This window comes from Xiphophorus maculatus, chromosome 5 (assembly GCF_002775205.1).
Source record: "Xiphophorus maculatus strain JP 163 A chromosome 5, X_maculatus-5.0-male, whole genome shotgun sequence".
NCBI classification, from domain to species: domain Eukaryota; kingdom Metazoa; phylum Chordata; class Actinopteri; order Cyprinodontiformes; family Poeciliidae; genus Xiphophorus; species Xiphophorus maculatus.
Genome location: NC_036447.1, coordinates 29,343,867 through 29,404,814, shown reverse-complemented (window position 1 = coordinate 29,404,814; position 60,948 = coordinate 29,343,867). Strand labels below are relative to the sequence as shown.

Here is a 60,948-nt window from a genome sequence, read left to right as displayed (position 1 = left end):
GGGTTTTTTTTCCTATTATCTGTCTGATATTATACTGTCACGACATTATGACAGTTTTAACAAATATGAAAAAAAAAACACACAAACATTGTAAGTTTTTCTTTCTTTTTTATTTTTATTTTTAAATAACGATTAAAAGTAATTGAAACACACCAAGCAGCCGCCACTAGATGAACTATCTGAACTGTAATATAACGGGACATCTTCTGCAGCGCCCTCCATCCCCGCTCTCTCTCCTCTGTCTTTCCTGCCTCTCTCGACCCCCCCCCCCCCCCCCCCCCCGCCCCCCAAGAAATTCCTGCCTGCGCGTTCACGCCTTCTCCTGAAGCTCGGCGGCGGCAGCAGCAGCAGAAGAGAGGAGTCAGCCTCCCACGGCAAGGAATCGATATTTTTAGCGCCTGGTTCGTATTGCAGTGTCGCCAGAAGCGTCTTCTTCTTCTGCCTCATCTTCTTTTTGAGGGCGACGCAGTTGGAGCGCGAGGGGGCTACGTGACTCCATAGACTGCGCGCGGAGCGTGGAGGACAAAACGGGAGAGACTTCACAACATCCGCGAATTCCCAACGCACCCCCTACTGATGGCCGGTCCCGAGCCGAGCCATCCCGAGCCAGCCTGCCTGGAGGCGCAGAAATGGATCGAGGTGAGTCAGGGGGAACCTCCAACAGCACACTTGGTTGAAACGGGCCACACCGCGGTATAAATAAAGACACGGCAGCCGTCGGGTCGTCACCTGTTGGGGGGCCTGCGCAGTGTCGGGTTACCGTTCGGGACAACAAAGTTTCAGCCGTCGCTAGGCTGTCAGTTGAGCCTAGCAACGGAGCTAGCTCTGCGTCCACTTCAACACTTTTAGCAAGCAAGCAGCCAGGCTGAGATCACTGAGGTCCAACCCGCCATTTATCAGCTTTTATCTGGTAACGTTGCTGCCGGCCAGGCGTTGAAACGCCCTCACCCTGCCCCCGACCCCCTTTCCCAGGGAAGAAGGGATTCCGGTTGCCATGGCTAAGAAACCGGGCTGCCTACCAGCATCTGATCGCACCGGATGAGATTATCATTTATGCTTTGTTGCATCCCATCATCATCATCATCATCATCATCATCATCATCATCATCATCATCATCATCATCATCATCATCTGCCTCCCTCCATAAGCCCCTGTAGAACAGAATTCTGACCTATTTTTACTCCATCACTGCTCCGTCCTGTACAGGCTGAGGCATTAAAGCCCCGAGGCTGCAGCAAGACGACTTTCATCTGGATGTTGAGGCGTTCATGTTCCTATTCTGCTCCCAGTTCAGTTCAGGCTCTGAGATGCTTCACTTCCAATTAAACACCTACTGGACAACAGCTTAATACACTTTAAATGGTTTATTATTTAGGTTTAAAATATCTAGCCACCAGGCAAATTTATTGACACTCGTGTGTGTGTGTGTGTGTGTGTGTGTGTGTGTGTGTGTGTGTGTGTGTGTGTGTGTGTGTGTGTGTGTTTTAGCATGTCTCACCTTGCAAGGCCCATTTTTTCAACAAATACTACATTGTGAGGATGACTGCCCCTTATGACAGCTAAAGAAAAAGTGCTGTTTTTGAAGTTGTGGGTTAGGTTTGGGACTAAGGTGTGAACTGAGTTTAGATTAGGCTTAGGGTTAAGTGTGTACTGGTAACAGTTAGGTTTAGGGTAAGGTTTGTGTCTGGTGAACCATTTCTGGGTTGATTTGTTGTATTATTCTGATCAAGGATCCTTTGCAAAAAAATGGTCTGTTTTTAGCAAAGAGCATTAGATTTTTATTTACAATGTCCCATTCAGTAAATCAGAATATTATTGAACGGCTCATTTATTTCACTGACTCCATCACCAAATGAAACACATAATATAGATTTAGTAGAGAAAGACTAACACTTTAATTTCTCTTAATATCGGTGATTTCCCATTTACAGTCAATGGCATTTTCAAAAGATACTTTTAAACAAATGAGACTCATCTGGGTATTTAAATAAAAAAATCACCACTAGTGGCCTTTATTGATAGTACCCTGACATAAAGTGTGTGGAGAGAGAAGGTGGGGAAGGCACGCAGAAAAGGTCTCAGGTCTCAGGGTCTGGAATTGAACCCAGGACTGTATATGCGGTGCTCAGTCTACCGCTACACCATGCAGGAGATCCATATTCTAATTTATTGAACGTGACTGCACAGCGTCCCGGTATTTCAGAAACCGTGACTCCTGGAACTCTAACAAAGTTTCTTTTGGAAGAGAAACAAGTGGAGAGATTGCTTTGCTGTTGAAAAGCTCCATCTCATCAAACCAAGGGACTACGGTTTAGACCCAGTCGTTTTTGGCAAACTCCCCGAATTTACGTTAGCGATGGTAGGACAGAACAACCTTTTTTCGGCCTCTCTTTCAAACAACCAGTTGGTAGTTGGATAGCATCTGCTGGTTGTTATGGAAAACCAGTCCCCCCTCAACCTCCCGTCCACCCAAATGCCCCTCTGTTGTTTTCTCTAGCAGCTTTGGAGATTTCTTTACCTCACTCACCGTCGTTCTCACAGTGTGAGGTGGCAAAATAACAACCATTTCGTCACTACATGTCACATCTGGTTCTCTGTGTACCAGGCTTTTATACACAGGAGGGAGATTTAAACTGACAGTTAGCAGTTACTGTTTCAAAATGATGAAAAAATGACAATTTGCACCGTTTAAAGAGCCTTTAACTCCAGTCCTCAAGGGCCCATGTCCTGAAACGTTTAGATGCCTCTCTGTTTCAGCACACTTGGCTCCATATTAGCTGTTTGGAAGTATTTTTGGAAAACATGGACCTTCTTGGTGTAAAAGCCATAGGAGCAAACTGACCAGCTATGTATATAATTAAGTGTAAAAGCCAATGCAAAGTAAACAATAATGAAGAAACCGAAACTGACAGGAACAGTAGGTTGAATACCCTGGTTGAACAGTCTAGAATTTAAAAAAATATTTTGACCAATATACATATTGTATTGGTGCATCTTTTAAATTGAGTCGTCTGGTGTTTCTTCGTTTTTTAGTGTACAGAAAAAATTATAACCATCATCAACAGTTAACACAGGCATTTAATTGCTAATTTTGACCTTTCCCATTCAGTCCTGTATGGGAAAGGTCATACAGTGCAAAACATAAAACATAAAAGTGCAACTTTAAACATCCAGCTGTTTTTCATGTTTTGTCTTCAAATCATTATTTTTCATGGAAATGTTTAAAACCTACATTAATAATCACCTGGGGACAGTTGGTGACCCACAGTATTTAACAGATTTTTTTGTCCTGTCGTTAGTGTGAACTGTCTCCTCTGGGTTAATACTGGCCTCCTAAGTCTTAATCCCCCCTGCGGTGTTTTTGCTTTGTCGTCTTCCTGTCCCCAATTCTCCTCTTATTTTGGCTCTGACTATTTCTAGGGGTGTATTTATACTCGCCCACAGGTGGAGATGATTTAGAGTTGACCAAGTTGCCCTGCAAAGCTCCAGTGTGCCGTTTCTATGAAGTATGCAAAGTGTATGCGCACACACAGGCACACATACCAGTCAGCATTGAGGCTTGGACACACCCTGGTTGGATGACACTTGTCACTATGGGAACATAACACAGACAGGCGCTCAGGTGTTTCCAGGGTCCAGTGAAGCAGATGAATGATCACAGAAGATATAAAACGGTCAAAAAGATGTCTAAACTGTTCGAAGGTGGTTTAAAACCAGCGACAGGCTGGTTGATTTTCTGCAGATTCAGCAGTTTACCTCTGCTGGTATTGACCTGCAGCATGTTGCAAATACTACGGTCAAGCACATTGGGAATAAACACAGGAATGTGTGTTTGTGTGTGTGTGTCTGACTTAGCCTGTGTGTGTGCCAAATGTCATAGCTGTCCTGGAAGGATTAACTCCAGTAGCTCCAGACAGCCAGCTGTTTCTGCATGGTAGAGGAGTGTGAGAGCTGAGTGAAGGAATGTGAAGCAACAGCGGTGAAGATGTCTGCTCTGTTTCATTGTTTTTTTGATAGCTAGACTCAGTCGTCAAGAAGGTCAAGTTTGACAAAGATGCAGTTATCACCCAGACATCTCGGGTCTTAGAGTAGTTCTGACCGGATATCTGTAATCTGTGAGGCTAAGCTGTAATAAAAGTATCTGCTGTTGAGGTTGGCTGTAAATCCGGAGGGGGAAAGCGCTTTTGCAGCGGCGCTTCGACGCGATGGATCGGTTTGTCTCTACAAATCAGACAGTTTCCATCAGTGCTTGCTTGTAAATCTCGTTTAAAAGCACATTTTTACTCGCTGGCCCGGGTGTTTGGTGGAACCATTGATTTTGTAATAAAACAGAAGCAGCCGCGTAGGAACAGAAATGGCTCACAATCTGCCCTCATTTAGGCTAATAAAATGAACGACATTGACTGTAGAACACTACAGTTGCTACATGCTGTGATCTTCTCGGAGGGGGCAGGCAGCCTGGTGGGCAGGGCAAGGGCCATCTTGTGGTAGCATTCATCTCCACATCCAATCTAGGGCTGAAGCCATTAATTGAATTAATCGATTACCGAAATTATCGTCAACTATTATAGCAAGTGATTAATTGTTAACTGAATATACATACCCCCAAAAATGGTCATTTTCAGAGAGAACATAATCAAAGCAGTAATTAACACCAAACTGTTTAAAAATATAAACATTTTGCATAAAAGAAACAAAACACTTATTGTCTGTAAATGTGTTCTATCCACAGCTAATCTGGTGGCAGTTTTAGCTTCACCTGGTTTAAATTCTGCAAATAAATCTCTTATTAGTCGCCTTTTGCTATCTAATTATTAATCAGTAAATCCAGAAATGAATCACCACATCAGTCCTTCACTGTGCTGATGATGTTAAGTCGAGGAAAAACAGCTGAGCTTTTCACAGGCTGAAGGACTTTTTACCTGCAGATGCATCCTTTACTGATGATGAAGCATTCACTAAATGAACGCTGTTATTTCATCTTAGCAATGTTTTTTTTATTTAAAAAATATATTGAATTATTTGTTTATTTGCATGTTTTAATGTATTTCTAATATTGTATAAAAAAGTGGTTAAACTAAAAATCTGCAGAATCTGCCAAATCTTTATTCAATTAATCATCAGAATAATGAATAAAATAATCAATTAGTAAAATATTGAAATATTGTTAGTTGCAGTCCTTATCTAATCGCAGTCCCCTGCTCTGCAGGTCTGTTAACACATACTCTTCATCAGTGCTGTTAGCAGGGACTAAATGACAGACATTGTTTCTTCTTTAATATGTCTCTGTGTCCATTTTGACGTGAAGTAATTCCTGATGAACAGACTTTGCCACTTAACTCCATGTGCAGCGACCTTAACATGAGTCCACGAGAAACGTAAAAACTTCCTAGGGTCACCATGTTGCCAGTGCTTCCTGTCTCCTCCACATCCTAAAGATGAAGAAGACCTCTGAAATCCATTTAAATAGGTCACTGCTTATTTGTATTTATGTGACATTTACAGTGCTCTAAAAGCCACAGGGACATTCAGTGGATATGCAGCCACCACTAATTTAATGTCCATCTCTGTAGTAAAAGGAGATGGGAATACTGTACGCCTCCATTTAGTACACACATGCACGCACACAGTTTGGACAGATGGACACACGCGTCGTAAAATAAAGCAGCTGTGATTGAGGTTTGCTGAGCTGAATTCAGAGGGTGTGATAACCTCCCATATTGCCTGTCATTGCATCTGATTTGATTCATACACACATATTATTCTGTGTACGCCGGTAGCCAAGCAATGACATTTCATTGCCAAAGTCACCGTTGTGTGTGACAATAAAGTAAGTTTAAGTCTAAAATAAGTGCAATAATTACTATTTGGATGATTTTGTTTTTCTTGTGTCTTTTTTTAAATTAAAGACTGGATTATAAAAGTCTTCAGTCTGGTGCTTTGGTTTCTACTAGACCCTTTTTTTCAAGGACAGTTTTGCTCATAGAAACTTCATTGTCCATTTTATTTGTTGGTTTGGTTGTTTCATTTGTTTGGAATATTGAAAATATCTTCTAGTTCCAGTGTTGCATGTTAATTAGAAATGACTGTTTATTGATCTTTTAGAATGTGCTCTTGCGTTATTATGCCATTGCCACCATATTACTTGAAACTGGTCTCAAAACGACAATATTATTGTTTATCACAATAACTTCTGGGACAATTTATTGTCCAGTAAAGTTTGTTCCAGTGACAGGCCTACACACATGCTGCCTCCATGGTAGCTGCTGCTGCCATTCACCCTGTCTGCACAGAGCAGAGCACCACGCAGACAGAGGCGGCTCAAGTTACCATTACTGGCTTTAAAATACCCCTGAAGCTTTTGGCTGGGTTTTCATAGGAAACGTAACTTAAAATACACCCTGCTTTTACATTTAGACATGTTTTAAAATCCCCCCTTTTCCTTTTGTTTAAGACTCTGCAGCAGCTTTTCCTCTTGGATTTCTCTTTGGGTTTCAGCGCACAGAACCAGCACCTCCACTTTGCACGAACTGTCTGTAGCCCACGCTACCTACACAAAACACTAGAAAGTGTTCCCATTAAAAAAAATTTAAAAAAACACCATCTTCTGGAGGTAAATTATGCATGATCAGGCTGTAAATGTTTCATAGACCCAGACTTCCTGAAACATTGGAGGACGTGTCAGGAGTGAGGGAACTTTTCTAGAATTAACTGATTTGTGTTTTTTATTCCGTCAGTAAATTTCTGGATTTAGTTTTTATGATGAGTTTCCCAGATTTTGGTGTACATTGTCTCAAACAGCTGTAGACATTCAGACTTTGTGTGATGAAGACAAAAACGGAGGCGATGCCAGAAGCAAACATCTGGTCATCACTTATGTAAGCAGAACAATGCTGAGTTTTTCTCACTATAGGTGGTAAAATGTGTGTTTTCCTTTAACACTTATGATACATCAGCAGATGTTCTGCAAGGGTATAAGATCAATCAAAACGTGGGCCAAATTTCATTAAGCAAACGTTTCAGAGCATCTGAACTCTCTTTTCAGAATCTAAGAACACATTTTAATCTGAGAACAAGATTCCTTATTTTCACTCTCAGGTGTTCAATTTCTCTCCCACAAAACTTAAATGCCTCTTGCTCTAAAATATTCAGCCCCTTTTTGGATCCTGCTGCTCGTGCTCAAACTTCCTCTGACTGTGACTGAAACCCGGGCTCAGTTCACTCTGCTCAGTTCTCTTTAGAGATCAAAATACTTTACATCATAAAATGTCACAGAGTCACCAATTGTGAAAGAAAGCTATAAACATCACATTTTGCCAAATGCCATCATCAGAATCATCAAATCACGCCATGATAGTCACCAATTGAGAAACAAGCAAACAAACGTTACATTCTGTCAAAAGACACCATCAAAAATAATCAATAGTATTCCATCAAATCCTTGAGTTAAAGGAACTCAGTGTTTGGGTTATTTTGCAGTTTTCGGGAAATTTGTTCCAGATTTCAATGCTGCTTCTCCGTGATTCTGGATGCAGAGCAGAACCAGAAGACCAGAGAGGTCTGGAAGGTTGATATAACAGCAGATCTTTAATGTATTGTGGTGCTAAGCTGTTCGGTGATTTATAAACTAACTATTCTCTCAGTGGAAGGACTTTAGAACTGGAGTGATGTGCTCTATCTTCTTGGTTTTGGTTAGAACACCAGCAGCAGCGTTCTGGATCAGCTGCAGCTGGAGGATTGGCTTTTTTTTTAAGCAAACATGCGAACATACTGTTGCAGTAATCAATGTGACTAAAGATAAAAACATGGATGTCATAACGTGTGTAGAAGTGGACCCAATGGCAACAGGTGTAGGATATTGTGGACTCTTTAATGAAGAAAATCAGCTTACAGAAAGAAAAAATCCAGGGTACAAAGCAAACTGGAGAAACGAGTCATCAGGTTATCCAGGGAGGGTAACAAGGGTAGTGACAATTACAGACTTGCGAACTGTGACTGAGCTAGAAGGAATAACAAATAAATAACTCAACTGGAACCACTAAAGAAAGGTATACCTAGACTCAGACATGTAAGAATAACAGAACCTAGAGTGATGAAATAACTAAGAAATAAACATAACTAGAAACACCACAGGGAGACTGAAATAAGGAGAGCAATAACAAGATCATTCTAACCACAATAAATAACCTCAAAAAATAAAACTAAAATGACCATTAAGGGTTAACCTAAAGAAAACTAAAACATAATGATAAAGATGAAAAGCTAAACCCAACCCAACAACCCAGAGTCCTGACAATGGGTGAGTTTTTCTAGATCTTGCTGAGTGATTAGTCCTCCAATTCTAGAAATGTTCTTCTGGTGACTCTGAAGGTTCAGATCTGAGTCCATCACTACACCCAGATTTCAGGCCTGATCGCTAGTTTTTAGTTGTAATAACTGAAGCTGTTGTAGTCTGTTGTCTGAGCTTTAAGTCTGGAAATGTTCTTCAGGTCGACTGGTACTCAGGTTAGCAGTGGTGTTAAAGTCACGCCGTTGTCTGAAGCTATTGCCAGGCAGAGCTGCCTCTCCATTCAAAGAAGAAACTGTGAAAACTCACTGTCTTGTTTAGGTTTGTATCTTTATTGAGGATTTTAAACTGGGAATTGCAGAACTCAGGAGCTATTTCCTGAAGAGCCATTAAGTCTGAGCACTGAACCAAAGCAAATATTTTTGAGTGAGAGAGAGAAGTACAATATCCACAGCAGTTTGGTGCAGTTTTAAACCTGTTTTTAAAAGTGCTATGTAAATAAATTTGACATTTGACATATCTGGGAGGGAAAGAATGGATTTCAGCTCATAAACTGAAGATGAATGATCATACTTTTTAAAGAAAAATTCCCCCATATAATCGTGCATTCTTATTAATTTCCACCAACCTCTAAAAATCCATATTAGTCGACCGCTGTCGTTAATGAACCATGATCCAGCAAAAGTCACAGTTTGGGTGCAAACCATAATCTGAGCTAATCTGGATTAGACTTCTATACACCATCTATACACCATCAGTGAAGCCTCTCTCCTTTTCCCCTTAATCTTCGGTTGCTGGTTACACAACAGCCATTGAGATCTCTCTCCTCCTCTCTGTTTCCTTGCGTGAGTATGTGGGCTGGTGATTTGGCAGGATAGCGCCGTTAGCTCACTGGCTCTCCTGCTGCACAGCAATGAATCCCAACTGCAGTCCAGGTTGGGGGATTGAGGCTATGTGTGGTCGCATTTCAGAGAGAATGAAATTAGGACACAAAGCAGTGTTTCGCTGACCTGGAATCGCTTTAATTTGTCTCCACTGATGCAAAATGTTGAGAGGAGGGAGGGCCAATGGGGAAGCAGCAGGTTCCTCTGTCAGTCAGTCACAGTGTATGAATCCAAGGCAAATGAGATTAAATTGCAGAATTTAAATCAGATCTACAGAGAACTAATAATGTTTTGTGTTTTCATTTGACCCACATTTGGACCCACATATGAAAAAAATCAGATGCCTTGCAAATATATTTGCACCTCTTGACCCTTTTACAAACTTAAAGGTATTCATTGGGATTGTAGGTGATACATCAACACAAAGTGGTGCATGAGGTGGAATGACAAGAAGACATGCTTTTCCATCTCTTACTAAGAAAAGTCAGTAAACAGAGTCCACCTGTGTAGACTCTGTTTACTGTGCAAAACGCAGCTGAATGGTTGCGTTCAGCTCAGTGGAGGACAAAACTTCTCCTCTGAGCTGCAGTTTCCAAGCTTCCTTATTACAGAGCAGCTCTCCCCCTCAGGCCCCTTCAGACTAGCCAACAGCAATTAGCAAGCACCTGGTGGAACTGCACATCTTCTGACCTCATTATGTTTTTACCGGTGGAAAACTGGTAAAAACTTTGTTAAATGTTATATAGACAAGCCATGTTGTGATGACTTCCTGAAGGCAAGGTTTCAGAAAGAGTAGTAGTTCTTAAAGAGACAGAGGCCCAATTTTGAGACGTTAAATTATGAATTCAAAGTTCTTTTAAGTCATATTTGATATATGCAGCTTTTTTATGACAAGTGAAGGTAACAGAGTTACTTGATTGTGTGATTAAAATGATTCTTTGTGACTAATGGGAAACACATAATACTGCCCCTTTAAGATTAGAAAACAACATGCCAAATGTTGACTGCCTCATGGTGCTCTGTTCACCTGACGGGTCAGACAGGATCAGAGAAGCAGGCTAAAGGCCCATGGTAACTCTGGAGGAGATGCAGAGAGCCACCGCTCAGGTGGGATAATCTGTTGCCAGGACAACGCTTTCTTTTGCACTTTAGAATGAAGCCTGTATAGAAGAGTGACAATAGGAGAAAATGTGCAGTTCTGAATTGGAGTTCAGTGACGTTATTGAACAATCTATCGGACATATTTGTTGATATTAATCATGTGTCTGTCGGTATATGTATTATTATTATTATTATTATTATTATTATTATTATTATTGATTTGTTGTCCAGCTTCACTCTTCCATAAAGACTTGATGTACGGAGTGGAGATCTAATGTTTGTCCTGTTAACAGATTATTCCACTAACTTTAAAAAGTCTTTTTTTCATAATAAACTTATACAAACACTTGTGGGCTTTGATATTTTCTTGTCTGCTGCGTGAACAAATGTCTCCTTTTCTCCCGCCTGTCCTCATGTCTTCCTGTCCTCCCTCTGCAGGCTGTAACAGGGAAGAGCTTTGGAGACAAAGACTTCCGCAGCGCGCTAGAGAACGGCATCCTGTTATGCGAGTAAGGCTCCTGACATCACTCTCTGTTTTCTGACGCCTGACGTAGCAACAACTCCCACGGACCGAGACTCAGTAAATCTCTGCTCCTGCCCCTCCTCCACAGGCTGCTGAGTGCAATCAAACCCGGGCTGGTGAAGAAGATCAACAGACTGCCCACCCCCATCGCCGGGCTGGTAAGAGGACGTCTCTGCAGCGTGATGTTGAGTACAGCAGACTCCTGATTGGTGCTAACTGCCTCTGGTCCCCTGCTGCTCCCTCTAGGACAACTTGTCCGTCTTCCTCCGGGGCTGTGAGGAGTTGGGCTTGAAGGGCTCCCAGCTGTTTGACCCGGGGGACTTACAGGATACTTCCATACGCGCCAATCTCAAGTACATAACCAATTCTCTGTGATTTGTTTTAAACGCTTGAATCATAAATTGCGTGATGTATGACATACTTCAATGCTTTCAGGGACTCTGACTGCAACCGCAAACTAAAAAATGTAAGTCCTTGTTTCCAGTTTCATCCCTCCTGCCCATCCTCTCACATTCCTTCCCCTCTCACTTCTAGATATGAAGGAAATGTTGCATGTCTGCCTGTCAGGTGCTGAACACGGTTTTCTGGCTTGGAAAAGCTGCCAGTGGGTGTCCTTCCTACAGCGGTCCTAATCTGAACCTGAAAGAGTTTGAAGGGCTACTGGCTCAAATGAAGTTGGTGAGTCAACTAATCTGAAAACACCTGGAAGAGTCTGGAATACCACACAACATGGAACCACATGTCTGTTTCCAGACAATATTCACTACCTTAGTTTTTTACAATTTTCATTCATTTTTTCACTTCCAATACCAATACAGATGTTTTTCTGTATCCTGCTGATTGAAGGAGGATACAGGAGAACAGAGCTGAATTGACTTAAATGTTTCTGTCTTTTTATTTTACCTGATAACTCTGCACCGGAACAGCACACTTAAATACACCAACAGGTTAACAAGCTTGGTCCACCTTGTAAAAACAACACAACTTTAATTTGTTCAGTTAGGAGTACAAGAACCAAAGTAAAATAAATAATAAAGAAACTGAAACTGACCAGGTCCAGTGGCATCTGAGAGAACATAACAAAAGGGTACAAATATTGAATAAAATTAACAATGTAATATGTTAGTTACTATAGTCATAATAATTATATTGTTATCTTTGTTATTTTGACTTTGACACATTCACCCACGTAAAGATTTTGAATAAAAACCCTGTAATTTAGTTGAATAAAAAGCACAGCAGCCTTCTTTGACTCAACTGGTCGGCAGTGCACAGCAGTGGTTGGGAGAGGGGTTCTGCTGCATGATTAAACATTTTACCAGCATTAAGGACACATAAACTTTCATATTTAAGGACTTTTGAAGTGGCAGATATTTAAACTTTGGTACTCCTATCAACATGTATGCATCTGTAGTTCAGGCTATTTTAAAAAAAATAAAACAAATTTGGGTTCAGCGAAAGGAACATTTGCTGTTGAGCAGTGCTCTGTTTCAAGTCCAGTTTTATTGTTAAGGTTGGGACAGCTTTTGTTGACTGGTTGTCTGTTGATGTTTTTCTGTCTCTGCAGGAAAGCGACGATGGCGGCGACAGCTCTCAGAAGCGCAGCGTTCGAGACAGCGGCTACGACTGCTGGGACTCGGAGAGGAGCGAGTCTCTCTCTCCGCCTCAACACACTCGGGACAACTCTCTTGACAGGTCAGACGTCAGCCATCTTGTCAACACAAAAGCTGCATTCGCATTTAGATAAATGTAACTATGTTATATATTTTTTAAAAGTTAAATATTTTATATCCTTTGGGGATTTTTTTCTGCTTTTGCTTCTACAGTCTGGATTCCTTCGGTTCCCGCTCGCAGCACAGCCCCTCTCCTGATGTTGTGAATCGAGGCAACAGCGATGGTTGGTGTCATGTTTTCATTTGCAGAACCAAGAGAAAAACCTGACAAATAATCAAAGAGAAATAAATAAACATACAAGAAACAGAACACAAGAATAAGATAAACTCCTATGGCAACAACTTATAAGTAATAATAGTGAATTAAATATGTCAAAACCTTTTGAACTTAAATAAACCAAAAGGACAAAAATAAAGTACAAATACAACATATAATGAAACCCCAACCACCCCAAGATTATACCAGCTGGTTTTCTTCTGTGATGTTTTTTCCTAGAGAGTTGCTAACAGGTCTTTTGCTGCCGCTTGCTGACTAGTTTCAAGCTTTCTTTTTGTTTAAAGCACAATCAAGAGAACAGGAGAAACTGTCTTCAACAGCTCTGGAAACAAAGTCCAGGAATGCTGAGCTATTCCTGTAAACATTAAACTGTTTACCCATAAATACATGGACTGCTATCCTCCACCATTTTTAGGTTTACCCTTGGCATAAGGTGATTACGACTGAGGGCAGACAACTGCTGGACATCACAGTGTGTGTGTGTGTGTGTGTGTGTGTGTACTAATTTAGGTTGCCCACTTAGGACTTTTTCTGCTATATTTACTGACCATCTGCAGACCGATTCAAAGTCCAGTCCATATTTTTAGGCTTTGTGGTTCTGGTTAGAGGTGTGTTGTGCTTATAGAGGCAGTATTATGCAAAATTGACTTGTTTTAGCCTTTTGTGATATTCTAATGTTATTCCCTCACCAAAAATTATTCCCTCTGGAATGTTGTCTTGATTCTTTCATGCATGTTTGAGCAATCCTTGAATCTCCCATGGCAACCATTTAAGCTGTGCAAAATGCTGGGTGGACCTTGCTCCGCCCAAAGACACAGCCTTCCCGTGCGACTCCCCGACTCAGCTCCTTCAGACTAGCCAGCAGCAATTAGCAAACAGCTGGTGGAACTGAGCATCTGCTGAGCTCATGTTGTTAAAGGGTTTATAGAGCAGAGATGTTGTGATGACTTCCTGAAGGCAGAGTTCTAGAAAGAGCAAGAGTTGCTTAAAGAGACAGAGGCCTAATTTCATGATACTAAAGTAAAATTTTTTTAAGTCAGGAGGTCCGCTCTCCTCTGAGCCTCACTGCTGCCTCCCTGGTCCAGTCTGTTCTATTTCTTAACGTTGATATGTTGACTCTCCTCACATTCTCAGCTCTGCATTGAACCGTGTCACACACTGCTGTGACAAAGGCAACCCACTGAGGGCTTTTAGGTCAAAACTACAATGGTCTATTAGGGCCATTGTAGACAGAAAAAGCATAAAGGAGGAAGAGTAAATTTCCACCAGAAAACAGAAATTTTGAGATTAAAACATAAAAATTCCTTTAAAAAACCATGGAAATTTCTGAGCTACAAAAGTCAAATTTTCAACTTTTGAAACTCAGAAAATTTCTCTCTTTTTTTGTAGAACATTTTTAAGATTAATCTCAAGATGTCAGATTTTTTCCTAGCATATTTTCAACTTTTCAAATTCAGAAAATTTCTTCTTTTTTTCTAGAAAAAAAAAGAGGGAATTAATCTGAAAATGTCAGAGTTTTTTGGCCAAAATGTACTCCTCCTCATTTTTTTCTATCTACAGTGGCCCTAATACACAAAATATATAATGCGAGTAATCTGCATAATGTAATATTAACACGTTAATCTTTTTAGACTGATCGCATGTGTTGCTATTATACTTGTTATTTGTATTCAGTGATTAGCAGAATGTTTTCTGCATAATTGATGTCTTTAATTGATTAATTGATGCCCAGGACGCTGCAGCGACTCGGAGGCTGATGCTCCCAGCAGGAAACCCGACGTACGGAAAGATGACATGTTGGCCAGAAGAACAGCCAGCAGCGACTCCAGATGCCCGGTTCCCTTCAACCAGTTTCTTCCAAACCGAGCCAACGCCAGCTGCTACATCCCGACCCCGCGACGCAAACAACACCCAGAGGAAGGAGAGCAGCGGAGGTAATGACCAAGAAAGCAATCTGAGTTATTTAAGGAAAAACAAATGCTTTTCTGTAGAGGGAAAAAAAAAAAAGAAGAATCCCACAGGTGTGAGGTCTTCAACCCCTAATCTGTCCCCTGCCATCACACTCCATTCCTCAGTCACCTTCAGACCATTCCAGAACAAACCAAACGAACTGGATTTCATCAGAAACCCCCCAAAACGGTGACTTGGGCACCTGAAAGCCAGGCTGAAAAACTGAAACAGGGAGAGGACTTGGAGGTTTTGGAGCAGTGGAGGCTGGAGAAGTTGAAGAAGGCAGGAATTAAGGTTCTACCTGCTGCTGTTCGCTACAACAGGTCAGGGCGGACGGGCATGAGAGGCACGGCTGCTGTGCCTGATTTCCCTCACTAATTAGTTGTGTTGACAGAGTTTGGCTTAAGCTGATGTTGTGGCTTGTGGAGCTTCGTCACAATGAGGTTTGTGTCACGAGGTGGACGAGTCATGGATTTGATGTTTCTGGTGTTGTTAGAGAAGGTGGTTTGGTGTTGAGTTAAATGCTTCCTGTTTTGGTTGATTCCTGATTTTGTGAAGAGAAACTAACTAATAGGACTGTCCCAAGTAACCCGCATGTTCCTGCTGCTGATTGATTCATGTTACCGGAGGTGTGTTTTGCTCTCTGAACATGTCCACCGTCCCCTCTGCGACCCCTAGCACTGCAATAACGGAGGAAAAAGAAGCGAGGTCACCGTCTCCAAACATCATTCTTCGCTCTGAAAATGAATTTTTGAGCTCCCACAGTCCGGCTTGTGATTCCTCCTCCGACGGGGAGCAGGACGTGGAGACGAGGAGGGTTCCCGATGTCCACAGAGACGACTTGGCGTCCCGACGAGTCCACCGGAGCCCAGGTAACTCCAGGGTCCATCAGTTCGTCCCTCCTCCAGCCTGCACCACCAAAGACAGAGAGCGCTGGGAGGGCATCAGGCGAGCCTCACAGCAGACCCTTCAGCAGACGGAGATCAGGTCAGCTAGGGTCTCATGCGTTCCATTTTCTCCTAACCATAATAAATAATAAATCTCTCCCTTTTCCACTGGTTGACAACATCGATATACATTACTGGATTGGATAGCACCTATTAGCCACAATTGCAAATGACGTGCACCTACAGGCACCATTACTCTGCATTGAGTCATGTCAACAAAACCAGACTGGTCTAGGAATCGGTCACAAAAATGTTTGCAGTGATATTTTTCTTATCCAATTTCTGCAAAATATGTTTTGAAATGTAAAAAAATTATACACCCTTGACAAATAAATCTATCAACAGTTGACAGCAGTAGCATTCAGCTGTTGATCACGACTCATGTGATGTGAAAAAAACATTTCCATTGCAGTTCTGCGACATACATTTAGTTTGATACAGCTGAAAAACCACCACATACTAGCATAAAAATTTTTATTTTCATTTTATTAAAAAAACGTGTATTTTTTTTGTTTTGGTTTTGTTTTCAAAATTGCCATGTTTATTTTGTTAAGCTAATTTATTTTTGGTAATTTCAAGTTGCACAGTTTTGTGGTTAATGGAAACTCAGCCTCTGTCAGCTTTACTCTACACGCACACATGTTGTCATGGCAACGAACTGACAACAGCTCCACTAGCTGACAGGGGAGAGATTATGTTCAAGTGTATCAGGAATCGACTTCAAAAAGCACAAAAACATTTCCCACTCAAAAAGTACATAAAACCCCAAAACACTTAGCCCATTACAGTTTTATGTTTTCAGGCTAGATGTTTACATTGCAATTATTAATAAGCAATCGTCTGAATATAGCGCTGATTGATTATTCAATTTAACCCCTTAATTGGCGGTATCTCATGTATGGGACAAATCTAGTTTGTTTGAATACTCTGCCTTTTTCGCCGCCAGTTAAGGGATTATACACCTTTTCTCCTGATTATCTGTCAGAGAGTAGGTGTGTTGGTCACCTCATTTTTCTGTTAACTGAACCAAACAACACCAAACTGCACGGCACAGGTTCATATTAAGCTAGCATAACTAGCTTGACTAGCATAACTCACCTACTTCCCACTTCTCCATATTTTTCTAAACTTAAAACCTTTTCTTGACCTGTAAAATGGGATTCCCTTGTACCTGGTTATCTAGTTGTCACAGTGTTGACAATTGAAAGGAAAACATTGCGTCCCTTTTTCAGATTCTTTGCATTATTGTTTTATTTTCCTCGATCACTGATATTCATGACTCAATACATAGTAATGGCGCACCCGTGGCACATTAGTCACGTAATGTCCAATCTAGTAACATATATCGGTGGTTGACATATGTTTAACTCTGATGGATAACGTTTCCCCGCTTATCGCCTGTGGCTATGGATTTTACAGCGTGAAGGAAGCGGACTGTGACATCATAACCCGTAAAGACAACCCCTCCCTGAAGGAAGAGGAGGATGAGGGAGAAGAGGGAAAAGATAAGGCGATGCCAAATAAGCAGAGAGATGACCTGGCTCGTAGGCGGGGCCAAAGCAGGCCCCTCCCTCAGAGGGACGGACCAATGAGCTTTGTTTCCTCCTCCATGAGTCCGTCTGATGTACAGAAGTGGGAGAGGCTCAGGATGACTGAACCAAGGTGCCAAACACACTGCTTGTATGAGAGTAGTTCAGTGCTGTATGTCAGGGATGTACTGTCAGGTGAAAAAGTTAGGACACTCTACTAAAAAAATCAGTTTTTCAAAAGAAACGTTCACAAACACATCAAAATTTAGTTCTTCTTTTTTTTGTCTCAGTTAAAGAAAGTGATTAATCACAGGTAACCATTGTAAAAATTATAATTTTTTACTCAGCTGACACATGATACCACTTCATGTGTTTGATAAGAAATAATGTAGGACACCCTATCTCCCTAATACATAGTCTTACCCCTTGTTGGACACTTCTAGTAGCCTTCCACCATCTCTAAAGTCAGCCTGAGGAAAGTCTGACCCACTCCTCACTTACAGCTGAGAGATGTTTGAAGGGTTTCTCAAGGAGATCAAGATGTGGCCTTGGATTGGTCCAGGACTTTTCAGGAAGTCCTGGCTGGATGTCCTGGTATAAGTCGGTGCTCTGTTCTGATACCTGCTGGGATTCATGGTGGGTCGTATGATGATGAGCCGTCCAGGTCCAGCCAAACCATGACACTTTGACCTCCATGCTTCTTTTCCTGGAGTGCTCTGTTTGGTTCATACCCAATATTTTCTCTGCTTTAGTATCTAAATAATTCAGAATAATTTAGACTCTTCTGCCCTAAGAGCATTATTCCAGACGGTAACTGCTGTTGATCCTATGACAATGTTTGAAGGTTTATTAAGACTACTTTTAGCATATAATTTGAACTTTGCAGAGTTAAAGTGATCTTAAATATGCTGTAGGGTGTTCTTTTTTTCACATGACTGTATCATATCTATCTGTGTGAGTGTGTGTGGGCGTGTGTGTGTGTGTTAAATTATTTTTAAAAATAGCTAATGCTTCAGTAAATGAATGCAAAGTAAAAGCTCTAATAGTGTGAGTGTGTCTTGAATGTGAGTTAGAGTATCTGGTAGCTACATATAGATACAGACTCTCCACACTTAGCCAAGCCTTAAAATTGATCAATCTTTTGTTATTGAACTTTAATATCTTACTGAACATTTTAGAAAAATCCAACCAATAGTTTGTCTCAACGTCTTTCATTGGTTGGATGATTGATTTGCTGTTTTTTACTTTTATTGTAAGATAGATGTGCGTTCATCTTTCTGAATCAGGAAATGGCAGCAAGACAATAGCTACTCATCTAATAATAAAAAACAAAGTTTAAAACCAGTGGAACCTGTGGGGAAGGGAGGGGTGAGCTTTACGATGACTCAAATTCATCTTCCCACCATGCACAGAGAGGAGGCAGTGAGGGAGGAGCACATCTCAAAGAACAGCAGCAAAAACTGGCATGCTGAGAGGCAAAGTTTCCATAACAACCATCACATGGAAGGAGAAAACAATCTCTGTATCATCTACCATCACAAATGTAAACATGTAGAGTAATTGGACATTAGGTCAGGTGAGACGGAGGACGTTTTCACACCTTTAGTTTGTTTCTTCCAGTTGATGAAGAATTGCAATTTTTTCCGGTTTCCTTTCCCCCCCCCAGAGAAAAACCCTATCAAACCAACATCGCAATGCATTGTACATGTGTTTATCTGTGTCATTATCAATCAACAGAAATGATTAATGCCAAGATAACCACTGCAGAGTCTTGTTTACACCCCAAACATGTAAACATGTTAGTAATCATTAAAGAAACACATTCAGAAGTTTTAACTTTCTAAACTACATTTTATTTATCATTGGAGATTTTCACTTCTCTATATTCTTGTTCAACTGGCATAAAAAGGAGAAGGGAATTGGTGTGGGTGTGTTGGTGTGTGTGTGTGTGACAGAGAGCACTGCTCCGGCCTTGTTTCTGTCTCCGTGCTGATCTCATTGCGACATGAGGAACAGGATAAAGGGGTGTTTTGTGCTCCGGACGAGCAGCAGTGAGGAGGAAAATGTGGCTACCTTATAGTGGATGAGATAGAAATGCGAAGTGTGTTCGAGTGTGTGCTGAAATGATCCAAACAGAAAACCCCACGCTCTGTCCTCCTCCGTTCATCCACCGCTTCCTGTCTAACTAAACATTTCAACCTCATCAAGCCTTTGTCTTCAAAGTCTGATCTTCTTTTCCATGATTTCTCCTCCGCCCTGTCCCCGTCTGCTTCCTGTGCCTCTGTGTATGGGTGTGTGTATGCATGTGTTTCCTTCTCTTAACTTGTGAGACTGCATCTACAGTGAGGATAGGCCAGCCCCCGTGTGTCAGGCTTGTCTGCAGAGAACTTACGGAATCAGCGGATCAGCAAAGGCTGGACGAGGTCATGGCAGGGTTGTGACCTTTGGAGGTCTGACTGAGATCGAGCAGCCGACAGCGGCAGCCATGTCGAGAGGGGAGGAGCTGGAGTCGCTTAGACGACTCCAGTCCAAAGCAACGGTAGCCATGACTACCGTTGACCTGGGCTTCCGGCTTTCAGAGGGGGATCGCAGGTACGGACGAGGCCAAATATGACGAGGCCCAAACCCAGAGCAGCCTGCATCGCTCTGAGCAGCACTGGCCCCTTTCTGTTGCTTTACTCATGGAGTAGGTAGTCAGGACACTGCTTTTTACCCTCATTGCGTCATGTTTCAGGGTCCTAATGGCAAATTTCCCTTCGCTACCTCATGTAGTTTGAAAGCACTTCTGAATTGCTCTGTTTGTAGTATCAGTAGGAAACAAAGCTGCACGAATGCATGCAGAACTACAAGAAGAATCAGGCATCTGATGGGTCTTAATTAAAGCTGCAGTATGTAACTTTTATAAAAATATACATATATTTTTATGCATTTATTAAAATTGTCACTATGTCGTGACAGTAGGGTATGAGAAAGATAATATGAAAAAAATCAAGCTCCTCTGCCTTCTCCCAGTGATGTGATTGAATCAACCAATCAGAGCCAGGAGGCGAGTCTTAGCGCTGTCAATCATGTCGGAGTGAACACTCTCTGCTCTCTGCAGACAGTAGGTAAACGGTTTTCCTGTAACAGTAAGTTGTTTCTCTGCCATTAGCACATTTAGCAGCACATTCACGAGATTGAATAAGACCTTCCACCTGACTCTAACTGGTTGTTTATGAGCGGATCGGTTGTTTTCTGGAGACGACAATAGCAGCACAGGGTGGTCGATCTTTTTACAGGTTATCTGTCTCACACATATAGTGACGTTCTTCTATAGAAGTTACATACTGCAGATTTAAATGGCTGAAATGATGCAACAGTTTTACATTTTAAATACACAATCCCCCCCACCCCAAATACTTTGAAAGATGTGATTGTAAATGTTCAGGGGGCGTCAAAACTTTATTGAGGCTTCAGTACTTCATTCATCTGCTACTCTGGGGCTGGCATCCTGCATGTTTTAGGCTGGTTTTGGCGTAGCATAGTAGCATAATGCTACAGTGCTTTTTATGATCACAATACGGTGGTCACAGAATGTGGTGTAACACCGTGTAAGAAACTCCAGTGTCGTGTAAACAAGCCGCTGAATCGCAACAGCAATAGATGCTACCTTATTTAATCATCTTAATTGTCTCCCAGTCTCATACCAAGCTTTTAAGGTGTGTGCATGGATATTTCCAGAAGGAATATGTGTAATTATCAACCTCAAACATCATTTAAATCCCTATCAGAGTTACAGTCAGCTCTAGGAGATGTATCATTTCTTGGACTTGTTTTGGTTTTTTCCACTTTTAGGTAATTTTTCATAATTTGGAAAAGCAGAACATATTATTATTATTTATTCTGTTTCCTGCTCTCCTCTTACCCTGTTGCTTTGCGTGTTATGCGAATCGTTGCGACAGTTTGTGGGTCAGTCACCCATCTCTGCTGCTGTATGCCATAGTGTTGTCATGGATGGCTGTGCAGCCTCCCCTCCCCCTGCGGAACACCGACCCTGGACCGCCGAACCCACCCCTACGGCCGCCGAGATAGACGCTCGATTTGCTCTGTACGAGCAGAGAGCACAGGCAGAAGACGAAGAGGAGGAAGAGGAGCGGATCCCCGACCTTCAGAAGGACGACATGATGGCCAGGAGGACAGGTGCTTTCCTAAAACAAACAGCTGGCTCAGCAGATTTCAGGCGTTTCCTGCCTCCGCCCGGGTCTGGGTGGAGCAGCCGAGGGGAAATTGCTGCTGATGCTGCGCCTCCTAGCAACAAGGAAGTGCTCATCGGCACCAGGTGGGCTGAAAACGGATGTTTGCCGTGCTTAGCAGGATGCTGAAGTCGCTAAACAGAATGGTGTTGCCTGCTTCTTCATCATTGGTGTTTAGTTACTTCAGTTCAGACTGTTCTGCTTTAGAGCGGCCAGCCAGCAGCCCAGAATCCCAGAAGAAACACCTCACTGCTCACTGAAGCCTGCAGTGATCAGAGCACCGACCCAAACTGAAGGCGAACCCGATGACTCCGATAGAGACAAGAACATCCTCGATCTGGACAGAGACGACATGGTGGCTCAGAGGAGCGGGACATTCCAGAAAGTGGCGGCCTTCAGAGGAAATCAGGGCTTCAATCAGTTCCTGCCAGTCCCTGCGTCGGTCAGACGCAACATCAGTTCAGAGACTGCAGGGAAGCAGTCAGGCAACAGATCCAAACTCAGAGCAGACATGGACGGAGGAAGGTACTTCCTGAGATGGAATGAAGACACGGCCGGTGTGTTTCTAACCCGCTGCAGTTAAAACTAGAATACCTGACAGAGCAAGTGTGGTGTGTTGAAGGGAAACATCAGAAGGTTTCCTGGTGATTTCTGAATGAACTGACTGGTTCTGGTTTGCTGCAGGAGTGTTTGATAGCTGATGTCTGATTAGCTGCTTTAATGGAAACTATGAGCTCTTTTCAGTTCTAACATGGTTCTGCTCTTCAGCTGTTGGGTCACTAACTCTGGCGTTGGTTGGCATGACTGGCTGCTGGGTTTCAGCTCAGTGTGAAACTGTCTGGGTTTAATGTTTCAGAACTGAATCAAAATGAAGGATAAGTTCACTCTGCTCACAATACGGTTTAACACGTCTGTGATTATCTGATTGGGTATTTGTATGAATTTAAAAAATTACTTCTTACATCAAGATAATCTAAATATACTAATATTCAGTTCAGTTCAGTAAAAACTTAATTTAATTATATCCAATCTGGCATATTCAGTGGAAATTTAGTCCAAATCATAGTATAAAACAGTGAAGACAATGAGCATGGAAGAGGATTATGGCCACTAAAAAAAATAAATAACAGAATTTTGACTTTTTTCCCCTCTGAATTTTAACCGTAATCTAAGAATTCAGATTTTTTCCCTCATAATACATTTTTTTGTTGTCAGAGGATTAAAGTCAGGCTTTTGAGATTAAACTCAGCATTATGTGAAAAGTCTGATTATTTTTTTCAGTGGCCCTAATCCTCCTCCGTACATTTGGCTGTTAGAATGGGTTGAATTTTTGCTCCTGATTCTGTTGAATCATTGCCTTTGAAGCAATCTCTTATCCACAGCATGCACGTGCTGACAACTTCTTTTTCATTTGATTTGATTGGAATTAACTTTTGTTCTTTTATTAAAACTGTGTAATTATTGACAGGGTAAAGTTGAACATTATTTTAGTTAGTAACAACTAATTTTCAAATCTCCTATCGTTTTCATTGCTGTATTTTAGTCAGGAACAAGCAAATGTTTTTACTTGCTAAAAGCACAGAAAAGTCCAGTTTGCCAAAACAAATCAGAAGACAATGATTTAAAATCAGAGTGAACTTATCCTACAAGGCGATCAACTGGCAGTTTTTGTGGTAGCAGTTCAGATGAGTGTCGATGTGTTTCCTGTTAATCCTGGCTCTGTCATTGGATCATTGTTTCAGCGGCTGTGTTGCCATGGCAGCGGAACTTGAAGCTCCGCCTTTCAAAGCCCCGTCCAGCCCGACGTGTCCTGGGCTGGCGGGCAGGCAGGTCCCTGATGCAGCTGTTATCAATGCGATCGGACCATCCTCTTCCTCCTCCTCCTCACTCATATGTCCTCCCAGTCCTCCCTCGGCTCACACCTGGAGGGTGGAGGAGCAGGTGGAGGCGGGAAGAGAGGAGGAGAAAAGCGAGGATGGGAAGATGAGGCGGGAAAAGAAACCATGCTGGCTGGAGGATGAGCTTCCTCCAATGATGTGAGAGTAATGTTTGATTTTTCATCTTTTCTCTGATTTGACCAACAGGACAATAGCACTGACATCACAGCTGCTCTCTCTGCTCGGCTCGTCTTCATGTCTTCATATCAATGATGGAAACAATTGAACTTTGTCTCATTTTCACCTTCCATACCTTCTTCTTTGAGGCGTGCCTTCCTGTTATCCTCAAACTCTCCCCTCTGCTGCTGTTATAGGGTGAGCCGACGAGTTGCTTTTCTCTTAGACAACGAGTAAGTTTCACCGACTCGCTCTCACTGACGTCCTGCATGGTGACATATGCATGGGCTGCATGTCAACGTGTTGGTTAACAAACTGCGAAGACCGTGTGCAACACCCAAACGTTCTGGAACCATGTTCATGACTGTTCATTGCTACTGCTGGGCCACAACATTTGATTCATTTATTCAAAACACAAGATGTGTAGTAATGTTCCTCAAGTTTCTTGTGCAAATACCTCGGTCCTCTTGAAATAAGACAAAACTAACGTGCAAGGAACTTTTCAGATATAGAAGCTTGTCTTAAGTCAGTAATTCCTTATAAGTGAAATAATCTGCCAATGAAAAAAAAACACTATGTCATTTCAATTTGCTCAATTTTATGGTCAATGGAAACTCTGTAGAGACAGTTGAACGACTTTATAAAAAACAAGCCCAAAGCCGCTAAATAATAATCGGACTTGGCGACCGAAACTCAACAAAATGCGCATCTCTCTCCATTGTTTACATTTCTGTTGCTGCTGATAACTGTCACATAGAAATGGCGATCAAGACGCGTAGAGGAAATAAAACTAAAATAGTAACCCACAGTAACTCAAAGTGGTTTCGATAAGTAACTGTAGTCTGACTACTGGATTTGAAATAGCAACACGTTAGATTACTCATTACTGAAAAAAGTGGTGCGACTTCAGTAACGCGTTAATTTGTAACTGATAGTCTGACGGATGGATCACACTGGTCAACATAAAAAAAATAGTCTGGGGTTTTTCAACTGTTTTGGGTCATGGTGGATTGGTAAATTAAAAAATCACATTGGTTTTGTGCAATCAGGACAATTTTCTGGACTATGGAGCAACATGAGCATCAAAATGCAGGACTTGTTATCACTTATGGATCGGTTTCCTGAGAATCTGGATCAATGAGTGATGAGCAGGAGGAGAGATTCCATCAGGACAGAAAAGAGACGGAGAATTTTTTACATGTACTTACCCTTATTATTCAATTTACAGAAATCCAACAGAGTGTATAAAATAAATGTTGTGACACTTATTTTAAACACTGTTAGAAAATTATGTTTTTCTCCTAAAGCCTTTTTTGGAATGAGAAATATTAACAGAAGTGAATTGATAATGTCACAAAAATGTCATCAATTCAGTCAGAGTATCAGATTTCTCTAAATGACATTAGAATAAAATCCTGACCTGATTGAGAAAAATAGATGTCATTTCCAGATTCAGCTGTGGAAAATAGTCCTAATTCAGTTGAAAAAACATAGACAACTTCCAAAAAAAAATTTTTGTAACTCAGTGTTTTATACATTTATAAACCTGAAGGTGATTCTGATTATTAGGTTTAAATCAGTAAATTCCTTCAAATATGTCTTGCTGGGATTTTGAGGGTTTTTTGCCAGTTGTTTCTGTTGTTCAGTACAATTTTTTGTTTTGCCTGCTGCTTTTTAAGTATGGACTGCATATTGTTTATCATTGCACGCTACACATCGCTCCAAACTGTGTGCAACACAAGAAAAACCAACACATGTGATTATTGTCAGACAAAATCCTCAGTGTTTTTTTGGGTTTTTTCCATTTACAGGAGTGCGAGTATGGGAGACATGGCCAACGAGGACGAGGCGGGACACTTCCCTTCGCTGAGCCCATCACGATTCGAACGCATGCACCAGCAGTGCAACGCTTTCGTGGAAGAGGAGGACCAGTGGCAGGATGTGAGGCTCTTCTTGTCCTCAAACGGCGTGCGTCAGGTAGCGTTCAGCAGAATGAAACTGACGGACGCTGTGAACTTTTGTCTCAGGACCTGGCCCGCTGGAAGAACCGCCGCCGCAGCACGTCACAGGAGCTGATTAAAAAGGAGGAGGAGAGGAAGAGGATGGAAAAAAGGATGAAGGGGAACGGAGTGGATGGCAATAAGAGGAAGAGCATTAAGACTTACAAGGAGATTGTGGAGGAGAAGTAAGTGTAAGATAGTTTTACTTTAAACATGAGAGTAGCACATTTACAGCCAGAGTTAGGCAGCAACTACCGGTAGTTACATTTACTTGAGTAACATTTTGAAAAAAAAATTACATTGAAGAGTAGCTTTACTACACTGTACTTCTTACTCTACCCACCCAGGGGCAGTATTCTGTAAAATCAAATTCTTTAAGCTTCACTTCATGTTCTAATCTTAGTCACTCATCAAAAACATTGCTGGAGTGTTGCCTTGATTCATTCATGTATATTTGAGAAATTCTTTAATCTCCATGGTAACCATTCAATTGTGCAAAATGCCTGTGCGGATATAGCACCACCTTTGAGGATGAAGCTCCTCTTCAGAGCTGCAGTTTCCAAGCAATACTCCCCCATTCAGCTCCTTCAGACTAGCCAGCAGCAATTAGCAAACAGCTGGTGGAACTGAGCATCTGCTCAGCTTATTATAGGAACTGCTTCTGAGGGCAAAGCTGGTAAAAATGTTGTTAAAGAGGAGCCATGTTGTGATGACTTCCTGAAGGGGGAGTCTCAGAAAGAGTAGGAGTTTCTTAAAGAGACAGGGACCTAGTTTCAAGGCTTTAAATTACAATTACAAAAACTTTGTAAGTCTTATTATATATACAGCATTTTTATAACAACTGAAGAAGTAGGAACATGATTGTGCTATAAAATGACAGTATGTGCTTGGAAAACACATAATACTTCCCCTTTAAATTGTCTTGGTTCCTGTTTCTCAGAGAACGCAGGGAAGCTGAGCTGTGTGAAGCGTACAGACAAGCAGCGACTCCAGAGGAGGCAGCTTTGGTTTTACAGCGCTACGCCCTCCGCTTCACCATCAGTGATGCAACACTGGACAGCCTGAAGCTGCCCAGAAGCACTAACAAACCTAACCAGTTCCTGAACCAGACAGAGCAGGAGCACAGCCAGACGTCAGGCGCCGATGACTCAGAGAGGCTGGAGCGTCCAAACCAGCAGGACACAGACGGTCTCACCGAACAGGAACGCTGTGGACAGACAGAGGACAGTCATGAAAAACATCAGCCTGGTGTGAACCTCAGCAGCTCTTCTGCACCAGTTGCCCTCCAACTCAAAGACACAAACTCACACAGTGAGAAGTTCCAGTCGGAACAGCTTCCTGAGCCCCCCTCCCACCTGACAGACCCTCATGATGAGCATAAGAATCAGCCAGACCCAGAAGCCCCTCAGTCCCCCACTGAACCTGCTGCTGCACCTCAACCCAAACACAAACTCCCCTCCCTTGCGCCTTCCAGACCGCTCCCACTGCTGGCGGCCAAGCCCTACTGCCCGCCCAGGTGTTCTCCTCCTGAACACAAACATGTGGAGGTCCAACAGGTAGGAGCGCTGCGTTTCTGTCGTCTCATCCTGTGAATCTCAGGACTGTGACAATATGTTTTTGACATAAAAATGAGATGCTAGTAAATTACTTTAATACCTTTTTCACCCTAAACGTGAGACTGATTCTGCACAATTCAGTAGAAAAGCAAACACATTGGTTAGGAGAACGATTTCAGCATCGTTGGAGTTTGATTGAAGACCATCAATTTTCTGATTTTGATAAGATTTTATTTTTCACCAAGTCCCACCAAACATCCAGATCAACTAAATGATAGAACATTTCAAGAAAATATTTGTTTAGATGGATTTACAGCAGGGCTGGACACTAAATCAATAACAGTATACATCTGGGAGATGTAGGCAGAAGAAAGGCTTTAGCTGCTCCGCCTCTCACAATGAGCTAAGCGAGGCTGGAGGCATCAGCTAACTCACTCACTCAACAACCTGTTGAGTAACTTGTGCGGCAGCAGTTTCAGGTTTTGCTACTGTGCATCATAACTGCTTAAAAGTAAAAAACAACGTGGAATGAAAACTGGATAAAACAGGAAAGATTTCAGATATTTAAAACACAAACATGTTTTTTTTAATATAATGTTAGCATAAAATTAGCTGCTTATTTAAAACCTTGCATCAAATATGTACTGTGTAAATGCTAACTGCTGTTCTGTTTCCTGTCAGCTGGACGGGTTGGTGCAGCTAAATGGAGACACAGCTGAGGACTTTGCTTCCCTTCTGGACCCGCTACAGGAAAACCCAGCCGTTTCCTCCCAGCACACACAGGAAGTGGATCCCCCAGAGGACAGCGCAGAGCAGCCGCAGCCTCCACTGACCGAAAGGCCAGCCCCGACTTCAGGCTCCGCCATCAACTCCCTGATCGCAGGCCGAAACTGCATCATCACCACCACCATCGTGACAGAACTTACAAAGACCCACGTGGAGCCGCTCCACCCGGACGTCCAGGACGACGCTCAGGTAGTTTCATAACAACGCTTTTTCTACAGTTTTACAATTTAAAGTAGATTGTTGAATATGTTTTAATAAGTTGGAAGCAGAAACAAAGCTTCAACACAATTTATTGTCAAAGTTAGCATTATTGTGGTCAGTGGTTGATTTTACAGAGATAAAACCAACAAGTGACTTCGTGTTGTTCCGGAGGGCCAGAAAGTTATATCTCATCTCGTCATATTCTGAGTACAGAACATGATTTGGTCAGACGTAACCAAGACTGAAAACAAACACTACAGATGACCCCTGAACTTATGACCCACAGAGTGACTAAGTGCAGCCCAAACCCAGATGGAAATTTGTTCAAGTCTTTAGATTAGAGATCAGACATTAATATCTGAATCGGTCCTGGTATGGAAAGAAATTCTAGATGGGGTATTGCTGATAATGTGTCTGATCCATGAGGGCAGATCTGTTCAGTCTTATTCTATACTTAGAGCTCTGAGTGACATCGTGTTTTATTATTTAGTCTTACATTATATTTAAAATTCCTAATTGTTCTTTCTGAATCTTTTGGAAGAAAGTTTGTTGCAGTTTATTTTTCACCAAGGTAGTCAACTTTTTGTTTTTGTCAGTTTCAGTTTTTATTATTTATTTTACATTGACTGAGCAAATTAAAGTTGTTTTTATATGTTTGACCAAGCTTATGAAGCTACCGGTGTATTTAAATGTGATGTACTAGTGAAGATGTTTTCAGATAAGTTAGTAATTTAGTACGTTTATGTCTGCATTTAAAAAAGAAAAGTGTTCAGTCAGTTTGGATCAGTATCAGCTTGTGCTAGCAAGAAAAACAAGGTTAAAGGTTCAGAGGGTGTAAATGTTTCTGCAAGGCACTAAAGAACTCTGAGCTGGTTTAATGTGTAGTTCAGTCAAAATGAACAAAACGTTTAAATTCCATGATGTAAGGAAAGAAAAACAGAAGGAATACAGAGGAGGCGTAATACTTTCCAGCCTCCTGTAGACTCAGCTGTTTCCTCCACCTCTTAGTTAGCTTTTAGCTTCAGTATGTTAACATGTGAGAAACTGTACAGTAGAGAACATAGATCTGTTGTTATATCACTTTAATTTCTTCCCTGGGAGAATTTATCATGTAAAGCAGGTGTCTGGTTTCTATTTGGATATTTTAACAGACATTTACATGAACAGAAAACAGCGACCTCAGCAAGAACAGCACATTGAAAAGATCACCACAATGGTCAGGAAGTGTTTTAGAATGACAGTGTGTCCGGGCCATTGTAGATGGGGAAAAAATGGAGGAGTACATTTCTGCCAAAAAACTCAGCATTTTTTAGATTAATACCAAACAATTTTCAGGAGAGAAAAAAAGGACATTTGAGTTTCAAAAGTTGAAAAACTTTTGAGATTATTCTCAGAAATGTTCTACTGAAAAATGTAGGACAAACTCAAAAATGTCCTTGTTTTTTCTAGAAAATGTTTGAGATTTCTGAATTTTTTGGTGGAAATCTACTCTTTTTTTTATGTACAATGGCCCTAATACGCTGTCATAGTTCTCTAGTCTTTCACTGTTGTTGCTTCACTTTCTGATAGAGGCAAATATCTGGAGGCAGTCTTTTTGCTTTAATAGCTTATTTATTTTAAATGTAACCCTCAGGATGGAGCCACTGAGACTCCAGCAGAGAAAGAGAATCCTCAGCCTGTCCAATCACCCAGCAGTTTACCAGAATATTCTCCCAGTGTCTCCGGTAAATCTGCTCTTCTCTGTCAGCCATCTTGAAAACTTTGTACTGTTTCCTCCAGCAGTCAGGATGTTTAACATGTTCGTCTTTCCACAGAGGGGCTGGAGGAAAGCAGCGTGACTGTAAGTATCTCTACGTTTTCAGCTCCGTCTCTTCCTTTCTGTTTCTCCTCCATCCTCAGATTTGACCCCATCCTGACCTTTCGTCTCCAGTGGTCGCTGTAGTCAGACTTGTGTCCTCACCTTTCCTCTCTTTCTGCCCCTTTTGCTTTGTATACATGTGTGTTTTTTTTTGTGTTGGTGTGCTTGTTGGTTGGGTCTGGTCAGATTGAGACCCCCATGTTGAACTTGGCTAAACGTGTTAATCACTGGGTCTGGGACCCCAATGAGGAGCGTAAGCGCTTGGAAAGCTGGCAGCAGGAGCAGGAGCGCCTCCTACAGGTACTGCAGCGTGAGGTTGTATCTCTGGAGAGAAACGATGTTCTGGATGGATCTGTCAAAACTCATATTGGACTTTTAGTTGGGCTTTTTTCTAGGGTGCAGTGATTGTAATTTTTGAAACTCAGAAAGTTCCAAGTTATTTCTAGAAAATTTCTGAGATTAATGTCTAAATTTCTTAGTTTTTTCTTGCAAATTTTCAACTTTTAGAGCCAAGAAATTTCCTTGTTCATTCTAGAAAATGTATGAGCTTAATCTCAATATTTCTGAGTTATTGTTCGCAAAATTTCAACTTTTGGAGTTCAAAGATTTACAGTTCTTTTTCTAGAAAATTTGAGGTTTTTGGCCAAAATTTACTCCTCTTTTTTTCTATCCACAATGGCTCTAATACGTCATCGTACAACATATATATCACGACATAAAACAAATCACTATTTTTGTCCGTCTTTAATGTTCCCATGCACTCGATATGAATTTCAGCTAACGCTACTTTGTCACTGAATCGTTTGGGTTCTTCTTGTCGAAAATGTTATTTGGGTTTTTTGGGGGGCGGGGTTCTTGTTCTTTTGAACTTATTTTTCTCTCTTTTTAGTCATATATATCTTGTTTTGTATTATCTGAGGTTAGTCGCTACAGTTGCGCAAACATTAGCTGTTAACACCTCAGCCTCTCTCTGCTTCAAGCTAACTTTGCGTGGTTCTATTCCAAATTCACGGAGCAACTTTTACTATCATTGGCTGTTTATCTTTTCTGTGTATTGAAAGTCCCTTTCATATTGCCAACTTCTTAAAATAATGGCCATGTCAATAACTTAGGTGATTATTTTAGGAGTAGTTTTTGTATTTCATAAGTGAGTCAGTGTCAGATGAGAGATTATTGGGCCTTGTACGTGTTAGAGAAAACCAATCGAATCTTTTCAGTTCAGTTCTTAATTGAAAAATGCATCAATGTTGTGTGTTGGATCATTACTGCATCCTAGAAAAACAGCTGTTTATATATTGGAAAGCTTAAACTCACCATGATGTTTATGTCCATGACAAATGGACCAGAACTGTATGTCTGTGTGATACGTTTGTGTGTGTGTGAGTGAGTGTTCGCCTTTTAATGATTATCATTGAACATAAACTGTGTCTGTCATCAGGAACAATACCAGAAAGAACAAGAGAAGCTGAAGAAAGAGTGGGAGAAAGCCCAGCTGGAGGTGGAGGAGGAGGAGAGGAAGCACAATGAAGAGGTGGGAGCACATGGATGGAGACGCTGGAAGCAAAAATCATTTTCTTCTTGGTCGGTTTATCCTAGATTTTCCTCTTTCTGTTCTCCGTCCGGGTTATTCGTCCAGGAACGACGAATTTTAGAAGAGACCGTGGCCCCTCTCAGTCCCTCAGCCTCAGTGCAGAGGCAGCTGGAGCGCATGGCCACAGCGCCTTTTTCTGCCGAGGAAAACAACAACGCCGTAGTCAGAGGAAACGTGTCTCTGCAGCAGAACGGACAGAAAATCCACACAGGAAGTGAGGATCAGCACGCATCGAAGCTTCATTTTTTCCAGGGTGAGAATAAAGCACACGTGCTCAGCACTATGTCCACGTTTTTGTGTGAACCGCAGTGAATGGGAGACGTTATGCTGTGTGTTTCTGCTAGATCCTGGATGTGATGAACAGCTCCCACAGAAACAGGAAATGTGGAAGACGTCATCTCTGGACCGCAGCCCTCAGACCAACCAGATGCAAAATGTCAAAAGGTGAACGTAAACATGATAAATGCAGAGTTTAATGGTGTTTGCCTCAAGTCACGGTAAAAATTAAGTGCACCCCTCTCTGAGTTTATTACAGTATTTTTACATATGAGAATATAATAATATTTATCAGGTTCTAAAATAATTAGCATGTACTGAACAATGTAAATAGTTTCCCTGTTGTTGCCATGTAGCCATACTAAGAAATCTATCTGGAAAAAAACTTGAGTTCAGACCATGATTTAATATCTTGTAGAGCCTTCTTTAGCAGCAACAACTCTTAGTATTATGTTACTGGTTAATGGATTACTTTCATTTATTATCCTTAAAAGCAGAGCAGATATCCTGAAATCTTTAAAGAAGATCTATGAACTACATTCAGACCTAAACATGCGCAGAAAATACAAGAAGCTCGTATTTGATGACTGAACTTGGTGGTTCGCAGCCATCAAAGACTGAATGTGACTAAACTTCCTGCTTCCCAAATGTAATTCAGATCAGAATCACATGATGCTGTAGCAGGTAACCAGGACGTCTCCCCTTCAGCACCTCAGCCTCCGTCTCCCAGCAGGTAAATAATCTTCACACACCGACGCATGAAGACGTCCAGGTGTCAGCAGGTCACGCCCGCCGTTTTCTTCCTGTGTTTGTTTCAGGTGTGTCAGTGGGAAGCGACTTTGTTCGGGCTGCTCCAAACCTCTGGGAAGAGGAGCTGCTATGATCATTGACACTCTGGGCCTGTTTTTCCACATGCAGTGTTTTAAGGTCTGTTTCATACCACTGTTCTCTGCAGGTCCAAATGGACAGTGGTAGAGATAGAGAGGGTGATTGGATAAAGCCTAAATTTGCTCCTAAAAACTATATTTTGAAGAGCTTGAAAGCCTTTAACACTGGTCAACAGATACAGTCTGGACGCTTTGCTTCTAGAACTGAAATGGGATTTAGCCTCACGGGAAAAATGTTTGACTTGGTCATCCAAGACTCCTAAAAAGAAGATGAAAAATAAAAAATATCTAATTTTTCAGTGTGGCGTATGCAAAGGGCAACTGGGTGACGCTACAGCAGGGACCGACGTCAGGATTCGGAACGGACTGCTGAGCTGTTATGAGTGCTACATCGCATCTCGAGGTGGGAAAACATTCACATTGATCAAAAAAACACACACACACACACACTGGTTTCAGCACTTTGACTTTTGCTCTCGGAGGAAAAAAAATCACTTTGAAAATGTATTAACAATATAGTAAAGTATAATAAAATCCAGTAGCTGTATATGTGCTTGATAAGACGCAGCACTCAGCTTTCATCATTTGACTAAATGTTGCCATCGCACTATAAGAGAAGAATCATTTAAAATGTGTGGTTAGATCACAGAAAACAAACAATTTAACTTTAAAATGAATAAATGCAGTCTCATTTGACAGCCTCCTTATAAGTTTGATAACAAACTGAAAATCTAATATTTAGATGAAATGTAAGAGTCTGGAATTAAAATTGTTGCTTCAACAGCAGCTGAATTGTAAACTTGTTTTTTTCTCCTTTGAGTTTTGAAAAGAAATAGATTTCTACTTTCAGATTTTTTGGCAAACTCTTAAAAGTTTTTTTTTTTATTTTTTTTTTAGGTTTTATTGTTCTATCAGTGAAACACCACCTTTAATCAAATACTTCTTGAATTGTCAGATGCGCCCCCTAGAGGCACAACTAGAAACACATGATGTCATGTTTTTCAATCCATTCAGATTTGAAATTTACATCCTCTTGCTGCAGACAACACTACAGAAACACAACTTCTGATTTTTCCCCCTTTTTTTATGCAGGCAGAGGTCAGCCCACTCCTCTATAAGAACCACGTGATTAACTGGAACTACAACACTGGAGGCGCTGACGGGATAAACTCCAGTTCTGTAACCATGAGTCTGGCTGTTCGGGAAAAGCCTGGAAGCTCTGGAATATTCTGTTTTTACTCTGAATTGCACAAACAGACTCTTTTGCTTTGTTTTATTTTAAAACTGGACTGAACCTCTTGACAATGTACTTTTGATGTACTTCTTAACTGTACACATGTAAACGCCTGTTTGTAATGTGACTGGCATTGATGTACTCATGGGGCGAAACAAACACATTTCGGGGTTTGTACATCTATGCCTGAACTTTCCTTCGTTACATGCTGAACATTAAACCCTTAAGCTGAACATTAAATGTTGGCCCCTTAAATCCTGCTTTTGGACTCATGCGACTCCATTATTTCCAAATGCGATGCAAGGTGATTCAAATTGAATAACCTAAAGTAGCTTGATGATTGTAATGCCTTACTCCTAACTTTTAACACATGATTTTGGTTTTGTGTTTACAGTTTTGCATGATAAAAACATATATAAGTTATTGTGGTGTTTTCTCGGAAGGACAGTGAGCCTTTAATTTTATTTTGACACCATTCTAATCATTTTAATGTTTTACAATCCTTTTTAACTTACAGAAACTGTTCTTCAAGTTTCATTTTACAAAAATGGCTCTGCATGTTATTGATGAATAATTACTCAAAGTATTTTCCCGTTTTTGATGTTTTAGCTTTACTTTCTTCTTAGACTGCATCTGAATCAGTGCCTTACGTAATGAATGCAATAGTGAGGTGTTGTACACTCAGTTTGACCTTTGGGTCTAGGCACAATGTGTGTGAGTGGGTGCATGCCTGATATAGAAGTGTTGTGTATGTGATTTGATTCGAAGTACAGTTATATACCAGCAAATAATGTCTGAAGAACCACTACTTTCCCAAATAACCCACTCTCTACTTAGTGACATGAAGTTAATTATTTCCTGGCGAATCAAAATGTCCTGAAACCTCTTCTATTTTGTCCAAGCGCTGCCTCTCCACAGATTTATTCTTTCCTCTGTCTCAGCTTGGTGTAAACACCTCACAGCCATGTTGGCCCTCAGTGCAGCAAAGCTCTGATTGTCTTTTATAACAAGTGTATGTTTATCAATAAAACAGTTTAATCTGGTGTGTTTTTGTCTACTTTCCTTCTTTTTATTGGACCTAAAGTGGTGACTTTACAGTAGTTTTGTAGAGAAGTGAAAAAGGATAATAATGCAGTAAAATAAGTTTTCACTTGCTTTCATGTTGGCTTTCACGTCCTCTGACTGAGGGCAACCTGCCACTATGTTGTAATTAATTGGGATTATATATATATATATATATATATATATATATATATATATATATATATATATATATATATATATATATATATATATATATATATATATATATATATATATATATATATATATATATATATATATATATGTGGGTGTGTGTGTGCGTGTTCTTACACCCTTGTTTCTGGTGCCTATGTCCAGCGAGACATTTCAGGCAAGAGTCGGGGTACACCCTGGACAGATCGCCAGTCCATCACTGGTCAACACAGAGACAGACAGGACAAAGAAACAGCAGCGGTTGCTGAAAATGTTTTTTTTTCAGTTTGGGTTTAAAGATGGCGGATTGAATGATGTTTTCCTATTAAATAAATATTATTTAAATATTATTTAAACACGCACACACTAACACCTAAGGAGGTTTTAGAGAAAACAATTAATAGGATATGTATGTACTGTATGTAGTTAGTAGTTAGTAGTGTTTGTTGTTTTTTTTGAGTCATGTAGCCCTACTCCTTACCTGTTGGTGGCGGTAATACTCTTCCCGCCGCCAATAAAAATCAGGAAAAACCCACAGATGTGTGTTTTTGGTCAGTTCTATGATCTTTAACATAATCTTAGGTTCATGGAGTCAGCGAGACCTGCTCCTCATGCAGTAAGTAACCTGTCGTTTTACGGTCACTGGTTGCCATGTTAACGGCTAGCTGCAGTCAGATATCCTTAGAGCTCGTAAGCTAGTTCGACCTGTCAGTTGTAAACAGGATGAATTTTAGGCTCCTTTAGGCAGTAAGTTTTCATTAACTCTTTATGTTTTCAGGACGGACAGTCTGGAAGAACCCACAAATATAAATATAACCCGCTTTCTTTGTCGTTTATCTGTCATTTCCGGGTAATTTTTAAGGCTAATGTCGAGTTTACATGTTACTAGTGCCTATAATCAGATTCTACAATATCAGTTTGAATAAGTTCCGTCTTACTCAGACACCCAGTGATATATTTCCCTTTAATACTAATTATTACATCGTTCAACTAACAAAAACCTCAACTTCAGTTTCTCGGAAAAATGTCCATCCAAGTGTTCAAATCAGAAATGTCAGTCGACTGGATAGATTGTTAGTTAGCAGTATATGGACTTAATATGAGATTGGGGCTTCTTTAGTATTAATGAATGCAAGCTATAGTTTTATCATTATTGTGAAGCAAAGCTAGAATCAGGAGGAGATTAATAAAACATGAGCTGTGCGCAGGGCCAGAAGTAAAGATTGATCAAAATAACTCTGAAATCAGGATCCCAGAGTCTGGAGGAAGATGTACAGAATCAAAGAAGTTTATACATTCTGGGGTTGGTTGGGAAGCCATGCCATTTTCTCAGTCAGAAGTGCCCACACCGGCTTTAATGACCATGATGTCAATGTTTGATTGGCCAGGTCACTCACCAGGCCTCAGTCTACAGATGTGTAGATAAGGAGCAAGATCAGAGACACCAGAACCAACAATGCAGACAATCTGAAGGCCGTAGTTAAAGGAGCGGTATTTTGTAGGCACAATCAAGTGACTGTTAGTTCCAATGGTTATAAAAATGCTACATATATCAAACATGGCTTAAAATAAATTGTGACTTTGCAATTTAGCACATTGAAATTGGGCTGTTGTCTTTTTAAGAAACTCCTGCTCTTTGTGACATTCCACCTTCAGTATATCATCCCATTACATCCCATCATAATTCATTTGATTTGTTATTTATGTTGTTTTATTTGTTTCTTTTGGATCTTTAAAATAATGTTCATTAGAATTGAAATTATATCGATTTTTGAGTGGGTGTATTTGCATTTGTTATGCCTTTACCACTACTCTACCTGAAAATGGTCTCAGAACAACAATATTATCATTTAGCGCAATAACTTCTGGGCCTATTTATCGTCCAGCAAAATGTGTTATTGTGACAAGCCGATTAGTGGTGTGGTGTAGTTGTGGAGTGGGTATTAGAATTAAATGTATGGAGGCCACTAGTCTTGAACAAAGCCGTCCGGGATTTGATTCCCAACCTTGTGACTGCTTGACTTCTTCCTTCACTCTCCATTTCTTGCGTGCACACTGAAAAATAAAGCCCACGAGTGCCCCCAAAAACCTTTGAAAAAAGAGGAAAAAAGCATTTTTGCCTTGACCAAGATGGCTTCCTCCTCCAGCAGGCAGGCTCATCAGCAGACATGACGCAGAGCACAGAGGAGGACTCTCTGGTGGACGGACCGCTGATCTCCGCTGATGCCCTCCAGTCTGCCATGAGGAGAGAGTTTCAGTCTGTGCCAACAACCTGTCCTGCTGGGTTCCTGTCTCTAATGCACGTACGTTGTGCGCACTTTTATTACCTTTCTTTTATTATAGTTTGTGTTTTACGTTGCCGTTACATTCCTCAACTTAAACCAGTTTCTGCGTCTGTTCTCTTGGTGTCCTCAGGTTGTGTACGTGGTGCTGTCGTTGTGTGTGGGCGTGTTGTGCGTGCTGAAGTTCGGCCAGGAGGAGGAGTGCTCGCGTATTTTGGGCAGCGTGCAGGGCGACAGCGTCATCGTGTTCGGGAAGGTGTTCCTGTGGGTGCTGATGCTGCTGCTCACCGTCTGGACGCACCACCACCACAGCCGCGTCCGCAGCCGGGGATACCTGAGCTTCTACAGACAGACACAGAGGCTCAAGCAGCTGCCGCTCCTCATACATTCAACAGGTGGGACGGCACACAGCTGCGTTTTCATTACAGATGTGAGCAAATCTTTGTCTATGATGTGCTGATGTCGAAAAAAACACTATTTTGATATCGCAGTGACTACGATAAATAAGAATCTAAATTAAAATTACACGTGAATAAGCTTGTTCTTGAAATAAGTCATGAGAAATCATGACCGTGAGAGATGTAAAACAGCTAAATAAGATATATTTATAACTTGGCCATGGCACTAGCGCCCATCATCTATCAGCCAATCAGAAGGGACGTCTAATAGTAACATCACACATAGTAATTTCACATCACTTGACTAGTGTGATGTGAAAAAAGTGTTTCCATTGCAGTTGTACCAAATACTGTACATGGGGCGTGCCGTGGTGGCGTAGTGGTTAGCACGACCCATATTTGGAGGCCTTGAGTCCTCGACGCGGGTTCAACTCCCGGACCCGACGATATTTGCCGCATGTCTTCCCCGTTTCCTGTCAGCCTACTGTCATTTAAGGGACACTAGAGCCCACAAAAAGACCCCCTGGAGGGGTAAAAAAAATAAAAATACTGTACATCTTTTTCCATACAGGTGGAAAACCATCCTGGCACAAAATCTTTTTATTGAGTTTATTGAGTTGTTGAAATTTGCGTGTTTGCATTGAGAGAGTTTATTTTTGTAATTTCAAGATGCACAATTTTATGGCTAATGGAAACGCAGATGCCGCTTTCACACTAATTAAGACGTTTCCTTTTTTTTTTTTTTTTTTTTTACAATACAACCACAAATTTCACTGCAATATTTCTATTTTAGTATTTTAGGTTATCTAGACCAACACGATGTCACATAAAATTGGGAAGTGTAATAAAAATGATGCAAGATGTAAAATAAATAATTAAAATCTAAACTCCATCCGTCCATCCATTTTCTTAGGGGGGTGCTGGTGCCTATCTCCAGCTGTCAATGGGCGAGAGGCAGGGTCACCCTGGACTGGTCGCCAGTGCATCGCAATATATGAATATTTATAATTTTCTGTAAAGGGTAAATTTCTCCACAAGATGGCAGTAACGCGCTCGTGTTTCTTTGTGTGCCAGGTAATGTTCTGCTGCTGCTGCTCCTGGCTCTGAGGTTACCGCAGACGATCCACGCCTCTGTGATGCTCAGCATTCTGGGTGTTGAAGTTCTGGTGGCCGTGCCATGCCTCCTTTACTACACAGGTAAACTCTAACCGCTTACCTGATGCTTAATGTAGATCACAGGACTCTGATGTTGAGATTGAAACTCAGCTTTTTGGCAAGAAGACAAACTATGGTGAACACTGCAAATTTACCAATTAGAAAATCATATACTCAAGGTTTTTACATCTGAAGCAGGACATGAGAGATGCATCCCTCCACCGCATCTTTAAGTTTCCATCGATTCTGTAAAAGGAATCATGTCTTTGTGGCTGTGGATAAAGATCCACTTTAAAGCTGGTTAGTTCTAAGGTTTTATGTGCTGGTTCCTGGTGAGTTTAGGAGTTCTCTCAGATCTGAATGGATCAGAGAAAAACTCCAAATAAGAGGGGGAAACAAAAGCCAAATTTCTAAAGAAAGTTCAAATAAATGAAAAATGTCTCCTTGAATACAAAGAAATAATGTTAACTCAAGACTTTTGCTTTCTCTTGCACATTTTTTATTTCGGAAATAAAAAAGTCTGTATTCTTTAAACGACAACAAAAAACCCCACAAATTTTGATACCACAGCCTTTATCATAGAGTGGTACCTTCTAATGATTGTTATGTCGTCTTGTTGAGTGTTATAATAACTGATTCACTCAGAGACAGGTTGGCTTCTTCATATAAACCCAACCATATGGTACTTGTGTACAGTAGCATTAGTTTATAATCGTGATTCATCAGAAATAATAACTACATAGAAAGATAAGTAATCGTAAAAATGCTCAAGTATATTTAATGTAAATTGGAGGGTGAAGAGTGAGAAGTTGTGTTTTCATCGACCATATAATTTGGTAATTTGATATTAAGAAAATAATTTCACCCAATGGAAACACAGCAATTTCCATAATAGGTTTTGGCACTAGGACGAAATGTTTCTTCTTCTTCTTCTTCTTATTTTTTAATCCATATCAAACTTTGCTTAGCTTGCAAAGACACAATGGAAACACTTTTTTCACATCTCATTAGTCATAGGCACAAACCACGAAGAAGATGACAGGATGATGGTGCAGCATTTTCATCATTGACTTATCATGTGATACAAACTTATTCACATGTGATTCTAATTGCGTTTCTTATTTAATTGAAACACCACACATGTAAAATGTTGTTCTTTCAACATTAGCGGAATATAGACAAAGTTTTGCGCACATTTGTGGAAATGCATCTACAAACATTTCCTCGCAGCAGACAATGATTGGATTCTGGAAAAATGCTGCTTTGGGTTCTTATTACGTCTGTATATGAAGTTTACACCATAACAGTGTTTCTGTTCCAAGTTGTAACCTGCTATTTTTGTTAATTGATTCTAAAATTAAGGTATTTGTCTGCATTTTACATGTCGCAGATGGCTCCTTGTTGTACTTGAGGTCGCGTATGAAAAGACCAACCCAAGAAAATGATCAGCTCCCTTTACAGAGACACACAAACCAGATTACATTAGGCCCAATCACACACACGCGCACGCACACACACACACACTCGCACACACTTCCCCCACTCTATCTGAGCATGTTTGCATCACAATACCTGCCCTGCCTTTCTAAGACTCAGCAGCATGACAATCAGCCATTCAGCTCTGGGTCCATCCTTTGCTTCTATCGCAAACACCCAGCAAAGTTTTCAGGATTATTCCCCAACCCATCCAGTTGTCTTTTCTGTTTTTGTCTCCACTAGAAATCTAAAATGGGTTAGTTATGTTTAGTTAGCTTCACTGCAAAAACACAACTCTTACCCAGTACTTTAGTCCAGTTTCTAGTGCAAATGGTACACCTGATATAAGTCATTTACAAGTAACTTTTCAGTAAGATATAGGAGCTTGTTTTGAGCTAATAACTCCTTCATATGATGAAAACTGCTAGCTCCATTGTCAGAATATTTGACTTAGAACATGACATTTTCCCCATGTTATAAGTGAAACAGTCTGTCATTGGAGCATCCTCAGCAAATCAGAACTGGCAGAATTACAGCACTTAAAATGACAAACATTTACAGAAAAGTTTCTGCAAAACAAATTCTTCATTATTCATCTAGAACAGGGGTGTCAAACTCCAGTCCTCAACGGCTGCTGTCCTGCAGTTCTTTTGATTTGCCACAGGTACAAAACACTGGAATGAAATGGCTTAATGACCTCCTTCTTGTGTAGATCAGTTTTCTAGAGCCTTAATGATCTAATTATTCTGTTCAGGTGTGGTGCAGCAGAGGCACATCTAAAGGTTGCAGGGCAGTGGCCCTCCAAGGACTAGAGTTTGATACCTGTGGTCTAGAAGTTGGATTTATTTTTATTTTTTAAAGTTTGTATTAAACCTTTCAGAGGAAGTTGGTATCCCTAAGCCTGCTAGCAGACGGCTTCTAGCCGTTTTTGTCTGTTGGTGTAGCCTCTGAAGCAGAGGACATGGATCCCCCCTCAGCCTGAAAGCTCGGTGAGCTCCTGGCCCCGCCCACCGTTCACACACACTCCCCGGAGATTTAAAAGAGAAAGGCAGAGTGCTCTGCTATGACTCATCAGCATTTTTAATTAGTTTTCTTAAAAAAGGGAATTTTATTGCCACTGTTTGTTGTTCACTAGTTGATTCACGAGACGGTTACTAGAATCAAACCAGGCGTTTTTAAAAGCGTCCTGAAATGACTGAGCGTATTCCAAGCCTGAAGCAAGGTGGCAACACTGAACTTCAGTGGTTCAGCAACCAGGTCCAGACACTTTTCTGCTTGATGGCCGATGAGAAACAACAGCACCTCGTTATTTAGGCCGTCTCGTCGTGACGACCAAACCCATATTGAGGTGCTTGTAATGGTAGACGACCTGAGTCAGGTCAGGTAGAACCGAGCACTAACGGACAAAATTGGTGCTAGTCGTATTAGCTAATGTGGGCAGCCATGTTTGATTGATCAGAGCTCTGTGGGATGTTTAAAGCTGCAGTATGTAACTTTTACAAAAGCCTGTTTTCTCCATATTGGTTAAAATGATCACCATCTTATGACAGTTTAATATGAGACTGATTATCTGTGAAAAGATCGATCTACTCCACCTCCCTGTGTTTTTCTGTCTGAAGAAATTAACTGCACTGCACAGCGCTTAGTGCTGTTAATCAACCTTGTGTACGCGTTGCTACGTGTGCTAATGGTGGAGAAACAACTAACATTACAGAAAAACTGTATATCTGTCGTAATCTGTGACTATGCTAACTAGGCTTATCATTCAGGGGCAGGGTTTGAGCAGCGCTTACACAAGGGCGAGTGATGACACTAAAACCTTCCTCCAGGTTGTGATTGGTCGTTTCTGAGCAACTTATTTGTTCAGATGACAGCAGAACCCTAAGGAAAGGCAGAGAAGCTCAATTTTTATTTTATTTTATTTTTTTATTCACAGATTATCTGTCTCATACTTTCACGACGTAGTGAAAATATAAGATAAGTATAACATGAAAAAAAAAAAAACATGCATTCTTATATAAGTTACATACTGCTGATCTTTGTTCATAATATCCTCTAAGGCCTTCCTGGAACAGCTGTATTCATATGGAAATGAAATGTCATGCAGCCGTTTGCAATTTAATGAAATGGCTGCACTGCGTGTTACTTTCAATTAACATTACAATTACAATACCTGTTGAAAAGCCATTAAAATGTGTATGTTAGAGGCTGTCACGTGAAAAGAGTCTCAAGAGATATTTAAAGTAAAATTTAAACATCTTATGTTAATTTAACATAAAGTTTAAAGTAACCCCGTCCGATGGGTTGATCAGCATTAGAACGATTCAGGATTTGCAGGTGACGCCTCACCTTTCAGCTTTTCTGTTGGCCGTGTAATGGGGAAACTGCTGCTGAAGATGGTGGAGCAGAGGATGTTGCTATCGAAGAGTCTGGATTGAAAGGAAATCCATATTAAAGGTTTGTTTGGCTGCTGAAGGGCGCAGATGCCCAGGGGAGATACCGGCCGGCCACGGAGGGAAGATAAGAGGCACGAGGATTTAATTTAGCCAAAGGGGAGCGCTGCCCCCCCCCCCCCCCCCCCCCCCCCCCCCCCCAACCCACCCAGGTATTGTCCCTGTGTTTACAGGGCAGCTGATCTAGTCTGGTGTTCCTCTGGGGTATGTGTTTGTGTTTGACAGTCACATTCCAACTGAGATCAGGCTGGTCCAGCATGGTCAAACCATGCAACGCGTCCCGGTAGCTCACGCTGACGCCAGTAGATGGCTCCTAGATGGACGCCTGCAGCTGTGGAGTCCACACAGGAAGGCCTCGTTCAGCGGCTCTTTGAAATGCGGGCTGATTGTTTGAGCTCCTCTGTATGTTTCTGCCTCTCATTTTAACATGAATGCACTCTGCTCTATAGAGCTGCGCGCACATCAAAGCCTTCAAAGGACTCCACTTAGAACACATCCTTCTGTTCTGCCAGCGCCGGAGTTAATGTGAGCCCCGCAGGGCGCATGGCACCAGCAAGGATGCTGATACCTGCAGCATAACCCTACATAGTTGATGCATTTCTTCTTGGCATAAAGACATTCTGGTAATTTTTTAAGGGGGCAGTATTGTGTGTTTTCTAGACACGGAGTATCATTTTATGGTACAATCAAGTAACTATTTTAAACTCAGTTGTTATAAAAATGTTCTGTACATTAAATATTACTTTAAAAGAAATTTGACTTTGTAATGTAACACCTTGAAATTGGACCTCTGTCTCTTTAAAAACTAAGCCTTCAGGAAGTCATCTTAACATGGCTCCTCTATTAACCCTTTAACAACATTTTTACCAGCGTTTCACTCAGAAGTAGCTCAAATAATGAGCTCAGCAGACGTCCAGTTCCACCAGGTGTTTGCTAATTGCTGCTGGCTAGTCTGAAGGAGCTGAGTAGCGAAGGAGTTGACGGGGAGGGCTGCTCTGTGAGGCAAAAGCTCTGAAACTGCAGCTCTGAGTTAGCAAACACCTGGTGGAACTGTTCATCTTCCGAGCAGATCCCAGTGTTTCATTGGGAGTTACTTCCCAATGAGACGCTGGTAAAAACTTGGCTAAAGGGTCAATAGAGGAGCCATGTTGTGATGACTTCCTGGAGGTGGAGTTTCAGACAGAACAGGAAGTTTAATAGTGACAGAGGCCCAATTTCAAGGCATTTTTTTTAAGTCATATTTGATACGTATAGCACTTTCATAACTACTTGATTGTGCTATAAAATGGCTCTGCGTGGCTGGAAAATACAAGATTTCTCAAACATGCATGAAAGAATCAAAGCAAAAGTCCAGGTATGGTTTTGATGAGGGGATAACATAATACAAATCTCCAAAAAGTCCATTTTACATCATATGTCTCCTTTAACGTTTCAGTTACAGCCAACCTGTTGTTGATCTATTATATCTGCAGGTTTTCTGAGGTTTCCAAATGAGAATAGTGGATTAATCGGAAAACAAGCAAAGACTTTAGGCAGTTTAGACTCTGAACTGATTCAATATCCTCAGAGGCTCAGAGAGAAAACCACGTCTGAATGTCCAGCGTGTCAAACCTGGAAGCAGACGGCCACACTGGGATTCTCTCCGTAACAAAATCCCAGACCCCACACTCCTCCACCACAACGCTCCTGTGATTCCCGTTAATTTCCGCCCAGCAGCACTGGAAGTACTCCGACTCCTTTGTCTCCTGTTTAAACTCGTGTGGTGCCGTTAGCTGTTAGCACTTCTGCAGCTTCACTGTTATCACCTGGAAATGTGCACTTCCAGGTGGGTGACAGAGGCTTCAGATGAGAGCAGTCTGACTGCGTCTCACCACCTGAGAGTCTCTTGACAGGAAGGCGTGAAATGTGGCACCTCCTCCACACCGCCTGCTGCAGCTAGCCGCCTGTCACTCTGCGTTTGCCTTTCTGGGTTTAAATCTACTGTGACAGTGTTTATGTTATAAATAGACTGCATTGTTAGTCTACTAAAGGCATTAGTGTAGAAATGAAAGCTGTGAAAAATACACAGTTTTTAAATAATCGGCTGTTTGGATTTTGGAGGAGAGGAAAGGCGGCGGCATTGAAACGCTGTGAAGGTTCTCTGTTTAATAATGTCCAACAACTACGAGCTGCAGAAAGCTTTAATGAAAGCTCAGGATTGATACTAGGAGGTGTGAAGTTTAGCTCCCATAATAATTGAAACAGTTGTGACGTTTATTATGAGTCACTAATTGGATTTCCATTACAAAGGCACACAAAACATTGTCGATATTCTGCTAATGTAAAAAAAAACACGTTCACAATTTAAATTACATGTTAATAAAGTTTGTTCACACAGTCAGTCATTTAAAAACCTTCCGTACCATAATCCTCCAACCACTTCCTGTTGTCTTCTTCTTTGTGGTTTTTGCCAGTGGCAACATCTGGTTGTGGATCATGTGATTCGTGTGATGCAAAAAAAAAAAATTCCATTGCAGTTTTGCTTTGCATAATAAGCCAATTTCGATTCAATCACAAAAATCAACAACAATAATCCTTCGTTTTTATCGAAAAATAAGTTTTTTTTAAAATTGCTGTGTTTCCATTAAGCAAATTTATTTTCAAGGTGTCAAACCCATATGGTCGATGGAAACACAGCTACAGACGGTGGTTAGCTCTGATTTACTGCGCGGAACATCAGTACTGAACATGTCATCGGTTTCTGTTGAGATGATTTCCACACCAGATGTCACTGCCAACCCAGTTAACACACACATACAGTGTGTTATGAATGAAACTGCACAGAGAACGCGCTTACTGAGATGAATTATACGCTTTGTAGAAAGCCTTATTTCATCGTCTCAGCTCCACGGTCGCCGGTCTGGAGGAACTACGGCGCGCTGCTCAGAGAGGTTTTAGGACGTTCTTTCTCCACATCTTCTTCTGCACAATTCCTCACCAGTCATTCTTTTTCCTTTAGGATTGACTGGGACAGTTTAGCGGCTTGGTTTTCTTTCTCCTAAACCAGCCGAGACGTTCCTTGGCTGCGTGTCTTTGGAGTCGTCTTACTTTAAAAAAACACACCCATTCAAATTCTTATCAGGACTGTTTCAGTAAATTTCACTATTTATTCTCCATTTCTATGAAGCATGAAGGGACAATGTGATGCTCCCACCTCCAAATGGTAAGCTCGAATTACTTTAGAGCTGAAAATAATTCTTATTTTTCCCATTTTACAAGTAAAATAATCTGCCAGTGGAGCTGGTACTTTTTCATCAACATTAAGGAATTATTGACTTAAGACAAACTCCAATATCTTGCTGAAAAGTTTATTTTGAATATTTAAAATGTCTCCCAGTTAAAGTATGAAATGTTCATTAGAATTTAAGGTTTTTGTGATCTTTGAGAATGTGTTCTAGCATTATTATTCCTTTACCTCTAAATAAAGTGAAAATGATCTCAAAACGGCAGTAGTGTAGGGACAACTAGTCTCTCATTCCTACTGGCAGGAGTTGGGAATGCTCTCTAAGCATGGACAGGTTTCAGCTGGTGTCTCGTCTTGCTTACTGCAGCTTCACACACACACATAGATTTAGGACCTCATTATGCAGAAATGTGGAGTATTTCTTTATATTGTGTGGGTGCTCTGAAGCTCAACTGTTCAGGTAAAGATAGGGTTCTGTTTCCTCTGGCTAGTCACTCTGGAGTCTTATCCCGCCGGCCTTCCTCACATCATCCACACCTCTTCGTGTTCTTATCTCGGTTCCCGGCAACGCCGCCGTGTGTTTGTGCTGCGGTTGTTCCCGCACCTCGCCGCGAGCCATGCCGCGAGTGTTAAGGTGGACTCTCAGGGTGTCAGAATTGGAGGCTGGGAGCGGAGGACGACGACTCCTGAGCGTAGGATGGAACGGTTCACGTGAGACTGGAAAATGGAAAAACAGTAAAGAGACAAACGGGAGGCGTTTCACACCCAGCTGGAAGCCTCTCATTAGCCGCCTTTCCATCACAAATGTGTGCAAATCTTTGTCTAGGTTCCGCTAATGTCGAAAGAAACGCATTTGCGGTGTTTCTATTAAATAAGCAATGATTAAAATTAAAATCACACGTGAATAAGTTAAGAAACTTTCCACACAGTCATCCTTCTGCCACTTCCTGTCGTCTTCTTCATCTTTTCCCCAGTAGCATCATCATCTGACTGTTTCCATGGCACTTTTGTGAATTCTGTTTTCTCAATTCTGTTGTCAATGGAAGCACAGCTATTAATGTTCTTCATTTACTCAGATTACAACCTGAAGCCTCTAAATGTGTCGCTGTGTGTGTTTTTTTATATAGTCAAAGTAATGCAGTTCAACAGACAGCGAGCTGCACCAGACGTGAGCCAAGAGGAGCATTCACACACCTACAGCGTCACAAGCCTGCCGACCGAGACCGGCTTCAGGTACACCACACACACACACACACACACGCACACACACACACACACGCCCACCCCCACCACAAAATCAGGTCATTTAAATGAGGGGGATTTTCATTCAGCAAGTTCAGCTTTAGCTTTTGTTGTAACTAAATAACAAAAAAAAAACTAAAACTGAAATTGGTTGGAGTTTGAGAAGACTGAGCAAAAGAACTGACCGAGGAGCACTTTCTATGAATGAGACAAGTCAAAACACACTCACACCACAAGGTCGGGTCATTTTATTAATATAAAGACAGCAGCTGAAATAACAGAAAATAATGCAAGTTGCAGAGTTGTAGGAGAAGAAAGTAGCGGGTTGAGGGAAAAGTGGTCAGTTTGTCCTACAGCCACTTTAGCCTGCAGCAGCATAACTCCAGAGATGGATCCATCGGGGACGGGGTTCTGTGGTGGCGGTGGGGTTAAGTATAACCCACATATGGAGGCCTTAGGCCTTGATGCAGCTGTCGCAGGTTCGATTCCCGGACTGGTGACCTCTGCCACATGTCTTCCCACTTCTCTCATTACCCACTTTTATGTCAATTCACTATCACATAAAGGCCACAACAGCCAATAAAACCTTTTTTTTTAAAAGAGAGAGATAGATCAGGATAAGCTAACTCCTCAGAATGAGGCAGTGCCATGTTGACACTAAAGCTTCCTCTTTCACCATGACAACAACCCAAAGCATTCACTCAGATCAGAAAATGAACATCTGCAGTTTCCCTTAAGAAGATTTGGATTTTAAATCTTAATGAGAATCTGTGTCCTGTAAGAAAATCCAACTCCATCAGTGTTAGTTTAATCTATCACAGTTTCATTCATACATTCATTCATACAAATAAGCTTAAGTTTTAACATGGGAATGTAAAAGATGAATTATGCAAAAGGAGCTTAAATATGATATTTCTGTGACCAGTAGGAGAAATGCGACCTCCAGATGCGTCTTTACTGTCATATGTTGCACAAGCATTTATTGCATCTTCTGACCTGCTGACCCCCACAGAGAGGGAATCCACTGGATCGGTCATTCATTACAGTCACATTGGTTTAGGTTTAGTGGCCTGTTGTTTTGTCATCAAATCTTTTATACTTTTATAACAAATAAAACATGGCAAAGATTTACAGGGCCAGTGTTATGTAAAATGAACTTTTTTTAGATTTAAATCATGTTATGCTCCATCATAAAATAAATCATTCCTGGAGTGTTGCTTTGATTCTTTCATGCATGTTTGAGAAACCTTTTAATCTCCCATGGCAACAATTCAGCTGTGCAAAATGCCTAGGTGGACCTAGCTCCGCCTTTGAGGACAAAGCTCCTCCTCTGAGCTGCAGTTTGAAATCTCCTGAGCTTCCGACTCACTCAGCTCCTTCAGACTAGCCGGCAGCAATTAGCAAACACCTGGTGAAGCTGCACATCTGCTGAGCTCTTCATAGGAGCTGCTTCTCAGTGAAACACCAGTTAAAACTTTGTTAAAGGGTTAATAGAGGAGCCATGTTGTGATGCCTTCCTGAAGGTGGAGTTCCAGAAGGAGCAGGAGTTTCTTAAAGAGGCAGAGGCCCAATTTCAAGCCTTTAAATTGCCAAGTCAAATTTATTTCAAATTATATTTGATATATTCAGCATTTTGTAGAGCAACTGCAGGTAGCACAGTTGATTGTGCTATAAAATTATTCTATGTGCCTAGAAAATACATAATACTGCCCCTTTAAATTTAAAAGTTCATACAAACACAACTAAATTCCATGTTCTTAGTTGGAAACAAGAAAATGCTAAAGTTGACAGATGTGTGTACAGAAAAAAAGTGTTCTTAGCATCTGCTAACTCCCACCAAACTTAAGCCTGGTTTACAGATCGACTGAAGGATGAAGGTGGTGGATGTAGATTTAAATCATGTTATGCTCCATCATAAAATAAATCATTTATGAGTAGAAAAATGAGTAGAAAAGCAGCTACAGTCCAAAGAAAGAAAAAAACAAACCAGGCAGGTGTTTTGATAACTGAATCTCTGCATGTCCTGCCTGTGTCTCAGAGGCTTGTCCGGTCTGGAGGAGGTGGTGGAGAAGCAGGCCGACCTCATAGAGTACCTGAAACAGCACAACACGTTACTGAGCAAGAGGCTGCTCAACCTCACCGCTCAGCACTGAGCTCACCCTGCTGATGAAAGCCTCCAGCTCTCAGGAGGAAGATCGCTCCACCGCTCTGAGAGGAGATCTGAAGCAATAAAGTGGATCAAACACACCTGTTCACACACACTGAGCCGGCCGGCTCCACCGCCGAGGCCTCTGCACCTGAGATGGACTGATAACGCAGGAGGAGGAGGAAGATGGAAGGTGAAGGGAGGAGATGGAGTCGTGGGTCACAGATCTGAGGTGACGGAGGTTTTTATCTCTGCTCTACAAGCTTCACTGACCTCTGACCACCAGCCTGTTCCTCTGAAAGCAACAGAGCAGTAAGAGCATCTGCACAAAGGACAGAGAGGTTATCATCTACCTGGGTCAACATGCACTGTTTATCGATCGCATTACTTTTCTTACATGTTTTGTCGTTAATTCTGTGAATCAATAAAATCTTTGATTTTTCTTACTTCCTTTCGTCTTAACTTGAACGTTAGATCAGCTGCAGCGGCAACAGCAGGACTATTGTGCTTCATATGTTCAGTTTAAAGCCATGGTAACAGGGAGGCCGTCACTATCTGCATCTCCACTGAAACGGGCAATTTGTAATGGACACATTCTTCACATTTTTCACTTAACCCCTTAAAAACTACAAATATTTCAATTCTGTTTTTTAATAAGAAAATAAAAGTCTGATTTCCTAAAATGCAATAACAGCATTCCTTGGTGTACTTGATCATTTCTAACAAAGCATGCACCTGCTAAAAATATATTTTTTAATATGAACATGAGATTTTTTTAATTTTATTTTATTTTTTACAGAATTAGAATCTGGTGAGGCTAAAAATATTCCACTTAAGGACTTCTGAGTAAAATACTTTTACATATTTCTTTTTGATCTGAAATGTAAAATGTATTTTATGGTTGTTGTTTTTTTATTCCAGTCAACCATTATTTCAAAAATTGATTCATGGTGATCAATCCAACTGATTCAGCCATATTTTAACGCAGATCTCAGGCGGGACGATCTGTCCACAGGTCCACTGTGGATCACGAACTCCACAAGTCCAACTGTAACAGGTGGTGGTGGCAGCATCATGCTGAGGGGATGCTCGTCTTCAGCAGTGACAGAGGTTCGCCTCCTGACAGACATAAACTCACAGCCAGAACTGCAATGGAGCGGACTGTACCAGGCCTTATCATTGTCTTGAAATGGCCTAGTCAAAGTTCAAACTTGATTCCAATTGAGAATCCGTGGAAAGACTAGAAAATTGTTCTTTCCAGATGTTCACCATCTAACCTGACTTGAGTTTTTTTATTTCTTTGTTTTGAAGGAATAATGGGCAAAGTAAAAACAATAGAACTGCACATTCATTTTATTAAACAGGTGGAAAAGTTTCTCAGTCAGCAGCTGAAGTGCATACATAGATACATACATTCTAAACAGATTTGTTCAGTCTCTTTGGTCTGCAGCGTTTCTGCTAAACGCTGAACATTCTTCATGATAAATCTTCTCTCTCCTGGTTATGAAATGTGACTCCAGGATGAAGCTCCACGTCTCTGAAGTCACACCTGTGAGCGCCGCGCCGCTGTCAGCTTTTATGGTTTATAGTTTGTCCTGAATGAACAGTTTTTCATCTCGAGTCTCCTGGAGAGGCTGACTTTGAAGTTCTCCCTTTGGCGGTGCATCATGGCCGTCTCTGAGTGGCGTTTCATGGATTTTTCTCCTCCACCTCCTGCGTCCGTCTGTCTTGACTGATCCATCCACGCTGCCGAGGATCACATCCAGCCGCGCTCCTCTGAAGAGTTTCCTCGGCCTGGGATGGAAAAAAACACTTTCTTTAATGTCCTGCTGAGACGACGTCAGAGTAAATGAGCAGGAATCGCCTCTCTTGCATTAAAGCATTTCTCTCCATCATTAGCTGGATTTATGCCTCAACCTTCTCCTCCACGCTCCCTTGTTCTGCGTGAACCCACTGCTGCTGATCACAGCCACCCTGCTAACTGCCTGGCCTGTAACCCAGCTTTGCTCCACGCAGCTTCACTGCAAAAACACAAAATCTTACCAAGTATTTTTAATCTAGTTTCTAGTTCAACTCTCTTAGCACCTCTGCAATAAGACAAAACTGACTCACAAGTACATTTTCAGCAAGATGTAGGAGCTCGTTTTAAGTCTCAATATTAATGAAAAAGCATTTGTTCCTTTGGCAGATTATTTCACTTACAACATAAGTGAATCTGACAAAGGCACAAATATTTTCTTCATCAATATTAAGAAAATACAGACTTAAAATAAGCTCGTATTTATTGCTGAAAAGTTCCTCGCCAGTCAGTTTTGTCTTATGATATTTGCACCATAAACTCGACCAAAATGACGCAGCTGCTTCACAGAAACACGGCTCACCTCAGGGGAACGGGACTCTGGAGTGAAGAGGCATGCAGCGTCTGTGTGGACAATGGTGTCTGTGGTATTTTCTCCTCAGGTTCAGAAAGTCTGAAACAGACAAGATTGTATTTAAAATACACCAACACAAGAGACATGGACGAGCGTTAGCCGCTGGATATGGCTGTTCAGACATTTAATCCTGCAAATAATCTGGAGGCTGTCCAGTAGGGTTTCATGATTTTTTTTTTACACCCCACTGTTTTAAGGACGCAAAGAAAAGTTCTTTTAAAATTCATTATAAATATTATAAGTACAATTTTATTTTAACCCTCCAGCAGTCTTAGCACGGCTCTTTTCTACCCTGGTTATGAAATTTTGTTTTAGAAATATAATAAATTTCTATAAATAGCACCATATGCTACTCTATACGTAGCATATTTATAGAAGCGCTTCCCAAGTGCTATGGTGTGTTCCATCAGACCGTCAGTTCCCAAAACCACACACACACAAAAATAATAATAAAAAATTGCAGACGTGCATACTGGGTAAGTTTAACCCCACCTCACCGCGCACAGGATAAAAAGCTTGTGGGGCCCAATGGACCCCGTCTCTTAACAGGGTTAAATGAACGCCATTTTGAATTTCTGTCCTCGCCATTTTTATTCCCTAAAAGTCAGTTTTAGCAAGCAAAGTAGTTTTTCCCCAACATCCGTTTGATTATTTTCTGAACATATGTATGTCAAGAATTGGCAGCAACATTGATTGTTTATTTATTTCTTTTCTGCAAACATTCTTGTAAATAATTTTTTTTTTCACCTGTTCCTTTACTCTAACAACTTGGAAGTTGAAAATGTGTGAGTTTTAATTGTAATTATTCTTGCAAAGTTGCTTTTACCGGTACTTAAATTGCATGAACATTTTTGCTAATGACGTCATTTTACCCTTTAAAAAAAAATAAAAAAATTAAATAAACAAAATTATGCCTCAGTGCTTAACCTTTATGTCAAATATTACCCCACTGTCTGGAAGGAATTTTAACAAAATGCAAGATTTTTCATGGAAACTAAAATTACTTTAATTTAAACAAATAAAATTAAATGGTTTTCAGTGGAACTAAAATGCTATAGGGCGACAAAAATGCCCTAAATCCAGTCAAATAAAACTTACAAATTTGCATCAACACAACCAAACTAATGGAACAACTTCTTTACAAATGTCCAAGGATACTTATCGATTTCCTGTGGTCAGGTTATAAATGGAACTACGCCATAAACTCGATCCCTCGTGAACACTTGCGACTGTTTTACTGCGCCGAGTCGTTTAGCAGCAGCTGGGCAGCGCGCGAGAGAAAGAGACCAAACACGTGATTATTTCTGAACGTCCCCAATAAATCCTCTCTGGGCCCGTGGTTCAGAGGCCGCTGGAGGCCGAGCCCAGGAAGAAGGAGGTCCACTGCTGGATGACTTTATGACCCCCACCTCCACCAGCGGCAGCTGCCTCCCTCCAGAAGAAGCGCCTGAAGCCCGGCCTCCACACCTGGCCCTGCTGCACAATCTGCATGGCGATTAACAAAAGCCCGCCGCAGCGCCGGAGGCTGCAGACCGGGTCGCCCTCGTGGCTGCTGTGCGACCGCCGGCGGCCATCTCCACCCTTCCGCCACCATCATCATCATCATCATCAAATGAACCTCCGACCGCCACCTCACCCCCTAAACTGCCCAACCAGAGCTGGTGGCCTTGAAATTTACCGCAGAAACAAATTAATTCAGAAATTCCTATTTTATTTTTTAGTGCGTTCGCAAAAATAGTTTGTTAAACCTGTAGAACATATGTGACCCTCTGAGATGGATTAACAGGCTGAAAACAGTCTTAATTTGGGGGGGTTCCAAAAGAACAAAACTGCTTTTTGTTTTTTTCAAAAAGAAAAAACAAAGATTTCAAGATTTCACTGATCGCAAACTATTTTAAAAAATCAAAAGTTACAGAGCAGACTGACCAAGTGTGGAACAGAATTTAAACTAATTTGGTTTGGACCAGCTAACGGCGCAGTAGCCCGTTATTGAACAGCCAAGTCCATGCTAACTTTAGCCTCCCGCTAACAGAAATGGAATAATAATTTTTGGCAGAAAATTAAACGTCTATCGGTATGTTTTATTAATTATATGTTCAGAAACTGTATTATTATTATTATTGATATTATTATAAAATTCAACTAGGTATTTTTCACTGGTTAAGGTCTTTAAGCTTAAAACTGCTATTTGAGTTGCTGTGCTGCGGTTTCAACATTTTGTTTAGCTTTTGTTTAGTAATGTTTAGCTAAAGGCACAATCTTTATTAATCATTTGTTTTCTCAAATCAGTTTTTACACTTACATCATTTTCAAATTTGACATCTTTAAACTTAAGGTAAACCAAACTGTTTGCTTTTGAGGGTCTAGCAAAGTGATTGAGTAAATGTTACAGTGAGCCGGGTAGTTTAGGGTTAGGTTTAAGGGTGAGGTATGGGTTAGGTGAGGTCAGGGGTCGCTGTGTAGAGTCTTACCTGGTCTGACTGAAAACACGGGAGCCACCAACGCTGTGAGCAGCACCAACAAGTACAGCAAGTTGAAAACCTTCATGGCTGAGCTGCTGCTGTGAAAATGTTCCAAAAGTTTGGAAACTTTCTCTGGTTTTGGTTCTGGTGCTGGATGGACTGACGATGCTCCGTCTTCTTGCCCTCCCCCAACTTGTTTCTAGTCCAGCAAACAGAGAGAAGCCATCAACTGTGAGCCCGTCCTTCCTAGAACTTGTCAGCAGCTCCCAGTAGGATCTGTGGGTCCAGCCAGTGTGAGGTTGTCTCAAAGTGACCAAGGTAACATCTCCCCCCCCTTTCTGTTTTATATAGCCCTTCAGAGGGAGGGGTACACCCTGACAACACCCCCTCTCTGGAGCCCCTCCTCTCTCTCTCTCTACTTTTGACTCACACACTCCCTCTCCAGCACACACTCTCAGGCGCTGCACATATTGACCCCACATGTAGAGAGTAATTCCAATGCCAGGAAGCCCCCCCGGTTCCCTCGGTCCACACAGGCTGCTGCTGCGTTTTGCATCTTGACTGATTGATTTGTTCAAGGAGAGCGGAAGAGGAAGGCAGAGAGGATTTATCACCGCCGCCATTTGAGAGGCTGGAGCTGAGAGTAGCAGGTCTTTCGTGAACCAGATCCCTGCGGTCGTCCCCTGCCCCCGCATTAATGAGGAACCACATCTGGGGTTGGGTGTTGCTCTTTGACCGGGGCGGGGAGCGAGGGGGGCAGTTAGAGGGGGCTGTTGGCCTTTTGCATCCAACGTTTAGGAGCCTGACTGAATGAAATTCAGAGATCTTTTGGACAAGCCAATTAGCCAACGAAGACTTACCGTCTGTCTGTCTGTCTGATGTCTCCGACCGTCTGCTGGCTGGACACTGAATCAGAATCATCTTTGTTGTCACTGTTGCAATAAGGACTTTGGTACTTCTCATTGGCAGCATGATGAATTACAATATATATTTAAAAATATATACATGAATACATACAAAATACAATTCAAAAGTAAGTTATTTGGGGATAGTTCACTCGCTCAAATTTTCTGCCATTTCCATACAATATAATTCCATAAAGCTGCAGTATGTAACATTTATTTAAAAAAACAACTTTACTTACATATTTGTTGAAACTGTCAGTATATCGTGACAGTTTGGTATGAAACAGATAATTGGTTAAAATGTTGATCTCATCTTGGTTGTGCCCCCAGCTGAAGAGTTTTTGGACAGAGATATTTGTTACTATATCAGACGTGGTTGGCAGAAAAATTGATCCGAACCCCCAGAGTGTTTTGTTTGGGGTGTTTTCGGGGCCATCTCCTGTGTCCTCTTCCCAAGAAAATTCTTTGTCCTTTATGACCATTATTGCAAGGAGGATAATTCTTCTTAAATGGAAATCACCACAACCTCCTTCTTTCATACTCTGGTTGAGGGATATTGTTTATTTTCTTAAACTTGAAAAAATTAGGATGTCACTACGGGGTTCCTCTGACAAATTTGCAGAAATCTGGCAGCCATTGCTACGATTGGTTGGTCAAGTTAATTTCCATTCTGTCCCAGTCTAGTCCTTCGTGTATGTATTTGTCTGCTCATCCTGTGTCCTTTTTCTCGGATTTTCCTTTTCTTATGGTTCCATATTTACTTTCCTGGGCACAAACTGTACTTTCTTTGGGTGTGGCAGAATGCATCTTAATTTTTATTTATTTCAAAACATTTTGTTTTCTTGCGTGTGTCCTTGTTCTTATGACTTTTTCTTATTGCCTGGGAGTGATTGGAGGTCGTTTTGTTGTGGTTTTTTTGTTTTGTTTTTTTTATAACTTAAGGGAATTGTATGGTTTGTTTTATATGTATCACATTGTAAATGTATGGCTATGCAATTCCTGTTAAAAACCAAATAAAGTTTGAAGAAAAAAAAAAAGTTGATCTCATCGTCCTTCTCCTATGCTAATTAGAAACAACCAATCACAGCCAGGAGGCGGGTCTTAGTGCTGTCAGTCACTGTCTGGTGTGGTGCTGCTCGTTCTCTCTCCCTTGCTTTCTGCTCCACTGCAACTAGCATAGCTTGTTGTAAATAGTTAAGCTAGTTAGCATAGCCTCTGATGATGGCGCATGGAGATTTTCTGTAATGGTGAGTTTTAGCTGTTTACTGCCAAATTCTATCAATCAGTCCCTCTAATTTCTTGAGAATTATTGTGGAAATTCATGTAAAAATTAACAAATCCCCTCACATTTTTGCACTGACAATTGGGAGCTTATTGAAGATTTTTCTCAAAAATTGTCAAAAACTTTCTTACTTGTACTAAACAGCTGCTTCAGCCTTGATTGATGTCAGAACTCAGAAGTAATAAAAAGTCACATTTACTGTCATGAGTAAGTATTGCAATTATTTCCAAATTAGCACCACAAACACCAAATCCTGGAGGGACTGAAAAAAGATGGTCAATAATATTGTTTCATTTTAAGAATTCATTGATATTTTAACAGCACAATCAGCCCTTTAAGAGCATTTGCGTTACGATATTTTTTAGAGTAAATCCCAAACAAAGCATTGCTATGGGTTGTTCCATTGTAACCCGTTTCGGTCGGCTTTAATTCTGCTGTCTCTGTGGACTCAAACTCCCCATTCAGCAGCCGGCTAATGAATTAACACATTAAGATGAAATGTCGGCCATTACATGTGAATGAGGATTAGAAAAGCAGCAGGACACTAATGGACCACATGGCTCATAACAGAGAGAGACTTTGAACAAGCGAGTGGACCGTCGACTCTCCTGGATATCGAAACACAGACTGTTCTGTCTTTAAATAGTTCTTCCTCCTTCTAAAGACTGCTGTCCTCTTCATAGTGTCCCCTTTTATGGCTTTATGATGTTTGCAAAAATGCGTCTTGTACCGTCTTGGTTTGGGTCAGACAAACACCCATGTACCCACACACACACACCCCTCCTGCTGCAAACACTCGGCCGAGGTATGGAGCTTGTTTCTTTGGCCAGCTCTCTTTGCATATCAGTTGCCATTGTCTTTTAAAGAACTTTTATTCCCCCCCCAACCTGAATATGCTAATTTGGGCCTCAATTGTCATTCCGAGCCACCCGGTATTCGCTGTCCTTCTGCCAGAGCTCCTCTTCACCCTTCAGTCCCGCTCAGCTAGCTCCTGCCCGTCTGCGCTTCAGAACAGAAACGAGACAATCGTATCGAATTCCCCCACCAGGTTTTCTGTGTGAGCGATTAAAGCAGGTCGTAATATTTGCTCTTCCTGGGGATTATACGTCTTTACGAGGATTAGCCAAACACCCCACAAGAGGGAGGGTAACCTTTCATTAAACTCTGCCGGGAGTTTGGTTCGACTACCATCGTTTCTACAGAGGACGCTGAAGTCCCTGGGATGTAGCTGTTGGGTCACTATTTTCTAGACTTTTGATGAACCCAGAAAGGGGAAATATTCGGACCTGTCCAGAAACCTCTCCTCAGCTAAACAGTGAGAGCCTGAAATTAAATCACAGAAGCCCATAAAGACAAATCCCAAAAGATAGCAGAAGAAAATTGTTTCCTAAAGTGCTAAAAAGAAATGTCTGTCTATGCCAATTTAATTAAAAAGTTCAAAGTTGAAAGAATCAACTCTAGACCCCCATAAACCAGCATTAAAAAATTGGAAGATGAATAAAATGCTGTTGATATTTTCATGTTTTATGGATTCATACACATTAACCACTAGCTTGATTCTCTAATCAGAACTTTTTTTAATGTTTATTTAACCACAGGTTGTTCAGAAAGACATCCTTTTGCAAGTAAGATACTGACTCCTGATCATTATTCTACAGAACCCTTTAAAAAGAACTCAGAAAACTCAGTTGAAGTGTAAAAATGCAAGTTTTCAATCTGGTCAAAGTTCCTCAAAATTAGACTGGTCAAAGTTTGAGGAACTTTGACCAGTCTAAGATTGATCAGTACACCAGTTTGATGACCTGCATCCATTTCCTTATTTCTAACACAAATCAGCACAGAAAGCTAAACAAAAAAGTTTGTTTTTGAGAAGCAAATAGTAAATACATTGCTCAAAAATAACTCAAATATTCTTTCTAGCTCTCAGATTTGATCTGTCTGAAATGTTTGAATTTCCTCATTTTCTTCTTCTTTAGCAGTCTTAGCAGCACTTAAAAGAGGATGTAACACAGGAAAGGGTTTGGCGTGCAGCAGCTCCGTTTGGTGTGAACGTTACAGCAGTCGTGGCCTCCATAGAAGCTGTGATCTTTACGACTTCACTTCATGCTTCCTCTGCCATCGTCCTGACCAGGTTCCTCTGATGAGGAGCTTTCTCTCTGATAAAACAGGTTCCGAAGAAAAGCTACTCCAACAAACATCACAATACATTTATACAGAGCTTTGCAAAAGAATATTTACACCTCTTGGATTTTTTTTTTTTACACTTTGTCACATCATCCGCAGACTGTAAAGAGACAGTATCATTTGATTTCCAGGCACATAGTGGCATTTTATAGCATAATTGAGTTACTATGTTACCTCCAAAAATGCTCCATATATCAAATATGACTTAAAAGAAATATGACTTGATAATTTAATGCCTGGAAATTGGGCCTCTGTCTCTTTAAAATCTCCTGCTCTTTCTGAAACTCCTCCTTGAGGAAGTCATCACAGCGTCTCTCCTGCATTAACCCTTTAACAACGTAACAAGAAGTAGCTCCTATAATGAGCTCATTATACATAGCTCCAGCAGGTGTTTGCTAATTACTAATGGCTAGTCTAAAGGAGCTGAGTGGGGGAGTAAAAAGCTTGGAAAACTGCAGCTCTGTGGAACTTTGTTCTCGTAGGCGGGGCTAGGTCCACCCAGGCATTTTGCGCAGCTGAATGGTTGCCATGGGAAATTAAAGGATTTCTCAAACACGGATGAAATGATCAAAGCAACACTCCAGGTACGTTTTTGATGATGGAATACCATTATAACGTGATAAAATCCTCAAAAAAGAGTCTATTTTACATAACACTGACCCTTTTAAAACTCCATTATTTAACAGGACGCTTGCTTCATAGAGATGACACAGGATCACAAGTTACTCATGGCTACTGTCATTACTGAAGCATTTTATTTACACAGAGAATGACCAAACAGCCCAGAGCAGTGGCTCTGCTGGTGTAATCACTGTGTGAGATTAAATGTGCCATGATGTCTGAATGCTTCGGGAGTCATCCTTCCATCCATGCGTGCAAAGTGTTGATTGTGATCTGGTGGGTCCACTCGTTGTGCATCGTTAGAGCGATAGCAGCTCCTGTTGTCATGCCACAAGGTCGTCAGTGTTAATGAGGCCCTGCAGTCAGCCGCAGCTTAATTACTCTTAAAACCCTTTATCTCTGATTGCCCAGTGCAATGAACCTTCATACACAGGGACCGCGGCGAGCTCCCAATACGCAGGAACCAGTTGGACCATTAGGTAGTTTGGACCCAAGCAGAGATTCTTCTCCCTGCAGTTTCTAAACAACAGGATGACCTTCCATCTGATTACGTCCGTCTCTGTGGCAGAGCCTCTCCTCTAGACAGCTGGAGAGACGGAAAGCTCACAGGTCAAAGGGCAAACTTGACAGGGAGCAACGTTCAAACACCATCCCACACGGACTCACGTATTTAGTTTAACCGTCGCTCAGCCGTTTGACTTCTCTGGATGTACCAAGTCTGTTTCTGGATCTCATTAGCCGTTCACATGGACATGTTCACCTTGCACCTAATAAAACCTTTATCTCATCTACCAACCACCCACAGTCCTGATCAGAGGTGCTGGCAGTTTATGAATAATAGAAACATAAGCCTAACAAACAAAAGGTTTTGTTGTTTTGGAGTTAGGACAGCTGGAAGAGGGTTAGAGTCAAAAAAACGTCAGAAGAAAAAGGAATAGGTGAAGAACAACAAAATCAGTCAGAACTTTTGACATTTTTGATGAGCTAACAGAATATGTGTTGAATGTTTCAGATCAAAGCTGTTCCAGAAACTCACTGACTTACATTTTTATACTCCACATCTAAGGAGCGAGATACTTTTTTTGTAACCGTTGTCTCAAGTTCTCCAGGTTTTCTGACGATTCAAAGGTTTCTGGAGACTTTGGGAGCTTGCAGGACAGCCCATTGTTCAGTATGTGGCAAAAAGTAGGAAACTGGATAAAAAATTAAGATTGGTCCGGATTCATTAACAGTCTCCAGCATATGTGAAGTACTTGAAAGCCATGCATAAAAACAAATGAGAGAAGATCCAGCAAACACTTAAAGAAAATAGTTTTTATCATCTCCAAATAGATCAATATTCTCAGTTTGAGAATCACTTTGTTGAGATCAAAATTTTGATGTTTGGCAGTATTTATAGATTTACCTGTTTTTGTGACTGAATGTTGGTAACAAAATGCACAAATATCAAATTTAAGTCTGGTTCTTTGCAAATTTTTATGCTCACACAACACTGGTCTTCTTAGCTTAAGAGTTCGAGATCCCAGCTAAGTGGTAAACAAGTAAAAATCATGAAGGCATTGAACAGAAACCGAGTCATGAACCATCTAAAGTTTAAAGAGAAC

At 41.2% G+C, this 60,948-nt stretch overlaps 3 protein-coding genes across 8 annotated transcripts; 2 read left to right on the top strand and 1 right to left on the bottom strand.

The window, feature by feature from the left end:
• The first annotated feature begins 294 nt into the window (after nucleotides 1–294).
• On the top strand, nucleotides 295–34,892 carry LOC102236939 (LIM and calponin homology domains-containing protein 1-like). 5 transcript variants are annotated; one of them, XM_023333466.1, is made up of 31 exons: nucleotides 295–639; nucleotides 10,712–10,782; nucleotides 10,885–10,954; nucleotides 11,043–11,149; nucleotides 11,232–11,262; nucleotides 11,364–11,474; nucleotides 12,364–12,491; nucleotides 12,623–12,693; nucleotides 14,479–14,680; nucleotides 14,822–15,019; nucleotides 15,375–15,683; nucleotides 17,063–17,305; nucleotides 19,516–19,764; nucleotides 21,155–21,490; nucleotides 21,612–21,929; nucleotides 23,147–23,440; nucleotides 23,656–23,691; nucleotides 25,270–25,399; nucleotides 25,486–25,643; nucleotides 26,399–27,014; nucleotides 27,696–27,989; nucleotides 29,635–29,725; nucleotides 29,816–29,841; nucleotides 30,046–30,159; nucleotides 31,298–31,390; nucleotides 31,496–31,703; nucleotides 31,795–31,894; nucleotides 32,385–32,459; nucleotides 32,545–32,653; nucleotides 32,914–33,016; nucleotides 33,706–34,892. In XM_023333466.1, exons 1-31 carry the CDS (start codon nucleotides 577–579, stop codon nucleotides 33,729–33,731), a joined length of 4,980 nt encoding a protein of 1,659 aa, XP_023189234.1. In that variant the 5' UTR covers nucleotides 295–576; the 3' UTR covers nucleotides 33,732–34,892. The 5 variants fall into 5 exon arrangements, with proteins under 5 accessions (XP_023189234.1, XP_023189236.1, XP_023189237.1 ...); XM_023333468.1 differs by lacking the exon at nucleotides 14,822–15,019; XM_023333469.1 differs by lacking the exon at nucleotides 19,516–19,764.
• A 690-nt stretch (nucleotides 34,893–35,582) lies between these two features.
• tmem192 (transmembrane protein 192) lies at nucleotides 35,583–49,904 on the top strand. Of its 2 annotated transcripts, none has more exons than XM_023333244.1 (6): nucleotides 35,583–35,699; nucleotides 37,234–37,386; nucleotides 37,499–37,760; nucleotides 38,838–38,960; nucleotides 47,198–47,303; nucleotides 49,351–49,904. In XM_023333244.1, the coding sequence occupies exons 1-6, from the start codon at nucleotides 35,670–35,672 to the stop codon at nucleotides 49,463–49,465; spliced, it is 789 nt and encodes a 262-aa protein (XP_023189012.1). In that variant the 5' UTR covers nucleotides 35,583–35,669; the 3' UTR covers nucleotides 49,466–49,904. The 2 variants fall into 2 exon arrangements, with proteins under 2 accessions (XP_023189012.1, XP_023189011.1); XM_023333243.1 differs by having other exon boundaries at nucleotides 37,231–37,386.
• A 1,111-nt stretch (nucleotides 49,905–51,015) lies between these two features.
• apela (apelin receptor early endogenous ligand) lies at nucleotides 51,016–54,535 on the bottom strand. Its single transcript, XM_023334616.1, has 3 exons — nucleotides 54,362–54,535; nucleotides 51,840–51,929; nucleotides 51,016–51,252 (listed from the first exon to the last, which is right to left on the bottom strand). Exons 1-2 carry the CDS (start codon nucleotides 54,435–54,437, stop codon nucleotides 51,841–51,843), a joined length of 165 nt encoding a protein of 54 aa, XP_023190384.1. The 5' UTR covers nucleotides 54,438–54,535; the 3' UTR covers nucleotides 51,016–51,252; nucleotide 51,840.
• Between the last annotated feature and the right edge of the window lie 6,413 nt (nucleotides 54,536–60,948).

Coding starts and splice junctions, on each gene's coding strand:
- LOC102236939 (XM_023333466.1), top strand. CDS start 577: ATGGCCGGTCCCGAGCCGAGCCATCCCGAGCCAGCCTGCCTGGAGGCG. Junction 12,694..14,478: donor GAATCGAGGCAACAGCGATG/GTTGGTGTCATG, acceptor ATTGATGCCCAG/GACGCTGCAGCGACTCGGAG. Junction 32,654..32,913: donor TCCACATGCAGTGTTTTAAG/GTCTGTTTCATA, acceptor CTAATTTTTCAG/TGTGGCGTATGCAAAGGGCA.
- tmem192 (XM_023333243.1), top strand. CDS start 35,670: ATGGAGTCAGCGAGACCTGCTCCTCATGCA. Junction 37,387..37,498: donor GGTTCCTGTCTCTAATGCAC/GTACGTTGTGCG, acceptor TGGTGTCCTCAG/GTTGTGTACGTGGTGCTGTC. Junction 38,961..47,197: donor ATGCCTCCTTTACTACACAG/GTAAACTCTAAC, acceptor TTTTTTATATAG/TCAAAGTAATGCAGTTCAAC.
- apela (XM_023334616.1), bottom strand. CDS start 54,437: ATGAAGGTTTTCAACTTGCTGTACTTGTTGGTGCTGCTCACAGCGTTG. Junction 51,930..54,361: donor CGTGTTTTCAGTCAGACCAG/GTAAGACTCTAC, acceptor TGTCTGTTTCAG/ACTTTCTGAACCTGAGGAGA.